Below are 72,089 nucleotides of genomic sequence, written 5' to 3'. Positions count from 1 at the left end.
TCACTCATTCATGATCTTTAGAATTTCATGGTTCGAAAATTTGGTTTTAATTTTAGATTTTATAAATTATCTATCATTTTAGAATGACTCAGAAATAATTTTTTTTAGAAAATTACAAATTTGTAATTCATATAAACTTTATCATTGATTTTATCCTTAAAAGGGACCCTAAAATTGTTAGACATTCATTTATTTGATTATCTAATTTTTATTATTTCATTTTAATTTAAAATAAATATTATTATAAACTTTCTTCTAAATTCACCATCATTCGGATAGAATTTAAAAATTTATTTTTTAGTGGCATGTTCACAACCATTTGAACTTTTATTATTTGAAATATTTTTATCATATCATTTTATTTATTATTTTCATTAATCTTGTTTTATTTTAAAATTTGTTAAATTTTATAACAAAATTATTATTATGCAAAAGATTTTAGTTTAACATTTTATTTAACAATTATATTATTATTATTTTATTATTATCATTTAAATAAATATCCCATGCTTAAATAACTTTAAATCTTAACATGCATATACTAAATAAAAACATAAATATAAATAAAATAAAACAAAAAAACAAATAAATAAATAATTACCCAAGGAAATTCTAATTGTATTTGTATGTATTATGTATTAATCTTATCATTTTTTAATTTTTTTGTTATTTGGGCATTGGAATTTATGTAACAAAAATCATGAGATTCAAAAAAAAGGACTAAAATGGAAGTCTTTAGTAAAAGAAAGGTGTCATCAAGCTTTTGGCATTGTGTCGAGATAATCAATGGCAATGGCCTTTACCTACACCATTTGATATGAATGACAATTGTTTTTTTTTTTAATTTATATTTTTTGCCAAAAAAAAAATACTCTTTCAAACAACTTTCCTTTTTACCAATTTCTGTCACCGACCGTTGGATTTTTTAACCCCAAATTTCATCCCAAACTCGTCTCAACCTTTTACACATTGATCTAGCCTCCATTTTCTTAAATCTCTTTAGATTCTCCTAAATTTGAAGTTAGAGTCGTAGCTTCAAAGTCTAAAATACAAAATACCTTTATTTCATCGATTTGATGGCTGCCAACTTTTACTATGTTCATCCCTTGGTCCTAAGCTTCCTACATGCTGAAAACCAAGCCCCAAATCCTAGTATAATACCCTCATACCAAAACCATCCCAAAATCGAAACCTCACCTCTACTCTTTTTATTTTTATTTTTTGGCTTGGCTAGGTTCCTCACTCTAGTAAGGACTATGTTGGTTTTTATTATTTATTTTTGGTAGGGATAGAAAGAAACAATTTTTTTTTTTTTTTGGATTTTGTTGGTTTTAGGATTGTGAATCAGGATTACCAAAAGCTATTTTTTGTGGGTTTGCTATTTATGTCAAAAAAATATTTTCTTATCTTTTGTTAATTTGATTATTGGTTTTGATGCATTCAAAGTTTGAATATAAAAGTTTTTATTTTTCCATTGGGTTTTAGTGATTGACAGTGATGGGAATAGGGGCGGTGGTGGGAGTAGTAATGGTAACAGTGGAGGTTGTGGGAGTGGTGATGAAGGCAGTGGTGATGGTGGTAGATGTAATGGTGGCTGGCAGTGACAATATTAAGGTGGTGTCTTAAATTGTCAATTGTCAAGAATATTTTGAACTTGTAAAAAAATTTTAACTTTGTTTTAAAAAAGACGTGTCACACAAGTTAGCATAATTAAATACAATAATATTTAATAAATTGATATGAAAATGAAGTGTGCTGATTTGACATTTAAAAAACAATAAAAATGCTAATTTGGTAAGAAATTGGAGTAAATTAAGTATGATGATAGCTTTTATATATAGGTATAGATGGATATTCAAGATTAGTTAATATTTTTTCATATTTAATTTATTTTGGCCAAAATTACACTTTTTAATTAAGTTTTTTAATATTTATTAAATATATTTATATATATTAAATTAAAATATGTAACAAGATTTTTAATATACATTAAATATATATTTACAATTATAATTTAAAATTATGTTAAATATATATTTATATTAATTCAAGTGTAATGCACTGAATAAAAAATACTAATGTTTAAAAAAAAAGAAACTTTATATATATCTTTTTTTAAATAAGGAGTTTTATAATTAATATAAAATTATAGTGAGAAAAATTAAAGCAGAAATAGGCCCAGTTGCAGGACCTTAAGGTTGAAAAAGAAAAACAAGAAGTAGACCAAAGCCCAGCCCACTAATTTATGGACCTTTCAACCCACAGCTTTTGTTAAGAAAAAAAAGAGACATATTATTCCGCAACTATCCATGAATTGTTTTTTAAGACATTGCTTATCTGTTCTATCATAATAAAATGGGGACAACTTTTATCTATTGTTATAGATATTGTATAGAAAATTAATTATGTAGATGATAAAATAAACTATATCTAATTGATTTTGATTCGTATCAATTCAATATAAGTGTATTTTTAAAAAAAATCAAGATTAGATCAACATATGGATTTAAGATGTTTCACTCTATCTGGGATATCCATGTGACATCTTTTTTTTTTCCTTTTTTCAAGCTTTTTTTTTTTTTTAAATTTTTACTGGGGTAAATTTTATAATAAAAAAGTTAACTGAGATAGAGATGATAACATATGGATTTAAGATGTTTCACTTAATCTAAGGTATCCACATGCATCTTCTTTTTTCATTTTTTCAAGCATTTATTCTTTTTGGTTTTTTTTTTTTAATTTTTTACTTAGGTAAATTTTATAATAAAAAAATTAATTGAGATAGAGATAACAAAATAATCTATTCTTGATGAGTTTCAATTTGCCCTGATTCAATTGGTACATTTTCTTTTAATTTAGGACAATTGGATTGAGTTTTTTTTTTTTAAAATCAAGTTCGGATCAAGATAAATTTTGAATGTTACGTCTCGGTCTTGTTATATATAAAATATATATTTTATTATTATTTAATTCTATATTTGAATTTTTTTATTAGAAATATTATTTAATAGTTTTATTTAATAAATTCACATGTCATCCTATTTGATTTTTTTAAAATTTTTTTATTAGATAAATTTTGTAAAGAAAAAGTCAATGTAGATATGACAAAACAATTTATATTTCATGGGTTTCAATTCGCTACAATCCAAAAGAAAATGAATATTTTTTCTCTTTAAAATAAGAGTGACTCTATCTAGATTGGAGTTTCCTTGAGAATTCTTAGTGAGGGTTGTTAGGTTGTTAGGCTTATCAACTCTATCTGTTAGGTAGTTTTCATAAAATCCAAGTTAGTTCATCGTAGTTTTTCTTCATTTAGTGGTTTTTTTATTTGATCTATGTGTTTTTTGTTGTTTATTTTTTTTTTTTAATTGTAAAGCAGTGAATCTTAGGTGATCGAATTAAGGTCTTCTATAGGTTTTGAGTTTTCTTTATTTGGCATTCGTAGTTGAGTCTAGGGTATTATGGAAACTGTAATTATTAGGACTAAAGAATCGTAAACCATATTTCAAATCCTATTTTTTTAGCAAAGTCTAGATTAGAAGTAGTGGAGGAAGGGATAATGGAGGAATTGAAAATCAAACTTGAGACACGAGGGGGGACATCAAAAGGCTACAAGATTTACAGTATTAGGAAAAGATATATCAAATAAGATGTTCAATCACAAAAGTGTTAAGGGTATTGAGAAGCATTTAGCTAGGAAAAGAGTTACTTGAGGTTAAAAAGATGGGGTTGAATTTGTATGTGGTAACTTTTAAGTTAGGAAAAGTGATGAGTAAGCTATAGAAGAGGGGTTATGGATGGTTATGGAGGTTGTTTTAATCTACAAAAGTGAGAGGTGGATAAAACGATGGAAGAAGTGTGTTTCTCTAAAGTTAAGTATTGGGTACAAATTCACAACTTGCCCTTAAAAATACAAACCAGAAAGATTGGTAGTGTGTTAGAAAAAGTAATCAATATAGAGGAACTTTTATGAATAATAAGGGTAGGGAGGTGCTTCCTAAGGGTAAAGGTTGAAATTGATATGGAAAAGCCACTGAAGCTAGGGTTTTAGGTGCCTAAAAAAGAAGGGGAAATGATTTAGGCAAGGTTGAAGTATAATAAGTTTTCAGACTTTTGTTTCGGGTATAGGAAGCTAAGACATGCAAAGAAAATGTGTAGGAAAGAGGATGTGGATAAAAGGAACAACGGTGGAAGAGTAAGGTTTAGACCATGAATAAAGGCAGTATCCATAAAAGGTGGATCAATAATAAAAAAGAAATTAGGTCATGTGATGAAAAAGGATGATGATGGAAAATGTAGGGAAGAAGCGGTGATACATTAGAGAATGAGAGGATTGAGCGCATGACAGAAGAAATGATTAAAGAAATAAGTAGAAAAAATAAAATGTAATTAGAAAAATAGTTACAGAAGGATAAGTCAACAGAAATTAAAAAAAATAAATGATAAAAAAGGTAGGTTGGGTATACTGAAAAGGTAGAAGAGAGAAAGAGATGCTGAGAAATAAGAATGATCATAATATAGGAAAGCTATGGCAGTTAATGGCCTCTGGGTAAGTAAAAATCAAGTGAAAGAAGAAAAAAGTTACCATGAAAACTAATGGTTTGTATAAGAGATCAAGGAATAGAAAAAAAGTAGTGAAAAAAAGTTGGATATATTAGACAAAGAAATTATAAACATAGACAAAGACTTGGCAAGTGGGCCAGGTGGGGTAGAAGGGAAAGAAGTGAGTCAAAAAATAGAGATTAGAGAGATAACAAAGAAAGAATAAAAAGATTGGCAAGAGAACAGGGAAGTAACTGAACATATTATGGACTTTTCACCTGAAGAAGAAAAAGAGAAGTTAAGGGATAATGAGAGAATCGATTGAATGCAATTAAATGTTTAAATTGAAGAAATGTGGTTAGTAGATGAATTCAAAACTCTTAAGATCAAAAGAAAAATGTAAGAAAAGGGAATTGAGGAAATAAGGTATCAAAAGAAAAGATGATAGAGAATACTATAGGATGGAAAGTGATCTACAATAAAGATTAGGGGGAATATGTGAAAATAACAGTAAAAAGTAATTGAGATATGTGGAGGGTAGATCGAATGGAGAGAATAGGGAAAGAAAAGTGTTAAAGATAAGATAAAAGAATAAAAATGGGTTGGAGTTGAGAAGATATTTGGCTGCAAATAGGCTGGTGGAGGTAGATGTGAAAGGGGATGATCATTATGGAAAAATGCTAGAGGTCAAGAAAAATAAAACTGATAAGTTAGGTGGCTGTCCTACAACAGCCACCAAGAAGCCATGATTTTGATATTTTGGAACTGTTAAGAAGTGGGATCGCCTTTGATAGTTCAAGCTCTACACGAGCTAAAGAAAAAATATGATCCACAATTTTTTTTCCTAATGGAAACCAAGAATAGGAAAGAGAAGTTAGAAAGATTAAGAAGGAAAATAAAGTTTGACAATGGTTTTTATGTAAAGGCAAAAAGATTAAGTAAGGGGTTGGCCCTATGGTGGAATGAAATTGTATAAGTGAGCATTGGAAGGAGTTATAAGAATTCGATTAATTCAGAAGTAATAATAAGGGTAATGGGTGTAACTGATAGAATTTTTTTAGTGTATGGACCAATAGGTTTCAAGTAAAGACAATCAGTATGATGGCTAATTCAAAGAAAAGCAGTAGAGAATGGTTAACCTTAGATATGTATTAGAGATTTCAATAATATCTTACATATGTATGAGAAGGAAGGGGGAAACATAAAAGTTGAAAAAAAGATAAGAGGGTCAGACAGATGATAGACCTAAGATATCAAGGGTAGAAGTTCACTTGGATCAATAATTAAGACGATTATTGCTTTTCTAAACAATAAAAGATGATTGATGACATGATGAAAGAAATAGTAAAAATACAAGAAAAAGACATGTTATTAGAAGAGAGTGAAAAGATGCATAGCATCATAAAAAGATTGAAGGAGGTTTGTGAGATAAAGGAAAAGTGTTGGCATTAGAGGTCAATGGTTAAGTGGTTAAGATTTGGGGATTAAAATACTAAATTTTTTCACCAAATGACAGTATTGAGGAGACATTACAATAAGATTCTGGCCATAAATGATGATGAAGGGATTTGGGTTGATAATGAAAAAACTATAATAGGAAAGTTTGTGGACTTTTATAAGAAGAAACTATTCTAGTCCAACAAAGGCAGAAGGTGGAATAATGTTCTTGAAAATATTCATAGGATAGTCACAATTGGGGGTGTAAATGATACCTTAGTTCTCGCAAGCTACTCAGATTCGATTTGATTAAAACTCTAATTTAATTCGATAATTATCGAGCTGAGCTCGAGCTCGAGTAGTTCGACTTATCGAACAAGCTAAGTTCAAGTATATTAATGCTCGGCTCGAATAGCTCGCGAGCCTAATCGAGCTTTTTTATTATATATAATTTATTATTTTATTTATAAAATTACCATATTACCCTTAACCTAAAAAACCCTAAATTTTATTTTTTTTCTTTCCCTCTTTTTTTTTTTTTTTTTTCATCTCTCTTATTTCACCAAAAAACCCTTTGCAGCACCATTTCCTCCTACTGCACTCTTTTCCAATCCTTTCGAAGTTGGTTTAGTTCAGAGCCAACTCAAATCCAAGACACATCAAAGTTGAAATATCCAAGACAAATCAAATAAATTGCCTTCTTGTTAGTCTTTCCATTTTACTTTCTTTGTTTGTCTTTTGCATGCTCTCTCCGCTGTTTCGCCTTCTCCATCCCGTAAGATTCTTATCAATGCCTTAAATCATTTGCATTTATTTCACTCTATATTATTATTATTATTATTATTATTATTATTATTATTATTATTATTATTATTATCTGATCCTTTTCAAAAACCCTAAATTTATTTATTCATTTGCTTTTTTTTTTCAAAGATTTGTTGGTGCGATTGGAGTTAGGGTTTAAAGAGAGGCTTGAATCAAATTTTGAGATAAATTTTAGGTATACGATCTTCTATCTCCTACTTTGCTGAGAAAATGTGAAAAAAATGAAAAATAAATAGGAAAATGTTTGTTTTTCTTTGTAAAATTTTGTTTTGCATGTCAAAAATTTTTATCTCTAAGTCATATAAGCAGGAATATTAATGTTGATTTAATTTGTTGATTTTAATTCTTTGATTTGTCATCCTAATTGCATTATTGTTTTGCTAATAGCCACTTTGTTGATTTGACTAATGCTGCCAGTTTAGAAATGGTGAATTTTCCTTTTTTTTTTATTTTTAAAAGCTAATTAAATTGATGCCATTAGGAGTTGAAGGTAAATTTCTTGGATAGAATAGGGTTTGATTACAAGTGCATACCGAATATCCAATCTCTAACCGTAAAGTACTTATGTCCTATTTGTCGTTTATTTGTCTTCCTAAATGAAGCATTACAATCCCAATGCACCCATCTTTACTGCAAACCTATTCAACCCATCATAACAAGAGAAATCTCTCTAATTTTGTTGATAATAATAATTGAGAGAGTGACATAATAAACTTTTTTTGTTTTTTTGGTTTTGGATAAGTGAAATGTCTTTTGAAATGTACTAAACTACTGTTTTTAATTTGTCTAATGAAGCCCTAAAACACAATTTAAGAAAATGTCTAAACTGTTTAGTTTTGTAGGTTTCAATTTGTACAAAACTTGTTATCATTTGAAAAGAGGTGATAGTTTTTGAGATAAGGACATTGTATATTTCATAATCCTAAGAGGACATTCACTTATATCAACAAGAAAAGCTAAAATAAATCTAAAATATTTAGAAAAATGAAAAACCCAAGATTATAAAAACATGAACAGTAGAACAAATGAAATGATATCCAATTGATAATTGAGTCAATTAAGTCAAATAGGGACTGAAGATGGTTGAATCCCATTGAATTGAACAAGAATTTGCAACTTTTTCATATATATGCTGGCAATAATGTAATGTTAAAATTTTTTTATAAGTGATCATCTCATAAATTTTACTCAAAATTTATAATTCTAGGTATTCAAAATTTATTTTGATTTTGTGATTAACTAGCTAGTTAATTATATGTTAATAAAGGGTAAGTTTTGCCTAATTGTAGGACGTATGATAAAGTTACATATGGGTAAAATTTCATTTGAAAAGTTATATATGTTAATAAAGAGCGTTAGGGTGTTGGAGATTTTAGTTACTGCATCTATAAAATGAATTTAGATTTTATTTATTTACATAGTTTTGCATTCTAGATATATGAAGAAGCAAAAATTGATCAATTGTTTTAGTTATTGCATGCGTAGGATCAATTTAAATTTTATTTATTTATATAGTTACTGTCACCCCACTGTATTTTAGTCCTCAATCAATTCTTATAGCTAGCAAATACTATTCATATTGCTTGTAATTCCCATAGATGGTTATCATTTACTATTAAATTTCCATACTCTTCCAATAACTTATTTCTAACAACTTGCTTAGCATGTTTCTCACAAAAGAATTTACCGCACATGTTTCTAACAACTTGTTTGACATTATTATTTGATCCCAAAATTGAATTATTATTTTGATTTATCCTTTTTTTTTTGTTACAAAGAACTAAACATGTCATCAATCACACTAGATATCTCTTATGTTCCAGTTTAGTCGATAACAAATTCTTTTGCTAGTTGAATTATGTCAGATGATAATAGTGATTCAACGAATGAAACTTTAGATGCCACTGATGGTAACACAAATAAAACACGAGTCACCGATACTAATGATAGAGAATATGATAATGATAACCTTGAAGAGTGTAAGGAAGGTAATGAGAAAAAGAGGCAAAATATATCTGTTGTTTGATTGGAGTTCAAATAAGTCACTCTTTTTTATAGTTCTAAAAAAAAGAATGTGTCCATTGTAAGAAAAAGCTAGCAATAAATGCAAGTAAAACTATAACTCAATTTAAGAGGCACTTGGTAACTTATGTTAAGCGAAAAATTTTTTAGAACCAATAACAAATGATCAACTTTCAGCCAATAAACACATGTGGTGATATACAGATACTACCTGCTCTTACAAATGACAAGTTTGATATGGAAAAGATGAGAGAGGTAGCTACACATTGGATATTTATGCATGAGCATCTTTTTTTTATTATGAAAGAGGAAGGTTTTAACATGATGTAAAAATGTGAGATGCCTGAATGAGAAAAGATATCACGTAATACTCTTAAAAGGGATTGCATGCAAGTTTATGAAGCAGAAAAGAAAAAATTAAAGGCACTGTTAAAAATTGTCAACAAAATTAGTTTGACGATAGATTTGTGGAAGTCAAGTAATCAAAAGGTTAAGTACATGGTTTTTATAGCACACTTTATAGATTCTAATTAGAGATTACAAAAGTGCGTTGTTAGCTTTGTTCATGTACCTCTTTCTCATCCTAATGTTAAGATTGTCGATTATATTTTTAAGTGTCTAAAATAATGGAGAACTGAAAACAAGGTGTTTACACTTTCTGTGGATAATGCTTCAAGCAATGATGTGGCGATTAGAATTCTTAAAGACACTTTTTCAAGAAATAAAAGGTTACTTTGTAGAGGAAAATTATTTCATGTTCGGTGTTGTATGCACATTTTAAATCTCATGGTTTAAGATAGTTTTTTTGAGATTAAGACTGTGATTGGTTATGTTCATGAAAGTATCCATTTTATTAATCAAAATGAGATAAGACTTAACTCATTGTTTGACATAGTATAGTAGTTACAGTTGCTTGATAGGAAACTCATTCTCGATTGTAAAATATGTTGAAATTCAACATTCGAGATGTTATCGACTGCAATCAAATTCAAAGAAGTGTTTCCAAAACTCAAAGAACGAGAATCTTATTACAAATGTTGTCCAAGTCATGAAGATTGAGAAAAAGATGAAAAAAGTTTGTGAGATTTTAGAAGTTTTTAATTCAACTACTACAATCATCTTTGGAAGTGATTATCCAACTTCAAACCAGTTTCTAAATGAAGTTATCATGTGAAAGTATTGTTGGATAAAATGATAAATGATGAAAATGAATTTGTTCAAGTAATGATTTACAAGATGAAGAATAAATTTGATAGGTATTGTGGAGAATGTAATTTGTTAATGGCTATAGCAACTATTTTGGATCCAAGGTGCAAAATGAGGGTGGTTGAGTTTTACTTTCCTCGAATGTACCCTGATAGAGAAGCAAGAGAAAATATTACTAGAGTTTGATATGTTTTTTTTAAGATTTATGAGAAATATGTTCGTGAGTATCAACTTGGCAATGAGCATAGTGCTGAAACTCAAGTGCATGATAATAGTATTAGTGGTATGAATATAAAATCTTTTTTTTGGTTGATCTGAATTTGCAAATTATGTAAAATTAATTGAAACTACTCAACCACAATAATCTGATCTAGATGTCTACCTAGCTGATGATTACTTTATTTGTAAAGGAGATTCCACTAAGTTTGATGCTTTGGAATGGTGAAAAGCGAGCACTTTGAAGTATCATATTTTATCCGAGATGGCTCGAAATATACTTGCTATTTCTATAACTATAGTGGTTTCAGAGGCTACATTTAGTGTGAGAGGTAGAGTTATTGATACTTATTGTACTTTTTTAGCTTCTGACATAGTGCAAGTATTACTTTGTGGAGGAGATTGGTGTCAAAATCTTCATGGAATGAAGAAGAAGAACAAAGTGAGTTTTTTTTATTATTATTTTATTATTGGGTGAATATCATTGCTTTAATCTAATTTTTAACTATTATTTTCCTTTACTTTATCTACATAGAAAGAGAAGAAATCAATTGAGATTGCACTCAAAATTCTCTAAAGTGAGAATATTTAATGTCTTCTATACAGGTATGAAATATTATTACTAAATACCTTTAATTTGTCACAACATTACTAAAGAAAAATAGGTGATAGCTAGTCTAGATCGAGTTTTTTGAATTATAATTTACAAACCATAGGTTAACTAATGACAGAAACTTATGTTAAGGCAATTGACAAGACATTGTCCATATTTTTCTGCTTTGATTATAAGGCAATTGACAATATACAATCCATATTTATGCTAATGTTAAAAATTTAAAGTTATTGATCATTATAATAATATCACAATCTTTTTTTTTACATGAATGCTTATACTATTATTCTTATTGTTAATTATAATTTGTTTGTTTTGTAATTATTCTTTTATGTAGGTTTGTTGGAAAACAATATGAGCCCAATGTTCATTTGAAGACATAATATGTAAATGCAGCATATATATTGTTGTTGGTTTGTTGTAACTTATTTGTGGACTTATTTGCTTGGATATTTAATTTCTTTCAATTAGGATTTTAATTTCAAAGTTTCATTATGTCTTTTATTTTTGTGTTGTATTTGAATTATTTGATGAAACTTTTATTTGCTCAGATTTAGTTATTGTGTAAGTTTTTATTATAATTATTGTTGTTGTTGTTGTTGTTATTATTGTTATTATCTTGAAAATATAATCTTTATTAGATTTGATAAAAAATAGTTGTAAAAGATTTCGAACTCAAGCTCGAATACAAATAATCAAGTTTTTGTCGAGCATCATATTAATCGAACGAGCTCGAGTAACTCGATTTCTATCGCTAATCGAGCTCGAGCTAGAAAAAAAAACTCGATTAAGTTCGAGCCAAGAAAAGAGTTATGAGTTTGGAGTCGAGCTCGAATTTCTTATTGTATCGACTCAACTCGACTCGATTATACTCCTAGTCACAACAACTATGAATAATGCTCTGGTAACTGAGGTTATTGAAGAGAAAGTGTTAGAAGCTGTGTTTCAATTAGAAGGAATGAAAGCACCTAGATGGTTTTAATAATGTGTTTTTCGAGAAATATTGGGAGATAGTCAAGGCTAGAGTGGTAAGATTTGCTAGAAGTTTTTTCTAATATGGGCATTTACTTAAAGAAATTAATAGAACCAATATTGTTCTTCTGCCAAAAGTCAAGAGGCTTAAAAAGGTAACACAGTATAGGCCAATGAATTTGTGTAATTTTGCCTATAAAATCATTGCTAAGATTATGGTGAACAATCTGAAACCAATAATAGGGAAGCTGATATCCTAGAATCGGGGGTGTTTGTAGAAGGAAGACAAATTTATGATAACATTCTCATGGCAAATGAGGTGTTCCAGTATTTAAAATTAAAAAAGAAGGTGAGAAAATATGAATTAGGTTTGAAAGTGGAAGTGAATAGAGCATACGATAAAGTAGAATGGGATTTCTGGAAGCCACTTTTTTTAAGCTAGGATTTGACAAGAAATGGGTAAATTGGGTTATGGAGTGTGTGTTTTCAGTCTCTTATTCTTTAGTGATTAACAGTAAGGCCACAGGTAGTATTTTTCCTAATAGAAAACTGAGGTTAAAAGACCTTTTGTCACCATATCTTTTTATTTTTGTTGCTGAAGTCCTATCTAAAATGACCCATAATGCTATTTCCTTGAACAAGCTTACTAGTATTAGACTTAACAAACTGTGTCCGACTAATCCCATTTGTTGTTTGTTGATGACTCGTTATTTTTTTTAACTACTAATAAAAATAATTACAGGTACATGTTTAAGATGTTGGAATGCTACTATAATGCCTCAAGACAAGAAGTAAATTTGGGAAAGTCTAGCATAATGTTTAGTAGTAATACACTTGAACAACTAAAAAAAGAGATTGTGGCATATTTAAAGATCCCAGCAATTGAGAATCGAGGATCCTATTTAGGAATTCCTTCATTTTGGGAAAAGACTAAATGTTCAGCAATGTAGTTTGTTAGGGAAAAAGTTCAACAGAAGTTGTAGACATGGAAAAGGGGTTTGTTGTCCTAAAGGGGAAGAGAAATATTGATCAAAACAATTGTCAGTGCAATATTAACATATGTGATAAATTGCTTCAAGCTGCCAAAAAATATATGTAAAGAAATTAATGGGGATATGGCAAGATTTTGGTGGGGACAAAAATTGGATGAGAAGAAGATCCGTTGGGTAAAATGGTAGAAACTAACAATGAGTAAAAGTAAATGAGGGATGGGATTTAAAGATCTAAACCTATTCAACAAAGCATTGTTGATAAAACAATGTTGGAGAATCATAACCAATCTTGAGGCTTATTAGGTGAGGATTATGAAAGCATTATACTTTCCTGATGATTTGTTTTAAATGCTAGAAAAGGTGCAAGAGCATTATGGGCATAGTCTATAGTATTTAAGAAGGGAAAGATTTAGTAAAAGAATAAATTTGCTAACAAATGATGAATGAGGAAAGTATCAAAATTTGGAAGGATCGATAATAAAATTATAAGGGAACAGTTGCCATAAAAAGTTTGAGGAACTAATAGATAAAGAAAGGGACTGTTGGAAGTTGGACTTCATGTAGAGTATTGTATCAGCTAAAGTCATAGCAAACCAATTGGGATGGACAAGGGTGAGGATCGAATAGGGTGGCCATCGGCAAGTAATGGCATTTTATATTATAAGGAGTGGCTACCATGCATGTAAGGAAAGTGAAATGCAAATATGCATGCCAAAACAATCGTCCTCACATGAGGTGGACAATGAGTTATGGTGCTTGCAGTAGAAATTGAAAATTCCACATAAAATAAGAAACTTTTTATGGAGAGTCTGCTCTAATGCTTTAGCAACAAGGAAGAATCTGTGGCAAAGAAAAATATGTGAGGAGCCAGTAGGTGTTGTATGTGGAAAAGAGAAAGAAATAGTACATGTTTTATTATTATGTGAATGGGTGAGGGGTGTGTGGTTTATGTCAGGACTGGGTTATAAGGTTGACAAAAGGAGAATCACAACTGTTGATTGCTGGCTTAAAGAAGTATTAACAATGGGGGACATTAAAGAAGAAGTAAAGAGCTATTTGGGCTAGTGGCCAATAAAACCTTAAGAAGATGGCTGTGGTTTGACCTAGCTTTCCCCTTTTTCTTTTGTATTCTCCCTAAAAAAATAAAAAAAAATAAAAAAAGCTATTTGGCATTTGCAATCCAAAATTAAATTTTCGATTTTTAATTTCCCATAAGGTATAACATGGTTTTAAAGTATATAGTACAATTTATTATGTAGATGTTGTTTTAGATGGTTTCAAAATAGACACTATTTAGCTAATTTTTTTAAATATGAAATATATTTTATTAAAAATTTAGAAAAACATAAATATTTTTATTACAATATTCTTTTAAATATTTTTATAATTTTCTCAACTTAATAAAAAAAATAATTATAGTACTTTGTGTAAAAATTTTTTTGAACTTGTTACGAGGGCATAATTAAATAAACAATTAAATCAAATTATTTAATTTTGGTTTCATTTCCATCAGTAATTCCATCTCACTTTTTAATTTATTTTCCTTTCACATATATTAAAAAAGTTTTGATTTTTTTTATGTAATTGAACAAATAATATGAAAAAAATTGGTGAAAAAAAGAGAAAAAAATTCTAAGAACTCGATCTTAGGTTTTAGTTAATAATTGGATATTTTTTATTATCTATTTTTCATACTAAGGAAATTTGCCAAAAAATAATGTAACAATTTATAAAATAGAATAATTATATAAATTTAGGGGTGTTTATTCGGTTGTTAGGTTAATTTTGAATCGAATTATCCAAAATTAAATTAATTAAATTAAATTATTTTATTTTCTTTAACCGAATCAAATTTATTAATTTCAAAAATTAACCAACATAATTTAATTCAATTGGTTCGATTAAGTTTTTTAAATAATCGAATAATAAATATATTTAAATTATATTTTATTTTAAATTCTTAATTTCTTATATTTTAAACAAATTAAATAAAATTATTCAACAAAATATTCAAACATAAAAAATATTATGTTAAAAACTCTAACAACTTTTGAAAGAAAATGATCAATTTCATGTATTTTTTATTGTATATTTGAATTATATTATATTTCAATTAAAATTTTAATTAATTTAATTTTTGAACCAAATTAACCGAAAATTAAAATTCTTTCAAAATTATTTTTGTTAATTGATCAAAATTAATTTGATAATCAATCAATTAATCAAATTAAACCGATTCAATTAATTAATTCGATTAAATCGAATTATTAACACCTTTATATAAAGCATCTAAATGAAGCCCCTAATTGAAACCTTTGCTCCTCTTTCTATTTCTCTGTCTCGAGTAAAAGCTTTCTCTTCTAGCATATTCAATGAAAGCTCTCAATTTATTTCAGCTGATAACAAATACAAAGTCTAGAACTCGTTCGTTCTGCCAAAGAGTAAAGGGCAAAAAGCACAGAGATAGATGAAGAGAAGAACCCCAGACCGGTGAAAGAAAGTTAAGGCATTCACAAGAATTCATTTCTATAATCAACACTTGAGGTTCGTGGGAATGGACAATTATGTCTAGTACAGCCTCGTTCTTGCTCTAAAAGTTGGCGGTTGTTAGATTTGATAATTTGTATATTTATATATTTATATTATATGTTATATAAAAATTATATATCATAATTCGTATCGATACGAAAAATATAAAATATATTTTTTTAATTTTATTAAATTTATTTATAATTTTATTAAAATTTTAAATCATATTATTTTTATATTATATTTATATCATATCATCCTCTCTTATTTTAAATTATCAAATTTAACAGTAGCATACCTTTTGCCGGCCCATTTCCTGAATCACTCATTAGCAAATGTTGGATTACTCGCTGGAGAAAGCGTGCAGCTTGGAACGGAACCTGCTTCCAGATTGGCCAAAAGTGAAACTTTGCATGGGTGGGGAAAAGAATCATTAACTCTGATCAACAACAATGCCCAATTAACACAGCCTGGTCAACCAAGCAGTGAACATAGCCCCATCAGGTCAATGTCGCCTTAGAACGAGTTAGCTCAACCAAACCAATTCTTCGGAATTTACATTAGTTTTTTTGTTAGAGAAATTTTAGCAACTTGCGAAGGTACTGACTAAAAAATTGAATTTATAATCTAACTTTAGATCAATCTTGGTACACCTATTTATCCGAACAATAAAGTCAACTTTTTTTATCATCAAGTCAACATACATTTAACCGTCACATCATTTCATCTTAAAATTTGTTTGATCATTTTTAAGGAGAGGCTCGTTTTATTGATCTTTTATCAAGTCATCATTTTATAACTCAATATTTGATTTTTAATTTATCTAAAATTATTAAATGTAGTCTATATTTGATTGAAAACATTAAATGTAATTAGTAATCACTCACGTAAACTCTCTTTAAATTTAATGTAAACTCGTTATCGATTGTCAACTATATCAATCAAATCATTACTTTTTTATTCATACATAACATAAAAAAAAAAATCCAATTACGTGAGACTTAAACATTATCTCTTTTTTATAACATCCTTAACACACTTTACCTCATTTCTTGTCAAATCTTAAACATTGTATTAACTTAATTGTCGGAACACATCTCAAAAGATCAGTTCCGACCTCATTGACCATATTTTCGGATTGCAGGTTTCTCATGCTCAGCCTCCAACCAGCTTCCCTTCAGATAAGACACTAAAAAAACACCATCAACAAATCTTTAATTAAAAAAAAAAAACTAATTAACTTTTTTCTTCTAGTTTGTTTGTGTAACCTCATTAATCCTAATGACTTATAAGATTAAACTGCAAGGAAGGACTTTTAGTATCCGATGAAGAATTATAAGTTAGAGTGAATTGATAATAGCGGCTAATGGTACAAGAAAACAATTTCAAAAACCCTAATAATTCAGACAAATAAGCTGGACGCATTCAACAACTAAAAAGAACCCTGTAATCGCTGAAAATAAAATAAAATATTTTTACATATTAAATACCTCACTTTTACACAAAAAACCTCACTTGAATTATTATTATTATATATATTTTTTCTTTTTCTCTCTTAAACTTGTAAGTTTGAGATATTAAAAATATTCCATTTTTATTTGAATTATTATTACTATGTCTCAAAATTTTATTTTATATAGTAAATATATTCTAAATTAGCAGTATTATTTTTTTAGAGAAATTAGTAGTATTATTTATGCTTATTAAATCAATAATATAAAACAGATAAATTGTGTGGGTAATAAAAAGACAAAAAATATTTCTCATTTTATCCACTTGCCGGTAAAGGTGAACATAAATAAGTTTTAGTTGATTACAAGTTAATTCAATTAATTCCATACTAACCGATTAATTCGATTAATTATTGATTTAAAAAAATTTTAAATTTTAAAAAAGCTTATAACAAAATTTTAAACTTAATTTTTTTTTCTAACAATATTTTTTTAAGGTAGCAATCAATCATTATTCTCATTGCAGCTAAATATAATTCCTGCATCAAAATATAATTTCCTCAACCAATGTCGGCGCTAAAATGATTGATTTGAGTATTGGTTTACAAGCTTTTTTTTTTTTTTTTTTGTGGTTAAGAAAATTTTAAGATAAATAAATTACTTAATTTTTCAAATCAAAATAAAATATACCACACCCACACCTTAAAACATGTGATTACTTGTACATTTGAGATAATTTTTACAAGTACAACACTTAGAGAGCTGAGCTAATGATAAAAATCCAATAAAATATGAATCCGAAACTTAACTCATATTAGTTTATGAGTGCAGATTTAGAGTTCAAATCTCAAAACATATAATAATTCCTTCTACTATTTTCAAACTCCGACCTCCAAGAAAAAAAAAATCAAATACAATGTCTGCTGTCTGTCCATCTAAGAAATTTAGAGGCTGAACAATCTACATCAACATGTTGACAACAGTAAAAAGAGTACAACTCATGAAAATTATGAAGAAGAAGATAATGGGTTTATCACCGAAAAAACATAAAAATCAGCAATGCAAAAGTTAGATACACAATGAACATGCATGTCTAAGCCAATACCTCAATTAGATTTCAATGGGTTAGGCAGGCGTTTCTATCTTATTCCATCCCTATCTCCATTGACCAGAACTCCCAAAACTGTACCTAAATTACCTGATCTGCCTTATCTACAGTTATGTTACATTCCTTGAGTAGCTTTGGTGCAACTACGATAACATATGGCATGTTTGTCTATTGTGTCCAGCTCCTTGGCACTTGCTACAATGCAGTGGCCGCTTAAAGGGTCCTTTATGTATATATTTTTTCTGTCTCTTCTTAGGACGAACAGAGACATGATAGAGAGCAGGAGGGCGTACTTCAATTGTATAGGATTTCTTTTGAACTGCCATATCTACTGTTGCAACTGGATTTATGGAGTTTGAATATGTTGACCGGAAAGCATTGACGGTGAAGTACTCAGAGCAATAATCATATAATCTCCTTTCTGATTGTTGAAGGACAGCAATGGCATGGCAACATGGAAAACCTTTCAATTGCCATTCCCTGCAGCTACATTCCCAGAGATCAATGTTCACCATATTTACTGCACCCAAACTGTCACAGACCTCAAATGTGCTGCCTAGTGATACTGGCACTTGACAGATGTTAGCTTCCCGAATCTGTTGTTCTAATTTGAGCTCCACAGCTGGGGTTAATTTTGTCAACCACTGACTTGAATCCGACCGTTGGATATTCATCAACTCCATCATCTTATAGCAGATTGTCTCGATCAATTTAGCAATCGATATAACCGGAAGTTCAGTTACCCAACCATAAAATGTCTCAGCAACATCAGATGAAAAATATCCATATCGTGCACCTTGAAAAAAAGCATTTGCCCAGTGTTCAGGTCCACTTTGCAAGATCCATTCACAAGCCTCGGGTAAAATATTTCTGATGTTTTCAATCGATTTTCTGAATCCGACAAGTGCAGTTGCACGAGCAGCATCAAAGAAATGTGCAACAACTACTTCAAGAACTTCTTCAGTACAAGAGCCATTGAGATCCCTTTTTAATCCATCTGCCAGACGACGGAGACAATAACCATGGTGCGAATTCTTAAAGATCATGGAAATAGGTTTTTCTAACCTTATCTGTCTATCTGCCACAAACGTTACCGGTTGGAACATTGAAAGTGCCGATTTCAGTTGCACCAAAAACCAATGCCAATTATCATCATTGACAACATCAACTACAGCAAAAGCAACAGGGAAAATGCCCTCATTTCCATCCAAAGCTGTAGCAGTCAGCAGCTCAGAGTGATATTTCGATTTTATGGTCATAGTGTCAAGGAAAAGAAGGGGGCGACAACCATTCTTGAAACCATGTAATGAAGCTTGCAAGGAAACAAATAGACAATGGAAGCTTAAGTCCTCCCTGGTGACTAGAGTTGCTACGCTACCAGGATTGTTCTCCATGATCTGTTTAATTAGACTAGGCAACTGATTGTAACCCTCCTCATATGGAACTTGAGGCTTCTCTTTGGCAGACTCTACTCCACGCCATACATGTGAATATCTTGCTTTAAATCCATAATCCTGGTGAATTTCATCAATAATTTCTCTCGGTTTAGCATGTGGGGCATCTTGCAATTTTTCTTTTACAAGAAACTTGACCAATTTACTAGAGACTTTGGGATGCCTAGATGAACTTTTTCCTGCTCCGCATGTATGAGTTTCATTCATCTTTTTAATCAGAAACAACTTTGTGGTAGACAAACTTGCAGCATGAATGCTCCAAGGACAGCCTTCAGCTTTGCAATTAGCGATTACATACCTAGCCTTATTGGTCTTAAAGGTATACTCAAAGCCATGAGCAATGGAGAACTTATTCAGAGCAGCGCGGAAATCATGAACATTATTAAACCGCTGCTCCACACCAGTTAAGCAATTTTCCCATGATTTAACAAGTTTCTTCAGCCTATTATCCTTATCATTAGGAGCTTCAGGAGTCAAGTTATTGGTATTGTCCACATATCTGAAAAGAGAAGCCAGCGAATCAAGTTGCTCGGTGTCTCCAGAAACAGAAGCAGCATAAGTAAAACTAGCAGAAGGAGTTACAGGCTCATCCACCATTCTGGACCAACAAAGGTGAGCATCCAATTAAACCATATAGATTAAAAGGGTGATGCAAAATAACAGCATTGATTAACCTTATGGTAGGACCTAGTTGCCTAATGATACTGGCTTGAAGATAAATTTAGTTATAACCACAAGGCATTTTATATATTCCATGCAGGAAACAATATAATTCTTCATCATCTAGACATTGTGAAGTGAATATTACCTACTGTGGGACATTGTCAACTGGTCACTTGTTTGATTCTCATTGGTTAAGACATAAATATCCACGGTTGCAGAGTTTCCATGAAAATCCAGCAAGTGTTGCATGTCTTTGTCATTAGAAATCATGATGAGCGTCTTGTTGTTGTGCGGAAGAAAGTATTTAATGGTCAGAGAATCAGGATCATACTTCCACATCTCTGCCACCTCTGCTTTCAGCTCTTCAAATTTGCTTTCAGTGTTTATACTAATAGCATGAGCATCTCCGCCAGTATACGACAAGGAGCCATCGCTACTTAATGTAAACTTTCCCCCCGACCGACAAATAATAATAAGCTTTGCCTTAGCCATGCCTTTGCAAACAATATAAGAAAAGCAGAACCTAAAAAAAGACCCTTCACCTGCACCAAAAACATGTAATCAGCAAATACACAATAAACTAGTCTTTTAGTAAAGGATCAACATGTCTCTAATAATATAGAAACTTGTTACTGAAGATAATTAGTGACAAACTTATAATCTGTCGCTTGCTGTTACTAATAACCTCATGATTAATACCTGGTGACAAGAATTTTAATGATCGTCACTAACAATCAACCATAAACGAAATAAAATTTGTCATTGATAAATACTACCAGCCAGCCAGTTCCAACATAGTGGAGAGGGAAAGGTTTAGAATTGAGATCAAGATCAAAGTATCATTCATTGAGACATTTGAGAAACAAATCCTACCAGACAACTAGTACAGATAAAAGGAGGCATGAGAGTAGCACCTTTTTATCTCACTATTGCAAAAAATTTACTACAAATAATAATGGGGTAATTACTGAAATTAAATAGTTTCAATAGTATTGGAGCTGTGGGAAAACACTTATTTATAGCTGATTGTAATCTTGTAATCTGTATATTTATAATTGTATCTCTAGAATTAAGTATTTGTATTCCTAAAATTAAGACAAAAAATTAGCATAGACAATCCCTCAATTATAAGATTAGTTTTAGGAAAATTTAGTTTCCTAGTTAGTTGTATATAAACCTAAGAGGTTTGTATAATTCTTGATGAGAAGTTTTTCAATATACATTTAGTTTTACTCTTAGTTTTCCACAGTTTTATTTCTTAGTTTTTCTACATGGTATCAGAACTTTAAGCTCTTCTTAAGGAGAAAATTTTTTCAACCTTTATTGTTGAATTCTATTTCAAGCCTTCATAGCCAAATCTTGTTAAATCTTTCAATCTTATTTTTTCCTTCTTTGGCCTTCATTGCCTAAAATCGTCTCTGGTTAAACCTTTATTAGCAAGACTCGTTTCAGTCCTGAGAAAGATAACTATGCTAGAGATAGCAGAATCTACCACTACTACCTGATTTGAGGAAGTGACAACTGGTAAAACCATCGGAGTACTACATAAGTCTTGGGAACAATGAGAGTTGGACAAAGATGAGATGGTGAAACTAAGAAGCCCATTGAAAACTCTCAAAAAGCCTATTGGAGTATGTTCTTTGAGTAAAGTCTCTAGTTCAAGTAAAGTTTATGGTTCTCATGGATTAAATGTCCCAGTTAAACCTATTACAAGTTCTTGGATCATTGACTCAGAAGTCACAAATCATATGACACATTCCTTACAGAAGTTTAGTACATATACATTGTGTCCTAGTAATAAGAAAATTGTTGTTGCAGATGGTTCACTTACTACAGTGGCAAGATTAGGAGATGTTCAAATTAATCCCTTGTTTGTTCTTAAAAATGTTCTTCATGTTTCTGGATTGTTTACTAATTTGATATCCATACAAAAACTTACCAGAGATATGAATTGCAAAACGACTTTTTATCCCTCTTGTTGTGAATTTCAGGATCAGAGTTCGAGGAAGATGATTAGACTTGGTAAGGAGAAAGATGGATTATACTATCTTGAGACATCAAACAATATAAGTAATATCGAGAATAGTTTACCTTTGTTATTTCTTTTTGAAAAATCTCCCAACAAAGACAAAATCTGGCTTTATTGTTTTCGTCTTGGACATCTTTTTTTTGGAACTTTGAAAAACATGTTTCCTTCTTTGTTCAAAGGATTAAATGCCGAAATTTTTCATTGTAATGTTTGTGCACTTGCAAAGCATAAAAGTGTGTCTTTTCCAATTAGCAATAAAAGAACTTCTACTCCTTTTTATTTGATTCATAGTGACATATAAGGTCCCTCTACAATTCCTAATATTTCTAATGCAATGTGGTTTGTTTCTTTCATAGATGATTGTACCAAGATCTCTTGGGTATTTTTACTTAAATCCAAATAAAATGTGAATAGTGTGTTTTTAAGCTTTCAAAACATGATCCAAAATCAATTTGGAGTGAAAATCAAGAGATTTAGGTTTGAAAATGCAAGAAACTAATTCAAATAGAGTTTATCTACCTAATTCCAAAAAGAGGGGATTATCGATGAGTTATCTTGTGTTAATACTTTACAACAGAATGGTGTGATAGAGAGGAAAAACAGTCATTTACTAGCCATAACCCGAGCTTTACTTTTTCAAGCAAATGTACCTAAATCCTATTGGGGGAAACTATTCTCACTGCCACACATATTATAAATAGGTTACCTTCAAGGGTTTTGGGATTTAAAACTACTATGGAATAACTCTCACAATTCTATCCCAACTTTAATACCACAAACAACCTCACACCTAGGATATTTGGTTGTATATCATTTGTTCATGTTCACAGTCATAATAGAGGGAAGTTGGATCCTAGAGCAATTAAGTGCATTTTTTTGAGGTATTAATAAACTCAAAAAGGGTATAAGTAATATCATCATCCTACCAAAAAATTCTGTATTTGCAAATGTCATTTTTGAAGAAAGTAAACTATTTTTTACTCAACCTTATCTTCAGAGGAAGATTTCATTCATGGAAGATAAGGATAAAAATTTCTTTTTGCTTGATTTGTCCTCCTCTTTAATAGTTTCACCCATTAACTTTTCTGAGTCGAAACCTGTTTCTTCTTAGTTTAACTCAAATACTGAATTTGAGTTTGAACTCATTCCAAACACAGAAGATGTGACAAAGGATAATATTGTTCTTGATTCTATGAAGGAATTACAGGCGTACTCAAGAAGGAAAGTTTCAGATCTTGAACCAGTGCAAGACTAAAAACTTGAACCTAACTCTGGAAATGAGATAACTATAGTCTTAGACTTTGTTCCTCAAAATGAGCATGAATCTCCTAAAATTATAACTAATGATTATGATCTATCTATTGCCATTAGGAAAAGAACCAGAAAATGTACTAAGCATTCATTATACCTAATCTTTAATTTTGTGTCATTTGAAAAATTCTCACCACCCCACAAAAACTTCCTTGTGAGCCTAAACACTATTTCTATTCCAACTACATTATCCGAGGCATTATCCAATGAAAAATGGAGGCCTTAGAGAAAAATAAGACATGGGAACTTGTAGAGTTGCCTAAAGGAAAAAATCTAGTTAGGGGTAAATGGGTTTTCATTGTAAAATAAAAGGCAGATGGTACTGATGAAAGGTATAAAGCCAAGTCGATGGCTAAGGGTGACACTCAAACTTATAGAGTGGATTACAAGGAAACTTTTGCTCCAGTTGCCAAGATGAATACACTTAGGATTTTGTTATCATTGGCTATAAATTACAATTAACAGTTTCAATAATTTGATGTAAAGAATGCTTTTCTACATGGTAATTTGGAAGAAGAAATATATATAAAGGTTCCATCAGAATTTAGAGATCATCTAGAAGCAAACAAAGTATGCAAGCTGAAAAAGGTTTTATATGACTTTAAACAGTCTCCTAGCGCTTGGTTAAGGAGATTTACCAAAGTGATGCTAGCAATGGAATATAAACAGAGTCAAAGAGATCACACATTGTTTATCAAGCACTTTAATTCAGGAAGAGTCATAGTTCTATTACTGTATGTTGATGATATAACTGTAACTGAAAATGATGAAAAAGAGACAGAATCTCTAAAGCAGTGTTTGACTAGAGAATTTGAGATAAAAGAGCAAGGGAGATTGAAGAACTTCCTAGGAATTGAAGTAGCTCACTCACATTATGGTATTTTCATCTCACAATAGAAATATGTGATGGATCTTTTGAAGGAAACTAGGAAGCTCGCATGTATACAGTCTCCTAGGGCTTGGTTCGGGAGATTTGCCAAAGTGATGCTAGAATTGGGATATATGCAGAGTCAAGGAGATCACACATTGTTTATAAAGCACTTTAATTCAGCAAGAGTCGTAGTTCTATTAGTGTATGTTGATAATAAAACTATAACCGAATATGATGAAAAAGAGACAGAATCTCTAAAGCAGTGTTTGACTAGAGAATTTGAGATAAAAGAGCAAGGGAGATTGAAGAACTTCCTAGGAATTGAAGTAGCTCACTCACATTATGGTATTTTCATCTCACAATAGAAATATGTGATGGATCTTTTGAACGAAACTAGGAAGCTCGCATGTAAACAGTCTCCTAGGGCTTGGTTTGGGAGATTTGCCAAAGTGACACTAGCAATGGGATATAAACAGAGTCAAGGAGATCACACATTGTTTATCAAGCACTTTAATTCAGGAAGAGTCATAGTTCTATTAGTGTATGTTGATGATATAATTGTAACCGAAGATTATGAAAAAGAGACAGAATCTCTAAAGCAGTGTTTGACTAGAGAATTTGAGATAAAAGAGCAAGGGAGATTGGGGAACTTCCTAGGAATTGAAGTAGCTCACTCACATTATGGTATCTTCATCTCACAATAGAAATATGTGATAAATCTTTTGAAGGAAACTAGGAAGCTCGCATGTAAACAGTCTCCTAGGGCTTGGTTCGGGAGATTTGCCAATGTGATGCTAGCAATGGAATATAAGCAGAGTCAAAGAGATCACACATTGTTTATCAAACACTTTAATTCAGGAAGAGTCATAGTTCTATTAGTGTATGTTGATGATATAATTGTAACCGAAGATGATGAAAAAGAGACAGAATCTCTAAAGTAATGTTTGACTAGAGAATTTGAGATAAAAGAGTAAGGGAGATTGAAGAACTTCCTAGGAATTGAAGTAGCTCACTCACATTATGGTATTTTCATCTCACAACAGAAATATGTGATGGATCTTTTGAACGAAACTAGGAAGCTCGCATGTAAACAGTCTCCTAGGGCTTGGTTCGGGAGATTTGCCAAAGTGATGCTAGCAATGGAATATAAGCAAAGTCAAGTAGATCACACATTGTTTATCAAGCACTTTAATTCAGGAAGAGTCATAGTTCTATTAGTGTATGTTGATGATATCACTGCAACCGAAGATGATGAAAAAGAGACAGAATCTCTAAAGCAATGTTTGACTAGAGAATTTGAGATAAAAGAGCAGGGGAGATTGAAGAAATTCCTAGGAATTGAAGTAGCTCACTCACATTATGGTATTTTCATCTCACAATAGAAATATGTGATGGATCTTTTGAAGGAAACTAGGAAGCTCGCATGCAAAACAGTCTCCTAGGGCTTGGTTCGGGAGATTTGCCAAAGTGATGCTAGCAATGGGATATAAGCAAAGTCAAGGAGATCACACATTGTTTATCAAGCACTTTAATTCAGGAAGAGTCATAGTTCTATTAGTGTATGTTGATAATATAACTATAACCAAATATGATGAAAAAGAGACAGAATCTCTAAAGCAGTGTTTGACTAGAGAATTTGAAATAAAAGAGCAAGGGAGATTGAAGAACTTCCTAGGAATTGAAGTGGCTCACTCACATTATGGTATTTTCATCTCACAATAGAAATATGTGAAGGATCTTTTGAAGGAAACTAGGAAGCTCGCATGTAAACAGTCTCCGAGTGCTTGGTTCGAGAGATTTGCCAAACCGGTGCTAGCGATGGGATATAAGCAGAGTCAAGGCGATCACACATTGTTTATCAAGCACTTTAATTCAGGAAGAGTCATAGTTCTATTAGTGTATGTTGATGATATAATTGTAACCGAAGATGATGAAAAAGAGACAGAATCTCTAAAGTAGTGTTTGACTAGAGAATTTGAGATAAAAGAGCAAGGGAGATTGAAAGACTTCCTAGGAATTGAAGTAGCTCGCTCACATTATGGTATTTTCATCTCACAATAGAAATATGTGATGGATCTTTTGAACGAAACTAGGAAGCTCGCATGTAAACAGTTTCCTAGGGCTTGGTTCGAAAAATTTGCCAAAGTGATGCTAGCAATAGGATATAAGCAGAGTCAACGAGATCACACGTTGTTTATCAAGCACTTTAATTCAAGAATAGTCATAGTTCTATTAGTGTATGTTGATGATATAATTGTAACCGAAGATGATGAAAAAGAGACAGAATCTCTAAAGCAGTGTTTGACTAAAGTATTTGAGATAAAAGAGCAAGGGAGATTGAAGAACTTCCTAGGAATTGAAGTAGCTCACTCACATTATGGTATTTTCATCTCACAATAGAAATATGTGATGGATCTTTTGAAGGAAACTAGGAAGCTCGCATGTAAACAGTCTCCTAGGGCTTGGTTCGGGAGATTTGCCAAAGTGATGCTAGCAATGGGATATAAGCAGAGTCAAGGAGATCACACATTGTTTATCAAGCACTTTAATTCAGGAAGAGTCATAGTTCTATTAGTGTATGTTGATGATATAATTGTAACCGAAGATGATGAAAAAGAGACAGAATCTTTAAAGCAGTGTTTGACTAGAGAATTTGAGATAAAAGAGCAAGGGAGATTGAAGAACTTCCTACGAATTGAAGTAGCTCACTCACATTATGGTATTTTCATCTCACAATAGAAATATGTGATGGATCTTTTGAAGGAAACTAGGAAGCTCGCATGGAAACCTGCAAATACCTCTATAGATTCTACTGATAAACTTGGAGAAGCTGATGAAGATGCTGCTATAGATAGAGAGATGTACGAAAGATTAGTTGGAAGACTCATTTATCTCTCACGTACTAGACCTGATATAGCATACGTTGTGAGTGTAATAAGTCAATTTATGCATAGTCCTAAAGAAGTGCACCTAAAGGCTGTTTACCGTGTATTGCCCTATTTGAAGGCCAATCCTAATAGAGGTATCTTATTCAAAAGAAATTTGAGGTTGGTTTTAGAGGCATATACAGATGTTGATTATGTAGGTTCAATAATTGGTAGAAGATCCACTTCAAGCTACTGCACTTTCCTAGGTGGTAATCTTGTGACTTGAAGGAGTAAAAAACCAAATGTGGTGGCAAGATCAAGTGCTGAAGCAAAGTTCAAAGCAATAGCTCAAGGAATTTGTGAACTACTATGGTTAAAGATTATCCTAGAAGACCTGAAGATCAAGTGGGATGGACCAATGAGACTCTACTGTGATAACAAATCTACAATAAACATTGCACACAATCTTGTACAACAGACAAAACAAAACATATTGAAGTAGACCGACATTTCATAAAGAAAAAGCTAAACAGTGGGTTGATTTGTACACCATATGTATCAACTAAGGGTCAACTTGCAGATATGTTGACTAAAGGTCTTAGCAGTGCAACATTTCAAGATATTATTTCCAAGCTGGGAATGAAAAACACCTATTCATCAGCTTGAGGCAGAGTATGAGAAAACACTTATTTATAGCTGATTGTAATTTTGTAATCTGTATATTTATATTTATATCTCTAGAATTAAGTATTTGCATCCCTAAAATTAAGGACAAAAAATTAGAATAGACAATCCCTCAATTATAGGATCTATTTTAGGAAGATTTAGTTTCCCAGTTTACCCACTAGCTAGTTGTATATAAACCTAAGGGAAATTAGGAGCAATTTTTCAATATACATTCAGTTTTACTCTTAGTTTTTCACATAATTTTATTTCTTAGCTTTTCCACAAGAGCTTTTTTTTTTTTTTAACAATATGTTTACATTTTGAAAAGTCCATTCAAAACTGCATAAAAAATTATTCAGCATCTATGATGGTACTTGATTACAAAAAAGAGAGAACTGAACTCTATTTAGCATGCTCCTATTACATATTTTGGCAGCTGAAATTATGTTCAAATTTAGACAATACTGTGGGAAAACAGCTGGTTGTAATCTTGTAATCTGTATATTTATATTTGTATCTCTAGAATTAAGTATTTGTATCCCTAGAATTAAGGAAGATTTAGTTTCCTAGTTTAATCCCTAGTTAGTTGTATATAAACCTAAGATTCTTGTATAATTCAAAATAAGCTGTTTTTCAATATACATTCAGTTTCCACAAATACAATATCAAAGCGAGACCATTCAATAATTTAACATATCCTATATCAATGCACTCAGCTCGCTTCAAAATTACAAGGAATTGATGCCATAATAGTTTGGTAAAAAACCAAGTAACAAGCTTTGTTGAGGATCAAACCTTAACCAGACATACAAATGATGGCGCAATAGTTGCAAAAGCTTCTTTGGCATTAAATGTGGAGCTTCCCCCTGGACAGGGATAGGGAATATAAATCCTGCAATCAAGGACATAATATTAGATAGTAAGAACTTATGCTGCCCAAATAGTCCAACCATATATAGGGAAAAAGATTAATTTAAATAAAACTTTTTTTTTAGCTTAGAAAGCTTAAAAGTTTGTATTAATTTTGAGAATCTCATCAATGAATTGTACTAATGAGTCCAAAATGAATGGTCAGTTATGAATAAGACAACTTGATACTGTAACAAGCCAAAAAAGCAGTTAACCACATGAAGATACAAATCAAAATTGTATTTAAAAAAAAAAAAAAACTACCTCTATAATAAGAATCATATATCAAAAGCACTGCTTTCAATGATCAGATACACATCCTTAAATTATGTGTAGCCCTACACTCTTTTTAATCTTTGAGAGGATCCATTCCAGGTTATCCTGCATGATTTTTCCTCAAGTTACCGAGTCTTAACCATTGCTGTCAAAACAAAAATGGAAGACATAAAAGATAGTAGTGTTAAATTCTTTGGAAAATAAAGTGTTTAAATACAAGAAATAAATCTCAATATCATGTTTTTAAAAAGAATAAAGAAAAAAAAAAACATATTTTATCAATATTATGTTAGGTGAAAAAGGAATGATTAAGACTTCTTGAATTTATTGAAAGGACTAAAACATAAGAGTTTAGACACCTTAGCCTCCTAGAATTATCAATCCCTACTTAAGCAAACAATAAGAATACATTGCAATCAAGCACTTAAAACCCCACTTTGCCAAATTAAAAAATAAAATTCAAATAATTTTAACGATAAAGAAAATTCAAGTTGGTATTAGAGGTCCTTTATACCAACCATTTTTATCAACTGAGTTAATGTTTTGATGCTATTTTCATTTATGTATGTTTAAGTGATAAGTAAAATTCTATATGATCAAAATAGACCATTTAATGATAAGGAAAATTCAAGCTATTATTAAAAGTTATGTTCAGCTACAACATTTATTAGATGTCACTAATAAGTCGACACTAAAAATCAATATCCTTGTAGTGAAATAACATGGTAGATTAGAAAATGTTCACTGCTAAATAAAGCCCAAAAAAAAAAAATCCATATATTCCACTCAATTTTCATATACAACCCAATTAACAAGACTGAAACCTGTTTCAAATTCCAAACAATCTAAGAATTTTCATTTTTTTATACATGTTAAATAAATAAAAAATTAATTTTCATTCCATATATTTTGTAGAAGACATTAATTTAAATTATAAAATAATTTAAATTTTCCTTCATAGGTAATCTTCTCTAATTATTATATTCAACATCTCATATTTAAAATGGAAAAATGTTGATTGCTATTAAAGAATCTCTTAATTGTGGGTGTATTAATTACTAATAACTATGATATTATAATTAATCTTCAATTATTATACTTTTTATACATGTCTGAAAGAGTACAAGTTCTAAAACTACCAATATTTTTTTCCTTATGTGAAATGGTTTGTCACATGATTTTGTGTTTGGAAACTCTTATTTCTTCTTTTCTTGCTTTTTATCTTGATAAGTTATTGAGCATTTTAGAGACAGAGATCTATATTAGATCAGACAAGACCCGAAAAATTGTTAGGTAAGAATCAACAATATTAAATTCTGAAATAGTTCATTTAAATGAATGCAATGTTTTCTAATTTTTTACTAGGTAGAAAAATAACTCAAAAACTTCTTTTTTGTTCCCATAAGAATAAGGCAACTCAAAAAAAAAAAAATTATGAAGCAATCATGTATATAATAGTGGTTTGCTATTAATATGTAATTCAAGAAAGAAAATTAAAGATTATTATGCAAAATCAATTAGAATTTAATTCATAATTCCTATGTCTTCAATCTTAATTTATTTAATAAACCAATTGACTCCATACTAAGATTTGATGTAACCTATATATCTCTTTAATTTCTAATTTAGTGTGAGAAAATCAATTGGCTTACATCCAACCAAATGTATAATGAAGAGATCTCATACGTATGGAATAAAGAAAGAAAAAAAAAAGGCAAAAAAATTCACTTGCTGTTCTTGTTAATTGTGACACTATTTTCATTTATGTATGTTTGAGTGGTAAGTAAAAATCTATATGATCAAAATATACCATTTAATGATAAGCAAAATTCAATATTAAAAGTTATGTTCAGCAACAGCATTTATTAGATATCACTAATAAGTCGACACTAAAACTCAATATTCTTTTAGTGAAATAACATGGTAGATTAGAAACTGCTTACCGTTAAAATAAAGCAAAACAAAATCAAACAAAATTCCATGTATTACACCCATTTTTCATATACAACCCAATTAACATGATTGAAACCTGTTACAGTTCACTATTTAAAAATGCCAAATTCCAAACAATCTAAGAATTTTCATTTTCAAAAAGAGAAAGAGACAAAAAAGCTTCCTTGGCCCCAAAAGAACGTTTTAATTGAACTAAAATCTAATGCAATGGAAAATAAAAGAGAATAGAATTCAAAATAAAAACCCTAATTTCAAGGTTACGAGGAAGCCGTTACCTTTTGGGAGATTGAAAACCCTAATTAGAGACGCCTTTGCAATATGTGAATTGATGGAAGAGAGATTGCACCTTTGAAGAAGTTTTTTGGGAAATTTTCTTTTTTTTTTTCTTTTTGAGGGAGGGGTTGAATTTTGGGGGTTAAGGGAAGATTTTGGTGAGGATGGTGAACTAATACGGCAGCGTTTGGAAGAAGCGTGTGGTTCATTATGGGCCTCTTGTCTGGGCCCAGTTGAACAACAAAGAGGAACCGATCTGGGCTTTTTGAGTAATTATTTTATATTTTGCCATTCATCATGGTTAGTTACCATTTTCATTTCCGGAAGAGAAGTAGAAAGAGTGAAGAAGAATGGTAAGGGCGTCGTTTGGCGGGTCGAACAAAGCGGCAGCAGCGGCAGCAGCAGCAGCGGCTAAGACGGTTTTGATAACCGGAGTGAGCAGAGGACTTGGTAGATCCTTAGCTCTTGAGCTTTCCAAGAGAGGCCACACCGTTATCGGGTGCTCCCGCTCCCAGGATAAACTCAACTCCCTCCAATCGGAGCTCTCCTCCCCCGACCGTCACCTCCTCCTCAATGTCGATGTGGTCCGCCCCTATTCCCTAATCCATTTCTATGTCTTCTACACGCAGCTCTTTTTTTTTTTTTTAATCTGTTTTGGATTTGCAGAGTTCAAATAGCAGCGTTGAGGAGCTGGCCCGAGTAGTAATGGAAAAGAAGGTTGTTCCAGACATAATAGGTATTGCTCTTTGCTTCTGCATTTTAGGGTTTTATTCTAACTTTTAATTCTCGTCCAAAATAGAAAATCTTAGATTTCCTTTGAAATTTGAAATCTCTTTAACTGCTTTTGGAACAGTTTCAATTAAATTAAGTTAAAACGAATATGGAATGTTGAGACATTATTCGGAGAAATCTAATTATCTGACTGAGTAATCATTAATAAAAAATGCTTCTGCATTGCCTTGAACTATAATTAAGGCGAGTAAATAATTTTTGGACGAAGTTTTGGTTGAGGGTTTTCACTAATCAAATCATTCTCTCCGTAGTCACATTAATATTTGAAAAACCACTATTAATCAAACAAATGTTTAGATAGAGCAATTGTCTCCTTTAGCTTTATGTCTGTTTCTTTTCTGAAAGTGGAGTGCGTATAAATTTATAGCTTAAGGGCACAATTCATGCTAATCGGAATGTCCCACAGCATCTGCTCTTTCGGTCTTTACTGACATTAAGGTATTGGTAGTAAATAATGCAGTACAATCAATAAAAACAACAGAATTTGGGAGGTTCCTGTAGAAGAGTTTGATGCCGTTATTGATACAAATGTGAAAGGGATTGCAAATGTGCTGCGCCACTTTATCCCTTTGATGATTCCAAAAAGTCGAGGGATTATTGTTAATATGTCTTCTGGATGGGGAAGATCTGTTTCTGCCCTGGTAAATTCACGATTTTCATCTTCGACACAATTCATATATTTTAAATTTATCCTCATTTTAATTTCCATGATTAATATGGGAAACCATGCATGATTTAGCCGAACCAGAAGTTCCTAATTGTTTATCTGAAATAAAGGAACCATTGTTGAAAACAGCAGTGATGAATTTATAGGCAGTTGTTGAAATTTTTTTGAAGCTTTTAGAGGGAAGCACATAGACACTCTAGTTTTAAAGGACATGGATTTGCTTTATTCTTATCTTAATAAGTTATGACTTATGAGCTGGTAATATTTCCTCTTCCAGCAACTCCTATGGCTATTATGGCTTCCAGGGTGGGGGGAAGACAAAGAATGTCAAGTTCTTAATTTCAGAAATCTGTTTTATTCTTAAACTGTACTAAACCTTTCCAGTAATAGTGAACCAAATTTGAACATGCTTGTATCTCAATAGGTTGCACCATACTGTGCGTCAAAGTGGCTGTTGAGGGTTTAAGCAGAGCAGTGGCGAAGGAGATGCCAGATGGGTTTGCTGTTGTAGCAGTTAGTCCAGGTGTGATAAATACCGAAATGCTTCAATCTTGCTTTGGAAATTCAGCCCAATATTTCAGACACCTGAAGCATGGTATGCGAATTTTTCTTTTAAGTTTTAGTAAGATTTAATCTATTTTACACATGCAGTTGTGCATGTAAGTTATCATACCAATTTTAATATATCCTGGAATCATATAGAAAGGAAGATAAATAGAGCTAAAATGTCTTTCAGTTCATGTCAAATGCATCAACAACCTCTAAGCTTGAATAGTTTGCAATTCTTTAGGAAAACTCGTCTCATAATTCAACTCATTGGGCCATTATAAACATCAAAATAGGCTATCACCTCTCTGCTTCTTATAATTTGCTTAAATAAATAGATTTTTGCACAATAATGGTTCGGATATATAATATGGTTTCATGGCAGTTGCAAAAGAACAATATAGTTGCGAATATCTTTGCTTTATTTCTCACTTCAAAAATTGTTTGCATTTCTTAGATAGCGAGTACTGTAGATTGCTTTAGTGGATTAGAACCTCGAAAAAGTTTCTTGTAAAAAAAAAATAGCGAATAGGTTATTTGTGACCGGGGTTTTATGTAGGAGCTGAACTATTAGTGTCATTTTTCCTTTTGATATCTGTCTATCTTATATAGCAACAGATTGCCATCCTTAGCAAACGTTGGCATTCCCTTAGAAACTGTGTATTAGGTTCAAAATCTTCAGTTTAGCAACTTGAAAGAGATTGTGCACCCTTGCCTTGCATCCAACTCAGGCCTATAATCTGGCATGTTTTTTCCCAAATTTTTTAAGCGCAAGGGACATCTTTAGATTACTATGCACAACCACAGTAGTGTGTTGGCAAAACTCTTTTCATGGGTAGACCAAATAGCACAATTTCCAATGACATGATAAAGTTATAAACTTGGATTAACGAAAGGATGAATTGCTTCTGCAAATTCTCTTTGTGGCACTATCCAAAAACTCTTCTCACCACTATTAACGGTGAATAGCTTCCTTCTCTAGGACTAGGAGAAACAAATAAATAGAACTTTTTTATGCACCAGTGCTTAAATTAAAATTAGAAAATTTTCAACCTCTTACACCCTTCTTGATCCTTGGCATTTAATTTTTTTATTCACATAATTCTAGGTTGAATTCAACTTCCTAAGTTGGATGAGAAGTCAAAATTATTCATTATGCAACTCATTTTTGTTCCTTTTAGTCCTCTAGCATGGTGGATGATGAATATGTTTGGCTGTATTTGAGATGTAAATTAATTAAGGCATGAAGATCATAGCTCTCTTTTGCGAGAGTGTAGTTGGTCTTTTGATCATTGCTACCAATCATTAGTGGGCCTCTGTAACTTGCTTCTCTCTTGCTTCCTTCAAAAATATTGATCAGGGGTTCAATCTCCCGAAGACAAAAACTAGGGATTTGGTTTACTCCATGATGACTGGCCATACTACTATATCAATATAGGAGTCATAAGGGGGAAAGGAATAAAGAATAAAAACAAAGAAAATCACTCTAGATCTCAGGAGGTACTTTTACTTTGAATTTACTCATTGAAAAACTTTGTTGTGCTTAGGAGAATCATGCAAAGAGTTAAGAGACCGCGGCAACAAGAAACATAAAGTTTGAGAATGGATTGAAACTGTTTAGGAATTACGAGTTCTATTGACCTATCTGGAATGTCTCTAAACTTGGGATTAAGCTTTTATCCTGCCAACCATATTTGAGTGTCAATTCAACCCTTAGCCTTGACTATGGTCCTTTGAATTTTGGATTTGACTGACGTTAATGGCTATCTTCATTTATCAGTTTAAATCCATTATCTTTTCTTATTAAGCCATATTCAATAATTTGTTAGCAAAATTTACTCCTATTTTATTATTTTGCTAAGATTATTAGCATGGACTGTATATTTTTCAGAAAACTTCATGAGTTTCTATCATATGTTATGAGATGAGAATATTTAATAAGTAGCTTGATTTTTGAATGTCACAAATTGCAGATGAGAAGAAAGTATAACTATAAGAAATCACATGCCTCTGAAGTTATCTTTAGGTATCTGTCAATTTAAATGAATAACATAATTTATTTAATAAAATATTATTCATTTGTATGTATTATAAAATAAGCAAATTTCCATTTTAAGATACCCTAGGAGTAAAATCTAGTATTCTTACATAAAATGCTTGGAGTAGTTTTTTTTCTTTCAACTTTCATGTTCATGCTATTTTGCCTTATGGTCTGAGAGGTTGATATGTTTTTCACTGGGGCCATCATTTAATCAGGTCTTTGAAGGCAGCTACAATGATACTCAATCTCACTGCAGCAGACAATGGTGCGTCCCTCACTATCTAATGAAAGAACACAACTAACATTTTAGATTCAATTCGTCTCATGGTTATGACCATAAGCCTTGGAACAACCAAGTTTGGAATTTCCTTGGGTTGCCTGTGAAGAAATCTCTACACACATTTTCCATTAGGTAAACATCAGTTTCCATCTTACATTTGAAGTTGATAAAGTTTGTTTACTAACAAATTCTAAGAGGTCAAACATTTTGGGTGGAAATTGTTAGACTTTACTTGAAAATCAACATGCATCCAACTTTTTGAACTTTGAAGTCAGTTACTCCAGGATACTTGATAATTGTATGATGAATAAATTTTATTTCTTGGCATCAAAATAGGATATGTTGTATAAAAACAGGGAATCTATTCTTTTCATTTTAGAAAAAAATAATCTTGGAAATTGTGTAATGCTTACTCTTAAACTTTTTGTTTACACTGTAGTTATATTCTTATTTTCGGATTCCTACATAACGATACTGCCAAAGATCTTACTATTTCCGAAGGAATTGGAGTTACATCTCTTTTTTAGTTCCATTCAAGAGTTCTTATGTTTCCACGACCCTTTTAAGATCCCAAACTTTGTACAAATTTGTACAAAGGTAATGTTAACCCCATGATCAATTACTTCATTTATGAATTTTATAGTAATAGAAATACATGTGCTTCCCTCTTGCCTAAATTACCATATATAACATAAAATTTCTGCATCTATTACTTCTATTCAAACCTCCTGGCCTGTCATTAAACCCCAAGTAAAAAGAATTATAATTCCCAGCCCACCTAAAATTCTAAAAATTTGTTGATAGTTCGATTCTAAAATTTGTTGATAGTTAGAATAGATTAGTAGACCAGGTCCAATAAATCATCTTAAATTTAAAATAGTTGTATATGATCCTTTCCTATAATTGTTTTGTTCTCTTGCGTTTATTTCACCAACTTTGCTTTTCTGAACAATCTTTTTTATCTTTTTGAGTGATATTAAAAAATTGCCATAAATCCATTCGGTCATCATTGTGGGTTTTGTATGCTTTTCTATTTATTTATTTATTTTCTGAGAGTTGCTTTATGCTTTGGAAATTTGAAAATTCATTTGTTCAGTCTTTATAGATTGTTATTTGTCCAATTCTTTTGAATTTGGTGGTACGAAAATTATGAAATTACCTTCAAACTGAAAGAGAAATAGGTTATTTTTGAGGAAACAGACATACAGAAGCCAAAATTTCATCCAGTTACATGTGAATTCATAAACCTAGATAAGACCCTTTCCAGATCAGATTTTCAATTTCCAGCAAGTCCTAAAATAACCATGGTGCTCTGACACTGAGAACTAAGTAAAACAGAGCATAAAATAAGCTACAGCCTTCTATTCCATCCAAATATAAAGGATGATACTAACATCCATCGCTTAAATAAAGCCCTAAACTGGTCCAACTGAATAATCAGATTCCCTGATACATAATATAGGCTTGACCGGAAAGTCGTTTACATCAATTACCAAAATTAGTTGGGGAACACTTGAACTGCACTTTGTAGGAATAAAAGGTGGAAGCAAAATTTTTTATTCTATAGTTAGGCTATTCCATGCCATCTCATTTGCAACATGGGATGAGAGTTGAGGCAATTTTCCTTCCACCTATTATTTTTCCTTCCCACCAAACACACCCTTTCTATAGTTTATCTTACACACTTAGGCTCCATTTAAATAGACAATAAAATTAATTACAGTGAGATTAAAAACAGTAATAAAAATTACTATAGTTATGATTGAAAAAAATTTAATGAAAAATTTATACCGAATGAATTTCACTGAAATTAATATTTGAATTTAATTGATGGTGAGATGAGTTCAATCTAATACAGTAGAATCCAAATGGGCACTTAATTAAATGTGGAGCTTCCCCCTTGACAGGGATAGGGAATATATATCCTGCAATCAAGGACATTATATTAGATAGTAAAAACTTATGCTGCCCAAATAGTCCAACCATATATAGGAAAAATGATTAATTTAAATAAAACTTTTTTTTTAGCTTAGAAAGCTTAAAAGTTAGTAATTTTGAGAATCTCATCAATGAATTGTACTAATGAGGCCAGAATGAATGTTCATATATGAATAAGATAACTTGATACTCCTACAAGCCATAAAAGCATTTAACCACACATAAGGATGATAACGATTTTGTTTGAATTGAATTTGATTTGATTTTTTCAGATATTACATAATATTATAAAAATTTAAAATTCAATTTGAATTCGAACCAAATTTTTATTTGATCTATATCGAACCGAACTGAATTTTATCAATTCGTTCAATTTATCGATTTTTAATTTTTAATTTTTAATTTTTTAATGTTTATATATTATTTTAATATAAAATTTTAATATATTTAAGTAAATTTTAATATAAAATTATTATTTTTATGTTATGAAAATTTAAAATATATATATAAAAATTAAAATATATATATAATTCGATTTGATTTTTTTTTAATTAAATTTGATTCGATTTTTTCAGATATTACATAATATTATAAAAATTTAAAATTCAATTTAAATTCGAACCAAATTTTTATTTGATATATATCGAATCGAATTGAATTTTACCAATTCGTTTGATTTATCGATTTTTAATTTTTAATTTTTAATTTTTTAATGTTTATATATTATTTTAATATAAAATTTTAATATATTTAAGTAAATTTTGATATAAAATTATTATTTTTATTTTATAAAAATTTAAAATATATATAAAAATTAAGAAAAATATATAATTCGGTTCAATTTTTTTTTTTTCAATTTTTCATCTCTCAATCCGAAATCTGATCCGAATCTAATATATACATTTAATATTTAAATTTGATTCGATCTAAATAAAATCTAAATAAAAAAAAAATCGATCTAAACCGAGTCGCACACTACGGTTTTGAATTAAATTTTGGATTTCTGAGCATTTTTTTTTCTCGCCCCTAACCACATGAGAATATGAATCAAAATTATATTTAAAAAAAAAAAAAAGCCACCTTTATAGTAAGAATCGTATATCAAAAGCACTGCTTTCTATGACCAGATACACATCTTTAAATTATGTGTAGCCCTACACTCCTTTTAATCTTTGAGAGGATCCATTCCAAGTTATCCTGCACGATTTTTCCTCAAGTTACCAAGTGTTAACCATGGCTGTCAAAACAGAAATGGAAGACATAAAAGATGGTAGTGTTAAATTCTTTGGAAAAAAAAAAGTGTTGAAATACAAGAATTAAATTCAATATCATGTTTTAAAAAGAATAAAGAAAAAAAAAACATATTTTGTCAATGTTATGTTGGCTGAAGAGATTCAAGAAAAATTAAGAATAGTTCGAATTAAAAAGAAAATAAAAGAGGGTCATTTATGATGGTTTGGACATGTGAAACGTAAGCTTAACTGTGTACCAATTAGGAGAATTGAATTCCTAGATTTATGAGAGATCAAAACATTTAAAGATAGCGCACGAAAGATATGGATGCAACTAACAAAAAAAGATTTGATGGTTAAAGAATTAGATAAAAAGGTAGTTGTTGATAAAAATAAGTGGTATAAGAAGATTTAAACTACAATCTAACATGATTTTCTTATACGGTTTTTTATACAACCGACCCCAAAGTATGGGATAAAAGGTTAGTGTGTTGTTGTATTATGTTGGGTGAAAAATGAATGAGTAAGACTTCTTGAAGTCATTGAAAGGACTAACACATTAGAGTTTAGACACCTTAGCCTCTTGGAATTATCAATCCCTATCTAAGCAAGCATGAATAAAAGAATATATTGCAATCAACCACTTAAAACCCCAATTTGCCAAATTAAAAAATAAAATTCAAATCATGTTCATGATAAGAAAATTCAAGTTGTTATTAGAGGTTCTTTATACCAACCATTTTTATCAAACTCCATTAATATTTTGACGCTATTTTCATTTAGGCATGGTTGAGTGATAAGCAAAAATCTATATCTACATGATCAATAGATACCATTCAATGATAAGGAAAATTCAAGCTATTATTAAAAGTTATGTTCAGCAACAACATTTATTAGATGTCACTAATAAGTCGACACTAAAACTCAATATCCTTGTAGTGAAATAACATGGTAGATTAGAAACTGTTCACTGTTAAAATAAAGCAAAAAAAAAAAAAAAAAAAAAAAACAAATTTCATATATTCCACTCAATTTTCACGTACAAACCAATTAACAAGATTGAAACCTGTTTCGGTACACTATTTTAAAATGCCAAATTACAAACAATCTAAGAATTTTCATTTAAAAAAAAAAAAGGGATAAAAAAGCTTCCTTGGTCCCAAAAAAAAAAAAAAAACGTTTTAATTGAAAGCGAAACAACAAGAACAAGGGTTATTCACAAGCTTTTGAGCTAAATTCTAATGCAGCGGAAAGTAAAGAGAATAGAATTGAAAAAAAAAAAAAAAAAACCCTAATTTCAAGGTTATGAGGAAGCCGTTACCTTTTGGGAGATTGAAAAGCCTAATTCTGAGATCGTTGTTCAAGAATTAGAGACGCATTTGCAGTATGTGAGTTGGTGGAAGAGAAACTGCATCTTCGAAGAAGTTTATGGGTAATTTTCTTTTCTTTTATTTATTTATTTTTTTTTGGCAATTTCGGGGTAAAGGGAAGATTTTGGTGAGGAAAGTGTACTAATACGACAGCGTTTCGAAGAAGTGTGTGGTTCACTATGGGCCTCTTTTCTGGGCCCAGTTGAACAATAAAGAGGAACGGATCTGGGCTTTTGGAGTAATTATTTTATATGTTGCCATTAAGCATGGTGCGTTAGCATTTTCTTTTCCGGGAGAGAAGCAAAAAAGATTAAAGCAGAATGATAACGGCGTCGTTTAGCGTGTCGAACAAAGCGGCGGCGGCAGCATTGGCAGCTAAGACGGTTTTGATAACCGGAGTGAGCAGAGGGCTGGGTAGATCCCTAGCTCTTGAGCTTTCCAAGAGAGGCCACACCGTTATCGGGTGCTCCCGCTCCCAGGATAAACTCAACTCCCTCCAATCGGAGCTCTCCTCCCCCGACCGTCACCTCCTCCTCAATGTCGATGTGGTCCGCCCCTATTCCCTAATCCATTTCTATGTCTTCTACACACAGCTCTATTTTTTTTTAATCTGTTTTGGATTTGCAGAGTTCAAATAGCAGCGTTGAGGAGCTGGCCCGAGTAGTAATGGAAAAGAAGGTTGTTCCAGACATAATAGGTATTGCGCTTTGCTTCAGCATTTTAGGGTTTTATTCTAATTTTTAATTCTCATCCAAAATAGAAAATCTTAGATTTCCTTTGAAATTTGAACTCTCTTTAGAGGCTTTTGGAACAGTTCCAATTAAATTAAGTTAAAGGAATATGGAACGTTGAGACATTGTTAGGAGGAATTTAAGTATCTGACTGAGTAATCATTAATCAAAAGTGTTTATGCATTGCCTTTGAACTATACTTGAGGCCAGTAAATCATTTTTCGTCTGTCATGAGCGAAATTTTGGTTTGGGGTTTTCACTAATCGAATCATTCTCTCCGTAAACACATTAATATTTGAAAAACCACTTTTAATCAAACAAACCTTAAGATAGAGCAATTGTCTCGTTTAGCTTTATGTCTGTTTCTTTAGCTGAAAGTGGAGTGCATATAAATTTATAGCTTAAGGGCACATGTCATGCTAAACAGAAAGTCCCACAGCTTCTGCTCTTTTGGTCTTTACTGACATTAAGGTATTGGCAGTAAATAATGCAGGTACAATCAATAAAAACAACAGAATTTGGGAGGTTCCTGTGGAAGAGTTTGATGCCGTTATTGATACAAATGTGAAAGGGATTGCAAATGTGCTGCGCCACTTTATCCCTTTGATGATTCCAAAAAGTCGAGGGATTATTGTTAATATGTCTTCTGGATGGGGAAGATCTGGTGCTGCCCTGGTAAATTCACAATTTTCATCTTCTATACAATTCATATATTTTAAATTTATCCCCATTTAATTTCCATGATTAATATGGGAAACCATGCGCAATATTGCCCAATCAAAAGTTCCTAATTGTTTATCTGAAATAAAGGAACCATTGTTGAAAACAGCAGTGATGAATTTAGAGGCTGTTGGAATTTTTTTTTGAAGCTTTTAGAGGGAAGCATGTAGACACACTAGTTTCAAAGGAGCTCTATTCTTATCATAATAAGTTATGTCTTATGAGCTGGTAATATTTCCTCTGCCAGCAACTCTTATGGCTATTATCTCTAGAATGTAAAGTTCTTAATTTCAGAAATTTGTTTTATTCTTAAAGTGTACTAAACCTTTTCCAGTAATAGTGAACCAAATTTGAACATGCTTGTAACTCAACAGGTTGCACCGTACTGTGCATCAAAGTGGGCTGTTGAGGGTTTAAGCAGAGCAGTGGCAAAGGAGATGCCAGATGGGTTTGCTGTTGTAGCACTTAGTCCAGGTGTGATAAATACTGAGATGCTTCAATCTTGCTTTGGAAATTCAGCCTCAGTATATCAGACACCTGAAGCATGGTATGTGAATTTTTCTTTTAAGTTTTAGTAAGAATTAATCTATTTTACATATGCAGTTGTGCATGTAAGTTATCATACTAATTTTATTATATCCTAGAATCATATAGAAAGGAGGATAAATTGAGCTAAAATGTCTTTTAATTCATGTCAAATTTATCAGCAATCTGTAAGTTCTAATGGTTTCCAATTGTTTAGGAAAACTAGTCTCTTATTTCAACTCGTTGGAAGATGAATTCCTCTAAGAATGCAATTATAAACATTTCAAAATAGGCTTCTAAGCTCTCTGCTTCTTATCTGTGCCTAATTTGCTTAAATAAATAGATTTTTGCGGAATTAAGAGTTCGGATATATAATATGGCATGTAGGCAGTTGCAAAAGAACAATATAGTTGAGAATATCTTTGCTTTAATTCTCACTTCAAAAATTGTTCGCATTTCTTAGGTGGAGAGTACTGTAGATTGCTTTAGCAGATTAGAACCTAAAAAAAGTTTCTAGTAAAAAAAAAATAGTGAATAGGCTGTTTGTGACCAGGGTTTTATATGGGAGCTGAACTTTTGGTGTCATTTTTCCTTTTGATACATGTCTAACTTATGTAGCAATGGATTGCCATCCGTAGCAACCTTTGGTATGCCTGTAGAAACTGCGCATTAGGTTCAACGTCTTCAATTTAGCAAACATGAAAGAGAGTGTGCACCCTTGCCTTGCATGCAAGTCAGGCTTATAATCTGGCTTTTTTTTTCCGAAACTTTTTAAGGGTAAGGGACATCTTTAGATTACTCTGCACAACCACAGAAGTTTGGTGGCATAACTATTTTCATGGGTAGACCAAATAGCACACTTTCTAATGACATGATAAAGTGATAAACTTGGATTAACGAAAGGACAAAGTTCTTCCATAAATTCTCTTTGTGGCACTATCCAACAACTCTTCTTACCACTACTAACGGTGAATAGCTTCTTTCTATGGAACTAGGAGAGACAAAGAAATAGATCTTTTTTATGCACCAATGCTTAAATTAAAATTAGAAAATCTTCAACCTCTGACACCCTTCTCGTTGGATCCTTGGCATTTAATTTTTTATTCACGTAATTCTAGGTTGAATTGAACTTCCTAAGTTGGATAGGAAGTCAAAATCATTCATTATGCAACTCATTTTTGTTCGTTTTAGTCCTCTAGTATGGTGGATGATGAATATGTTTGGCTGTATTTGAGATGTAAGTTAATTAAGGCATGAAGATCATAGCTCTCTTTGGTGAGAGTGTAGTTGGTTGTTTGATCATTGCCACCAATCATTAGAGCACCTCTGCAACTTGCTTCTCTGTTGCTTCCTTCAAAAATATTGATCAGGGTTCAATCCCCTGAAGACAAAAACTAGGGATTTGGTTTACTCCATTATGATTGGCCATACTGCTATATCATTATAGGAGTCATAAGGGGAAAGGAATAACGAATAAAAACCAAGAAAATCACTCTAGATCTCAAGAGGTACTTTTACTTTGAATTTACTCATTAAAAAACTTTGTTGTGCTTAGGAGAATCATGCAAAGAGTTAAGAGACCATGACAATGAGAAACATAAAGTTTGAGAATGGATTGAAACTGTTTAGGAAATGGGATCGGGAATGGGTGTAGTCTTGAGGAGTGAAGGCGTGTGGGGTTGGAAAAATAAATGGAGTCTAATTAAAAGGGAGAGATTTTGGGTGCATTTTAATATTTTCCTGTAATTTTGGAGGAAAGAAGGTCTTACTGGTGGAAGTTTTTAATTAGACAAACTGTGCTGCGAGGAAATTTGAGTGGAAATTTGTTTACTGGGGATGGGGGCAGCTTGAAAACTGGATCTGGGTTTTCAATTTCATGCCAACCTTTTAAATAAATTTAGAAAATTAAATTGCATTAGGAAATAAAAATTTATAACCTATTGAAGACAGATACGTGTAAAAACAGGCTCAAATAAATATTATAATCAGACTCTAGCTGGCTTAGCTTGAAGTATATTTAATTTTGTTTTTCTCATTTACTTGATAAACATTGATAGGTACTCTTGTCAAACAATTAATAACTTATTTTTATCAACCTTGAGGTATGATTGAAGAATGTTAATGTTTTCTTACCTATCATATTTGTTAATTTATAAAGAAATCAAACACAATGAGTTACTTCAGATAATTTAGAGGAGGATTTGTTGGTTTAAAACTCTTATTTAATATTATAGTAAATTGTGAGGTTTATAACAGCAATATTTGTGGTCCACATTGCAAATCCAATGGCTGTTACTTTGCAACCATGAATGCAATTAAAGACTTGGTTGCGACTATTTGTAAATAGCTTTAATTAACCTAGCCAGATTATTAAACCTAAAATATATTTCAGTCCATGTGAGTTTCATTATCTTTGAATTATTTCTTTAATTTGGTAGGTCCTCTTTCACCTGCATTAATTTAATTTAGTATTGGTTTAATGCTGCACAAGAGCTTGTTATGATGATGGAGAGGATTTAGAAAGGAGAACCAAACAATATTGAGGGAGCTGAATGCAAGCAATAAGGAACACAAGAAATAAGAGTAACATTGGTGAGAAAGTGGATTGGAGCCTTGGAGGAATGGAAGGTTTAGTATTAGGATGTGAAATTCCATGACCTAGTCATCTCATTATCCATGATTTAGACTAAGTCATAGCTGCATAAAGTTTTGAATGATTAGATAAGTTGGTTGATCTTAGAATAATTAGATAAGCTAGTTTTAATCTTAGATTAGGATTTAATCCTGCTTAGATGATAAGCTACAGCTTATAATGAACACCAACACTTGTGTATAAATACCCTATACTTGACAGGATTAATTCAATCTTTTCATTCACTCAAATCATCTGTTCTCTCATAGGAGGATATAGGGGGAAGGGTTAAAAAGTGGAATGGAATCTGAGATATCTAGGGAAATTTTAGTTTTGTGGAAGAAACTGAAGGGAGAGGTGTTATGTTATCAAAATGAGAGTGAAAAATCTAAAATGAATGATTTGATGGTTCTAACAAGCAGTCTGCTTATTGACGGGAGACTTCTGTCTATCTCCTTCAATCAAAAGGAGCTATGTCACTGGAACAACTTAGCAATATCCAATTTGTTTCCGAATAGAAGAACATGTATTTTGGAGTGGCTGTAAGGAACTAGTATTTTGAAGTCGTTGTGAGGAACTAAGGTTTGAGTAAACCTTAATAATAATATAAAACAGAAGTAGACTCTTTTATTACTAGTTGTATTGACCTATCTGGAATGTCTCTAAGCTTGGCATTAAGCTTTTGTCCTGCCAACCATATTTGAGGGTCAATTCAACCCTTAGCATTGACTATGGTCCTTTGAAATTTGGATTTGACCAATTTTAATTGCTATCTTCATTTATCAGTTTAAATCCATTATGTTTTCTTGTTAAACTATATTCAATAATTTGTTAGCAACATTTACTCCTATTTTATTATTGTGCTAAGATTATTGGCATGGACTGTATATTTTTCAGAAAACTGCATGAATTACTATCATATGTTATGAGAAGAAAGTATTACTATAAGAAATCACATGCCTTTAAAGTTATCTTTAGGTGTCTGTCAAATTAAATGAATAACATTATTTATTTAATAAAATGTTACTCGTGTATGTATTATAAAATAATCAAATTTCCATTTTAACGTAGCCCAGGAGTGAAATCTAATGTTCTTACACAAAATGCTTGGATTAGTTTTTTTTCTTTTTAAGTTTGATGTTCATGCTATTTTGCCTTATGGTCTGAGAGGTTGAAGTGTTTTTCACTGGGGCCATCCTTTAATCAGGTCTTTGAAGGCAGCTACAATGATACTCAATCTCACTGCAGCAGACAATGGGGCTTCCCTCACTATCTGAAGAAAGAACACAACTGACTTTTTAGATTCAATTCATCTCATGGATATGACTATCTGTCCTGGAACAATCAAGTCTGGAATTTCCTTGGGATGCCTGTAAAGAAATCTCTACACAAATTTTCCATTAGTTAAACATTAGTTTCAGTCATACATTTGAAGGTGATAAATTTTGTTAACTAACAAATTCTAAGAGGTCTGTATTATGGCCGGAAAATGTTCGAGTTCACTTGCAGCGGCACTCTTATTTGAAAATCAATATGCATCCAACTTTTTGAACTTGAAGTCGGTTACTCCAGGATATACTTGATAATTGTATATGATTGAATATTATGACATCTACTAAATCCTCTTTGTTTATTTATTTGTTTTGTATATCTATCAGCCATAAATTCGATGCAATGGACTTTCGCTCTTGCACTAAACACTTGATTTGGAATGCCAACGAAGTGAAAGACACCAAATTTTGGCCAATAATTGTTTTGTTGTCTTGCGTTAATTTCACCGACTTAGCTTTTCTGAACAATTTTTTTTATTTTAAGTGATAATTGAAAAATTGCCATCGAATCCATTTGGTCATCATTGGGTTTTGTAGACTTTTCTTATGCTTTGCAATTTTGAAAATTCATTTGTTCAGTCTTAACAGATTGTTATTTGTCCGATACTTTAGAATCTGATGATACGGAAATTATGAAATTACCTTCAAACTAAAAGAGAAACAGGAGACAGCAGGTTATTTTCGAGGAAACAGACGTACAGAAGTCAAAAGTTCTTTCCCCATCCTTCTTCGTCTCCGGTCTCCGGCCATGCTGGTTGAATGTATATTTTTGGAGACTTAATTTATTTAGCTTTTATAAATTTTAAAAAGCAAAATTTGATATGATTTACCAACCGTCGGGGTAATTAAGTTTAGGAATGGCACTAGGACAGCTATGATTTGCTCTTCCAATAGGTCCCTAAAAGTGGACCTATCCATTTTCGGTACTAACACAAGCTAAAATAATATAAAAATAATATAATTTAAAATTTTAATAAAAATAAAAATATATTAAGAATGTTTCTTGTTTATCATAAATCATCGTACGATAATTTTTGTATTTTATAAATATTGTACACGAAATTATAAAAATTATACAAGACTCAAATAGGCAAATTACCAAATTTACCTAAAAAGTGTTGATTCTTAAAAATTTAGATCATGAACCGCACATAAAATAAAAAAATTTAACCATCCTAAAATCCTCAAATCGATCAAAAACATTTTCATTAGTTATGCCAACCCCTACCATAAATCTAGACCTGGAGTTTAAAAAAAAAATTCACTATCAATTCAGAACCTTTTTCCAACCAGAGAACGGTTAAAGAGGTAAAAAAAGGCTTTAATCATTTAGATTCAATACAAACAAATACATTTGTAGTATCTTAAAAAATATGGAAAATAAAAAATATATATAATTAATATATCAAAAATACATCTCAAAAGATCAAATGGCTGTAAACGCCACATATATCTACATACCTGTTCTAATTCTCAGACGCTACTCGATATAATCTGAGCTTGAGAAATGCTCGATGACAAGATCAAATGTCCACCCAAGATGAATGCATGAATGAAAAAGTGATTTAAGTTCTTACCTAGAATCTGTAAGATGAACCAGACTGGGGTGGTGCCGGTGGCAACCGAGTTGGTGTCCTGCGGCTGCTAGAGTTTGAACCAGAACCTACATCACCATTTTGTGCTGGGTCGCTATACCGTCTGCTATGACCATTGGCCCCATGTCTAGATGAGTCGACAGGTCCATTTGCAGCAGCGTCAAATGCAGACCTCCAGTCATCACCAGATGCAGGTGCAGTTGCCCGTGGGCTGCTTTCTGTATCTCAACAAAAGGGGAGAAAAACCATGTTGTTCAGGTATAGAACCAGAAAAATAAAATTAATACAGAAAAAAAGTGTACTACAGGTGAAATATAAATCGACATACATGCATACAATTATGGATTATTTGAAGATTTGCACCAATTTGACCAAATAAATAAATAAAAGGTTTTGCACCAGGGACATAGTATTAACATCTCAACAGACGCATAGTAAATGTGCATGCAACCATCTTTCCAAATAAATCGCAACATTTATTTACATGAACAGAACCACAAAAAAGCTACCTGCTACACTACCGTTAGACCAGCTGGAGGCAGCAGCTGCTTGATTGTCATGTATGCTAAGTTGCCTTGTAAGTTTTGAAAGAAGAGAGGACTGTTTTTGGTAACGCTCCCTCCTGCGCTTTACATTTTGGTCCTCCATTAGCAGTTCCTCCATCCTAGCATTGCTTATGGCACTAACCACCAAAACAGTTAAAGGGTGAAATTATTCCCTAGAGCAGAACTGAAATAACAATAAAGCATAAAAAGATACCCACAAAAAAAAAAAAAAGAAAAAAGAAAAAAATTGGCTTTCAACGACCAAGCATTGATGTCAATAGCATGATTAAAAGCTGCATTTCTTTGACCCAACTGCTGAATGGAATTCTTACCACATTAACCAAAAGTGATAGGTATATACATTTGCAACCCTCATTACCCATTTATTCATGACAGTATGAGCCTCTTCCTAATAAGAAATAAATATCAAGAAACAGACAGGAATAGAATATGTAAGGCAGCTAGGAAAACTTCAACAAATTTCAAAGTTAGTACGCATGGTAGGAAGGGAAGAAAGCTAGGGCCTTGAGGTTAATATTTAGGCTAATTTACGACAAAAGGATGAGATATTATGAGATCAATTATAATTTGTTAAGGGGTTTATTAGATTTTTTTTTTTTTTGGCAAATATAAAAGGTTGATTGGAAGAAGCTAAAGTTAAGGATCTAGTAAGCTGTTCAGAGGTCATTTTGGTGCCGTGAAAAATACTAAGTACAACATTTGGAGGTTTTAGTGTTGAGTATGATGGTGAATTCATGTGAGATAGAATACAGTGCCGGTCAGAATCAAGATTGATTTAGATGGAAAGAATGCTGGAAAATGGAAAGTAAACAATAAGAAACAAATAAGGGATGTAACAGTCATAAGAAGGTCTCAACCTCTCAGGGACTTCAACCGTAAGGTCGGAATTGCTTCACACAATCCCAAATAAAGCAGACGACCTACTGAAATATTCATTAGCTTGTGCTCTATTGATCGAAACAAGTTACATGTGAATCTATAGAGTTCAAATTTATGGTTATTCATATGAACACTTGCCATCCAAATGATAAGCTACCAAGAATTTTCCACCATAAACTTGAACCCCAAACCTAGATAATACCCTTTCCAGACCAATTTTTCAATTTCCAGCAAGTCCTAAAACAACCATAATACCCTGACACTGAGAACTAAGGTAAAACAGAGAGTAAACTAAAGCTACAGCCTTCTATTCCATCCAAATATAAAGCATGATACTAACATCTATCACTTAAATAAAGCCCTAAACCAGTCCAACTGAATAATCAGATTCCCTGATACATAATATTGGCTTGACCAAAATTTGTTTACATCAATTACCAATATCAGTGGGGGAACACTTGAACTGCACTTTGGTAGGAAGAAAAGGTGGAAGCAAAATTTTTATTCTATGGTTAGGCTATTCCATGCCATCTCATTTGCAACATTCTACTGTAGCCATTGGATGAGAGTTGAGGCAATTTTCCTTCCACCTATTTTTTTCCTTCCCACCAAACACACCTTACCACAGTTTCTCTTACACACTTAATTATCAAAATAGCTTTTTGTACAAGAAATAATTACCAAAAATATCGATTCTATCTTCAAAACAAATATCCAGTAGAATACATTTCAACTATGGAAAAACCGATGCCTCACAGAAAAAGATTATCACAACCAATGAACATTTTAACAGCAAATTTCTAGTGCGATTTTCACAAAGTAAAAAGAAGACAGAAGGAAGGTGATCTCTTTGTTAGTTGTTGCTCATACTAAAAAATATCATTCAGATATAGCTTAACAAGCATGTTTTTACAGGAAAAGGGGGCATTTTTATTCCTTGCAGGCTAGGGAATATAGATAGTACTGACCTAACAGAGCTATATAACTGAATAAGCATGTCTTCTTTCGCTTTCTCTACTTGGCAAAGAACAACAGCCTGCTTAAAAAAATGATGATCAGAATCAACACACTAGCATAAACACAAGAAAAGGTCATTCAAGAGAATAAACTGACCTTTGGAACATTGGCAGCAAGGCTGTTAAGAACAGCTTCTACATAACCACGTACTTCTTGGGACATCCACCGAAGCTCTTCTTCAGGATCAGCAGGTCTTCTTGCCATTGTATCCTGCAAGCGAAATATGCATAATGTTGAAGATGCATGCTCAGTAATAAAAATTTTGACAGATAAACTTGATCCCAGATTTTTGTTGATTAAGCTATGCATTGGCCACCTCACCAACAACTCCCTTCATATATATATATATATAGTGCTTTGCTAATAGAAAGGAGAAAAAGAATAAAAATAGGGAGAAAGATTATTTTCCACTCTGTCATAAAAAAACATTTCAGGTGATTTTTTTTTTTTTTTTGGAATTTCCTTTTGATTCAAGCTACAGTTTTTTACTTTGTACCCAAAAAAAACTTTTGACTGAATATTTTCCCAACAAAAAGAAAAGGCCATTCTTATGCTTGTCAGCCAAACCTGTATCCATAGCTAAAAGTTGATTAAATCAAATTGAATAATCAAATTAGTCACAACAATCTAAACCAAAATACCCCTAATAATCAATAAAGTACTACAGAACTCCCCTGCACCCAAAACATAATCACATGACGAGTATAATATAAAAGAAACCAAATGGAATTAACCAATAACTCACAAGTGAACCATCCGATAGACTTTGCCTCATGGGAGGGCCAGATTCACCCTTCACTTGACCTCCTTTAGATTCAACAATATTTCTCAACTTTTCCAACCACTCAGCCTTATCTGCAAGGCTCTCAGCCTTTAACAGAACAGCACTGTGAGCTGCAAAATAAATTGAAGCATATAATGGCACGTAACTTAGTACAATAACAACCAAATCAATTTAAGGAAACTTGTAAAACCTTTCAAAACTGTCTTATAAGGAACCCTGCTAGTTATCTTGAAAACAAGACTGGGTCCTTTTTCAGCATCTGGTCCATTTGCCTTCCTATCCTTGGAACTTTTGGATGAGCCACCTTCTTCATCAGCAACTTCCCCAATGTTGCATTCCTGATGATTATATAATTAGAAAAGCAGCCATTGATATAGAGGACATACCAATTTATTTCATTATGAGCATTGTTATTGAGATCAAATCAATAAATCAAAGCAATATAAACTAGTCCTAATCAGCAATACAAGGATTCTTAGTACAAGTCAAACCCCACATTCTCTCTCTCTCACACATTGGTCTTTTCTTTTTTAAAAGAGAACTGATTTCCTTGTCTAATAATTTAAATTTAGTTACCCACTAGGTTCAAGTCAGTTGGTAAGAGAGGAGCTCCCTTTCCTTTTCAACCACAGTTTGATCCTTGTGAGAAGCACTCTGAAAGTAAAATCCTGAATGAACCAGGCCTGGGCAGTGCTCTCTTAAGATCACCCAAGAAGGGGGGATTAGACCTAGGCAAAGCCTAGGGCCACCTCTGTCTATATTCCACACCTCTGACCGTATTCCCCAAATTTAATTAAATTTAGTTAATGGTTATGTATTAAGAATACTTAGGGTAGTTCAGGGGGAAAAGGACATGGAAATAATTTCTCCAGCATTAAGATAGCATTTGGAAATTTACATTTGAAAGGGGAATGTGAATTTCATAATTAGCATAAACGAGAATGATAAAGATGTTTAATTGACCTCTCAAACTTTTAAAAAAAGTTCTAGCGACCAAGTTAGCTCGCTACAGACAGAAAAACGAAATTGACCAAGATATTTGATTCAGCTTGTTTCTTAATCACTTTAGGGCTTTGGTTTTATAACTTCAATAAAAAGATCAAATTCAATCAAGGGTTCAGGTAACTTTTATGTGACTATGCTTTTGTTTTTAGAACTTAAATATCTGAAGAACTTAGGTTAAATTTCATTTTTTATTATAAAAAAAAGGGAAAAAAACCTAAATGATATCATTACATATTAAATGCAACATTAATACATTTCATTTAAGTAATTTAGTTAAGAAGGAGAAGCTTCTAAGAAGACCTTAAAATTCGAAAAGTCAAAGTAAAAGCTGAATATTATACTCCCTCTGTTTCATATTAAATGTCCATCTTACTGTTTTTGAATGTTTCAAAATAATGTCCACATTCGTACAATCGAAAACACTTTTCCAATGTTACATTTAATAGAAGGAAATACTAACTTCAGGTGGGACCCCCTAGTTTTTTTGTCACTTCAAGTGTAAAGTTTGTAAAGTAAGAAACAAAATGCCCCATTCCTAAAAGATTTTGCCATTTGAAACAAAGGGACTAATTATAATATTGTTATGCACTAAACAAAGCAAAAGGGAATGACAAATGTCTTTTTCACAGCTCTATCATCTCTTTCTTTTAACTCTCACCGACTTTCTTTTCCAACTTCTGGCTTTCTTTAACCTTTTCTTCCTCCTCTTTTTGCTACGGTATTATTGTAGTTACTATTCACAGCACAAAAATAACACCCATAATAATGTTGTCAAAGCCTGTAATGACTAGGACCCTTATAACACCATAGGCAGAAGGTGGGAAGGATAAAAAAAAAGTTCGCCTAAGAAATTAGTAGGTTAATTCTCAAAAATTATGTATATACAAGTATACAAATACATACATACACAAATATGTTCCAAAGAAATTCTAATTTATTATATCTACCAACTTTAAAATATAAACTTTAGGAAATGACCATTAAAGAGTTTATATCATGTTATTGCCTAGTGTTCCAAAGATCAAGTATTATCATAAATAAAAGTTCAGCATACAGTTTCCTCTTCTATTCTTCCAGCTGGCCCAAATGTCAACCAGATTTCTCTTCAGTTTCAGCACCTTTATCATCACCTTAATTGAACAAAACTTAATTAACTTCTAAATTTTAATTGTACAATACGCATTTTCCCCATTTTCATACACCATAAGTAGGCAATTCCCCCAAATCTGTACTTCAGAGATCAAGAAAGAACTTTTTTTTCTTTTTTTCTTTTTTTAAACAAGTGAAGAACAAAAGCACTAAAAGGAACAAAGAGGATACTACCAACATACAAGGCAGTTAAAAGTGATCTTATCTCTAGATTCTCAAAACAACTACATAATAACCAATATCTCAAAACAAAAACCCTCAAGATAATGCAACTAAAGGACAATCAAGTTAGACTTGACATAGAGAGAATGCTGATCCTCAAGTACCAATACCCCCCATATAAACAACTTACAAAGAGAGAGCAACAGAGAGAGGAGAAAATGCCTATTGTACATGTTGCATCATTAAAAATTGATAGCAAAAGTTAATCAACTTCTATAATCACCAAGAGATAGATTCTCAAGTAATGAATAATATTTAACAATCAGAACACATGTGCATGTGTCTATTAGGATTATTAGCCAACTATATTCTTACCAAAAGCAAGGTATCACAAGAAATGAACATTCACTTAATACCTCCAATGTGATGACACCACGAAAATGCCTTTCCTCTTGTTTTTTTGTGTAACCAAGCTGCAGCAAAAATTACTGTTAAACAACGTTACTTGAACAAAGAGAAAATAACAGGCATTATCAACCACACATGCGCATGCACAAATAGAAACAACCGAGTGTTGCCAAGGCATGTGCCTTAGCACCAGACAACAAAAGTGCCTCAGACCCATTAGGGCGAGGTGCATTTGATCAGGCACATGCCTGGTGCGCCTAGGCACGCTTTTTGGTAAGGTGCTAGCTGGAAAAAAAAAGCCTGTCTAATTGAAATTCTCTTTAATTTCTTTTAATTTTTTTTCATTAATTGTAACTTTAACAGTAAAAATAGGGGACAATATCAAACTCTTTACTTCTCAATATTTGAGTATTCAACAACAAACATGGGACCATAAGGACATCATGCATATTGATCAACAAAAGAAAACTAAAATTTTGTATGTTTTGTAGGAAAACTGGACCATTCTTTAGGGCTTATTATCAAAATTATATATATTAAGCCTATTTTATATTCATACACAGACAGACACATAAACAAAAAAGTCATACATACAAATTGCACCTTACTTCACTCAGGTGAGCACTTTTTTTGTGCATTGCATCTCAGGCAATATAAGGATTCCAGCGCCTAGCACGCGCTTTGCGCCCTTGACAACACTTCAACAATCACAATTAATAGAAGCACAACATACTAACCTTGCCAGTTTTCTCATTTAAAACAAACCATCGCCTACTCCACCCGTTTGTTTTTGCACTTTTCTTCAGTAAAAAACCTGCAGATACAAAATATAATTGATGCTAAGGCTTTTCCCACTTGCAGTCAGCTACATGGATCACATTGTGCCATTGGGCTCTATTTAGGACCAATCCAAAATAAGCTCAACAAATGACAAGCAAATGGTTATATTCAAAATTACCATGGTGTATTATATATGAAAAGCTTGTGATATGTTCTTGCCTTTAAAATTTTCTATCCCTCCTAAATCCCTATGTCCTCACTTTTTCAACATTTCCTAACAGCTAAGCCTTAGACTTTACTACCAGATTCTGAGAAAGAAAACTAAGGGAATAACGCATACATGTTTATTGCAAGCTTATATATAAGATAGAAAGTGAAAGAGGGATATGTGAAGTTAGAACATTTCATACCTTGGATTATTAACAGATTATAAATAATATTACTAACAGTTGAAAGACTAGTAAATGTGCTACAGAAAATGAAGAAAAGATGTGTGCATGCGTAGCGTTATACCCAGTGTTAAAGTCGTAACCTTTAATATGATTCTAGAATTTCGAAATGATCCCTGCCTGTTGTTAGTGAGAGCAATTTTACAAAATCTACACAAAGTTCTATAGATTCAAACTAAAACCTGCTTGTTTTGGAATTTCAGGAGAGTGAATTGCCCTTGCTTAAATATTGTGGCTCTGCTCCTGAGAGAGGCAGAAAGTCAGCAACATGTTCATTATTTCACAGACCACCAATTTAAATTTGATATCTCCACAATCACAAATATTATTTGTTGATCAGGCAACTCAATAGGCATTCCTTGTATCTTTACCATTTAGCAATGGCATCATAGGAAAGAGAAGTTTAAGGCTATAATTCAGGATATTGGATGAAACCATAAATTTTATAATTATGTGTTCCGGATATTCAGTTTGATTACTAACCTGCTGTTATCTCACCACCAGGTCCAGCAGTCTTCAGGGCTGATCCCTCTTGTAGGTCTTTTTCTTGCTTACTTGGTTTATCCTTCATCGATTTTAAGCTTCCTTCAGATTGCTGTCCACCTGTTTGAGGACTAGGTGCCTAAGAAGAAAAATGATGAAAACAATCAGTCTGTTGGACAAATGTAGTCAACCAATGAACTTAATATTATAAAATATCTACTAAAGCCACTTAGCAAGGTCCATACACGATTTAGAATTGATTGCTCTGCATCAATTGGCTTCTTGGAGGACCGATTCTTCAGCTCTTCTTCTCGACGTTGTCTCTCCATTCTATTGAAAAATAATGGATCAGGAAATAGATCAAAAACCAAAAGGACAAATAGCTTAAATGATTGAAGAGAAGAACAGGAAAGCTATAAAAATAAATAAACCAATAGATGAAAAAGAAAATTTATCTTAACATACCGCCTTTGCACCAGACGAATGAAATGTTGCGGTGGAACAAATGCACGCTCCATATCCACTAGCGCAACTACCATCTTTTTGGCGTCATTTTTAAAACCATCAAGTGCAGCACTTGCAATTGCCAAAACCTGGTTAAATTTTTTTTCACAGGCATTAGTCAAACTTAATATCTATAAAGCATATATGAACAGAAGCAATGCATTATTACCTCTCTCTTAAAAGGAGCATATCTTCCAAGACCAGGTGTAGCATTTGCAGCAGCAGAAACTATGTCTAACAACACACGATGAACCTGTTTTGACAGGTACCCAAAAGAAAGAGAAAACAGACAAAAAATCACATTGAGATGAAGATCACAAGGTTAGTTAATTTCAAGGGGTTATAACTTGAAATGTTTAAATAACCTTTGTCACACAAGAAAAAGTTCCTGTAATAACATTTTAATTTTTAAAGTGAAAATGCTGGATATGCATTGTTTGTATTGGTAAACTAACATGAAAACATTTGGAGACAAGTCACAGTATTAACAGCAGGATAAAGTTGTACCCACATAACCGTTAGTAATATATGATGTTAATCAATTAGGATATTGGTGCCGTACATATTTACTTTGCAATGAAAATGCCCAAAAACATCTATAGACAAAAAATTTGTTTCCTCACCTATCAAATTAACAGCAGAAACTTGTGCAAACATACTCATATAACATTTAGAAAACAGATACAGAAAACATAAAAAACCTACCGTATTAGTAGAAAATATACACATAATAAAAACAATGCATTAGTAGAAAAATATACACACGATAAAACAAACATGAAAGCAATCATGAAGAATGAACCTTTACAGCAAAGTATAGGTACAGAGTACCAACACAGATGTACCTCATCAACACATAAACGAGATGGTTCTTTTGCAAGCTCCAAGACACCTTTTATCAGAGATCTTAAACCTTTCTCTGGAGATATCAGATAGGGTTGATAGCCATCTGCTTCTAAGACAATCTGACAGAAAAGTATCAATCTGAAGGTAAAAAACAGACCAATACGTAGCAACTTAAGAAGGCACAAAAATTGAATGAGATTTGTTTATAGAAACTACCCTTTTGACATTGTTTATGTCAAAATGTCTGTCCATAGGGAGCTGCTTAATCCTGTTAGGAAAACTTCCCTCAAAACTAGCAACAATTTTCCAACCATTTCCCTAAAAATTTGGGGGGAGAGGTAAAACAAGCAAAAGAAGAGGATTTATTAAATCAAACTGACAGACAAATTAAACACTTCAAAGATTTGTCTAAAATAGCTTTTTTATCATTTAGGTAGCATATTTATCATAACCATGCAGATATATCTTTAGCCCTCTTTTGCAGTAGTAAACAACAGTGATGAGCATTTCACTTCTAAAAGAAGCAACTCACTTCACCACCCGTGATGTGTTGCAGAAATTTGTCCTCAAATTCACGGCACAGCTCCAACGCAATAGCTCTCGTGCCTTCAGCAGTACTAACCATTTGTTCACCAAGCCGCACTAATTCATCCTTGACTATTTGAGACTTCCCCTGAAGCCTGACATGTGGTGAAGAAAGGAAGAATTAGAAACCTAAAAGACGTATGAGAATATGGACTATTTTAAAATAATAATATATTTAAAACCAAGTTTAGTTTGAACTTTTATGTTTAAATCAAATATAAGTCCTAAAACAAAAATGAAGCAAATAACATCAATTACATAATAAACAAATAATATTAAAAAAGGAAACATATGAACCCAAATTTACAATTACATAACAAACAAATAATATTAATAAGGAAACATATTTGAACCCAAAAAAGAATCGTCTCGATTGGGGCTGTTAAAACTCCGAATGGGTGGCTGTCTGATACTATCAACCTCACATATATTTGATATCTAATAATAGAACAGAACCTTAACCTTGGTAATTCACTTGCCAACTAGGTCTCTCCACCTTTGTGAAGACATTTAATAATAAGCTAATAATTTGGCAACGGTCAACCTCATAACAGGTAGCAATTTACATATAAGCTGATTAGGGGTGGTTCACATACCTTTTATAATACAAGCATTAGCTTTTAAAGACAATATGCCATTTACTTAGAAATATATATTTACACAAATTCAGAAAGCAAAAAGTTCTAACATGTCTTGTGGTAATGCTCTTCCTACACATTGTGAGCTAAAACAAGAAAAATTCTGTGGCAAACTAGGGTCTATTTACAGTATTTTCTACTTTCTAGGCAGTAATACAACAGTATCAGAAAGAAAAATGCAGTAATCAAAAGAGAATGTAGAAATTTAGTAAACTTCTGTAATTGCATAAACAGAAAGCAATGCACAAAAGGAATTGGGATAAGCAAAGTACCCAGAAAGGAGATTTGGAAGCCTGAGTTTCATACGGTTACGTATCTGGCCAGCAAGGGCATCTACCAAAGCTACTCTCCCGAGCTTATTTTGAGGGGCTCCAGTCAAAATAGATTTTAGACTTTCACTCTCTGCTCGCCAAGCCGTTTCTAAAGAATTGTCCGATGAAGCACTACCAGATTGAGTTGAAGCTATAGAAACAGACTGACCAATTAGAGCAACCCATGGAATATCAGAAGTTTTAGGTGGTCCCTGATTTAATAAGAGAGCCTGAACTGCTGCGAGGGCTTTTGAGTCTGAAGCAGCTTGATCAATTTTACTAATGACGCCAACAGTTCTGGTACCTACAATCAATTAAAAATTGGCAATAAAATTTTCAAAATCCAGAAAAGCAGTGGCGGAAAGAAAATTTGTATCATTTTTGGCCTGGTAAAAAATTAATTGGAATATGCAAGCGCCACAGCATTTCCACCTTCTGAATCATAGTCCTTCGCAATCCTAAGTGGTCTAGATGACGAAATTTCTGGTGCCTGAGCAGCAGGAACAATAACGAGCAAAATAGCATCATTATGTTCAACAGACTCACTGAGCTGAGGGAATAAAGTAAGAGAATTTGTCAGATAACTAACCAACCAAAGGGGTAACATAAATAAAGAATAAAGAACCAAATAACACATCAGTGTGTCCAGCTGTTAAAATTTGAAACAAAAAGAAAATAGCGTTCAGCCACTCACCAACGAGTCATCCACAATTCTTTGCTCCAATCCAGGTAAATCAATCAATTTTAATGGTGGGGCTGAGAAATGGAACAAGGGGAAAAACTGTTAAAAAATTTTACAAAATGTTAAAGAAGATTTATATTGCACATGCACATATATATAAGAATGTATCTTAATGCATGCACACATGAGTGAAAAAAGAGGCAAGGGGAAGGGAAGTGTTGAGATCAATCATTAAATATAGTTGCCCTGTCACAGTTGATGTGAACTCCTAAATGGATGTCCACAACGCGTCAAACCTTCAGATAGTTGAGCGATGAATGGGGTAGAATTTTATTGTTTCTCTGAACCCATTGCTGCCTGTGTAAGGCTTTGCAGGGTGTCTATTAATCTTATCTAAAGATTCCCAAGCTTGTAGAATGCGACAAACTATTTGCTTTGTGTCTTTATGTTTACTATTAACTACACAAATATCTTTAAGAAAATAACAAGGACTAGATCCTACAAATATCTAGATATTTGCGAGATAACAACTTTATGCGAGCATTCATATTCCTTTGATTTTTCATTTTTTTTCCAACACAACAATTTCAGTGATCAAGTTAAACGTCCATGCAAAACTAGCCACATCACTGTATCCTCCTGAGCTTTTACCATACAATCAATAAGCTCCAATGACATCAGTTGCCTTCAAAGGAATTCCAGTAAGAGTGACGCCAGGATTTAATGCAAATAAATTGATGCAGAAGCATCCTAAAACTTAGCTAAATTGATTATTTTGATATATTATTTTAGGTTTGCCATTCTACTTTAGTATAAGGTCAGTAATCATGTTTTATTTTTATTAAGTGGTCATTTGACTAGGATGCGATCTTTTAATGAGTCTGAAGGGCTAGGATTAGATAAGGTTTATTTATATCCAGGGGCTAGGATTAAAAACTCGTGTCTTAGTATATGTAGTTCTAGACACTTCACGGGGTCATTATTTTTGAAAACTATTTTTTAGTGGTTCTACAACCCTAAACCCAAGTTTTTTTTATCCAACTTCAGTTTTACATCACTTTTAGCCTCTGTTTTCCCCTTTTTTTCCTCTTCCGTACTGAAATCCAATAAGAATCATTCAAGGACTTGACTCAAATACACAACTTTGGCCCACCCTATTGTGTCTGGAAAGCAAGTTGGCAATTTGTGGCCATTTTTGTGATTAAGGCAATGAGTAGAATCACTTATAGGTCAGCCTGCACAAGGTGTATTGTAAATATATAGAATGCAAACAGAAAGTCCTGGACAATAAAAAACTATTGTAGGTTTTACTTAAATATATGGTTGAATATCTAAAAAGACAATAGGCGTATTTGGCTAAAAGCTACTTTTACATTGTTTATCAAGAAAACTGCTGTCAGATATCTTTACATACTGGTGATAGATCTCCTGCACCAAGAATGATTGATTCAATGTGGTGTAGGTATGGGAAGGGATGGAACAAAGGTCTAGGACCCTGATGTAAGGGCAAAAGATTCCCTATGCTCATCCCAGTTTGTCCACATTCCCACAATCAAACTGATGCAATAATATCATGAGAAAAATCACTCAAAGATATGTTAATAAAGGACTAAGTTACAATGATGTTCCAACAATTATAAATTCTTAACAATCACAATAATTTGGGAAAGACAGGTAGGATTGAACCCTTGTGACCAAAGGATGAGGAAAAATTAAAGTGCCCTGATTCAAGGGCAAGTGATTCCCTCAGCCCAAAAAGCACCATTTCATTATTACGATCAAATCCTGAGAACAATCAGTCAAAACTATTAAAATTGGGGACTAAGTTGCACAGAGGTGTAATCAATTCTAGAGCGTTAACAAATGCAATAATGTGCATGAGCATAACTTCCATCCACCCTTTTTTTTTTTGGGGGCGATCTCCATCCACCTAACTTAGGACAGCATACCTATAACTCAGTAACAACCTTTAGTCAGCCTCCAAAGGGCGCCAAATGGGTCCTTTTGTTGCTATGCTACTTAAAGAAAAGAAAACCTCATTCAAAATTGTACTAAACAAGGACCTTAAGCATTAGACAAATTATCAAATAAAATCCAAGTAAGAATCACCCTAGCAGCACATTGATTGTGGACTTTACACATTAGACATTTGAGGTTCTGGCAGTTCCAGGTCATTCACTGCAAGAAATCTCTCTTAAAAGTTGAAAGCAGGTTTAAGGTTGGTTTTATTTATGGTTGGATGGAGGCTTCATTGCTTGGATTATGCTTTGACAACATCTTCCGGCAAAAATCTCATAGCCCGGATTTTCTAATCTCTTTGATGCTGTTATCTTTAATTTTTCATAGCTATTTCCTTTGGGTGATTTTCACATTGCACTAAAATTGTTAGTGTTTGCTGAATATTTCTTGATTCGCTACTAAAGCCAAAGGTCATTTGCTGCCTAAAACAGAGCATATAATTGACTAACTATGATTGATCAGCCTTGAGACAGTCAATTCTTGAAAGTCATTTGCCCAATTTTCCAATGTTTGGTAGGCTGAAGAAAAATTAGAAAATTGGTCAACCACTTTTCAGCAATATAAAACATGGCTAATAATAAGGAAAACAACTTCCCAAGTGCATATTTAGAAAGTTGTTTCCAAGAACAATTGGGCCTCTCTCTCCTCAAGCCAACTTTAACCACACAGCTCTCTCTCGCGCTTTCTTTTTCCTCTTTCTCTAAAACCAATCCCCTATAATATAGGAGAAAGACTCCTTATTCCTGCTAATAATGCCACCAAATACTTTGCCTACAATTGTCTTGTTTTGAGGTAAATATCAGCACTCTTCATGGCACATGTTATGTTTCGAGTATTTTATCTTTTCTCAAAGACATAATTAAATCATTTTCAGAGAGGTGCAGGGTTTTGTGTGTGGGGTTTGTGAGGCTAAAGATATGTTTGGCACTTTCCATGTGACTGATTAAGAATCAAGTTAATATGTGTCTCTCTTGTAGGAGTTAGGCTTCGATTTGAGTGTTTTTGACAAACTATTTTTCTGCTTGACTCATTATGTTTCTAAGTTTCTTTAATGGAGGCTGTCATTGAAATGGCCACATTTCTCATAAAGACTTTATGATAATTTGTCTTTGGTGAATGTTAACTTTCTACTTGGTATCATTCCTGAAATAGATTTGAATAGACTAATGAAATTTGATTAGATTAATTGATAGAGTGTTTGTCTATGTCACAATAATGTAAATTTTCTATTGGATGCCAAACAAAGGAAAACATTAAACATTGTTTTTCCAAAGAATAGAAATTTTTTTTCATGGATAATATAATTCCACAAACCAAATAGAGCCTTAGATGTGGTATGCTACTTCTATTTATATGAAGACTAAGGAAAGGAAGAGCCACTGATGCCACCATAAAAATTATTAAAGTTAGCTATGTCTCTGGTTAAAGTTTATAGGTAATTGCAACAATTCAGCAATTGACATCTGTAAACTTAGTTCTGAAAAGCACCCTTGGATGTAAAATGCACATTGCTCATTAAATAGATCATTTCAAAGGAAAATCAAACTTAAAACCAATCTTATAAAAAGAAAATTTTCATGAAGGCATCAAACTCTGATAGAAATTATTTTATTCAAACATTCATAAAACCACTAAAAATCAATGATACAATTCAATAAACATCACAGCTGACCTGTGCTAGTACGAAGCTTCAGATATATTTCATCACGACCCCTGCCTGATGAACCTTTGCTTAACCTATCCTGTAGAGAACGCCGAAGAGCACCTACAGTGCACCAATTTGAATGATGAAGGGCAGTCAGAGAGATCACCAGACCAATATGCAGAGTGTGTAATGAAGAATGGTACATTTTCCAGGTGCAAACAAGTAACACTAAGCCACACAAGTGAAATAGAAGCAACAAAAAAAAGGATGGAGGCCTTACTTGCAGAAACCTGTTGAGATTTATTGTCAATTTGCAATATGATTGATTTAGTGCTTAAAGAACTATCTCTAGCCAAATCAATGCTGATGGGAGCTCTTGTGGCACCATTTTCACCAGTAGGCTGTCAATAAATACTATTATAAGCAAAGTACTCTGGTGAAAATAAATATCTTCAACAAAATGCAAAAGCTTAAAACAATTAAAACAAATACAACATACCAGAACAGGATGTCCAATTAGACTGTTCAAGACGGCAGATTTACCAGCCCCCTATTTGATACATTCGGAAAAAGGGAAATTAAAATTATAAAAAAAATAAATAAATAAAAGATTTCAAAATCTCATGCTAAGACAGAAACAGATTCATCACGACATAAATTAGCTCCGTTTCTTCCAATTTTAGGAATTTTTTAATCAATAAGTTACCTCGTGTGATTAAATAAACACAAATTTGACATGGATAAATATATGCATAACGGGTAAGTTTCCTTGCTCTTAATGGAAGACAAGGGATAGGTAAACAAGGGTGCTGACTAGGTCATAACCAAAAAGAGATGTTAGCCAATATCAACAAATCATATAGTAATACAAATAAGGCACAGAATGCCTGGCAAATATAGGCCTTGAATAGCAATATAACAATTTCATGCTCAGCCTTTTGAAGATAAAAATGAATGTTAATCCCTTTTCTTTTTCCCTCAATAGAAAAACCATTAACAACTCTAAAAAAAAATTGAAAAGCAGCAGGTATACCGGTATGATCCTGAAAGTCCAAAGAAAAATGTGTATTTAATGTTCAAATCAATACGCCTAAAGGATCTGATCACTATTATAGATTGAATATCCTACAGCATCATTAAATTAGCATTCCAATTAATCAAAAAGAAATTAGCAATTAAGAAACTCCGACAGCTTTGAAGAGCAAAGAATCAAAAGAAACCTTCGAAAAAACAAATATAATGTTAGTCATCGTGTTGCTCTCGTATTTTCCTAATAAATCTAGCTTTTCTGGACAATATAAACTTGAGCAATGAATCAAAAATAATGCAACATATATAAATAAATATATATATACATATATATATTTGAATTGCAAGTATAGCACCCTATATCAGATCAATCAAATTCATCTGAATATGACAGTTTCATAAAGAAATTGAAATTTAGTTAGGTTTCATTTCCTTCCGTTGTTATGCAAAAAAGCCCAAAGATATCCGATCTTTAGCACCTAAAGGAAATAGAAAATCTAGCAGATCCAACAGAGAAGCTCAAAAAGCTATAAAAGAAATATGAGCGAATTATGGAACATACGACATTGCCCAAAGCGACGACGTTGAGGAAAGTGGAGGAGCGTTTGGAAGACGACGACGAGGTCTCATCGACGTCTTCATCGGCGAGCACAGCAGCCGCTTGCTTCATCGATTCCGAAAGCTCTGCCAATTCTTCGATCGCCTCCATTTCTCTTCTATTCGAAAAACAAAAATAAAGAGAGATCGAAGCTGTGAGAGAGAGAAAAAGAGGGATTACGGAAGGAGAAACCCTAGATTTGGATCTGATTTTTTTTTTTTTTTGACGAAGAAGAAGAAGGTATTCAAAAGTTTTGACTATTTGTTTTTGTTCAAATTTCGATCTCTCTCAGCGAAAGTTATGAATGGAGAAATGATGGCTTGGTTTCTGGTCATGGTTAAATAAATAGGGACAGTTTTAATTTTTCAAACTTAAAATCCATTTAAACAAGAATTTATATTTAATGCGCTCTTAAATTTTATACATTATAAATTAATTATATAATATCATAACATGAATAAATATAAATTTTTATTAATAAATAATTGACTTAATTAATTAAAATTTATCTTTTTTAACAAAGAAATTTTGAATTTGAATCTTATATCATGATGAATCATTTCAAATACATAATTTATAACTATTATTTTAAATTATCAGTTACGATACATTTTAAAAATATAATAATTTATTTATTTCAAATTTTTTATTTAAAAAAATATAAATGTTTTAAATCAATACACAAAAACTTTGATTTTGAAAAATCTTTCTATTAATAAGGTGATATTATATAATTTATTAATAACGTATAAAATTTTTTGTATTAATAATATATCAAATATAAATTTTTTAAATAATTCAAAAATCTGATTAAATTAATTTTTTATTGGTTCGATCTTTCTAAATGTTATACTAAAATATCAATGGTTGAAGAATCAATTTTTAACAAAAAAAGGTGGTCAATAAAAGAAACTCATATGTGTTAAAATTTTAATAAAAAATATTAATTGATTTTGACAATAACAAAAAAAGTACTCATATTTTATGTGAGAATACAAATTGTGATTAATAATTTTTACGTAAAATATAATTTAAATATATAAATTATCAGTATTTTATATAAAATGAATATTTAAATTATTAAAAAGTGGTGGATTCAATTGATTAAGCCCGTCCTTCTCGACGAAAAGGTTTTGGATTCGAGTTTTATCGATGGTCACTTGTTGAGGTCATCTAAAATGCACGATCTATAATCACTTATCTTAAATTATCAGATACGACGCATCTTATCATAACTTGAGAGACTGAATAATCTATCTACCTTCGAATTTTTCTTACTAAAAAATATATATAAATTATAAATTTTAATTATAAATATTAAAATTTAAATCTCAAATATTTTAAATATCATTTTTTTAATTATAATTAGTTGAATAAAATGATGAGCCGTTCCAATATTTAATTTTTCAACATTGCCTATTTGGTGCAATTTTGACAACTTTGAATTTGTGTTTTCAATTTCCATAATAAATGCATAGAGCTGGAGAAATTATGGTATAGGTTTGTAGCTTTAACAACAATCCATGTTATGTATGACATAAGTCAACTAAGCCCCCCATTACTTGGTAAGATAGTTGTAAGTATTTGTTTACAAGTTTATATGTAAAATTTAAATTAAAATAAATTTTATTAAATCACGAAATTTAAAAATATTGTTTTAATATTGAAGATAATAAAAATTACAAAAAAATTACATAAGTATATAAAATGTAGCATCCTCTAGCCAAAAATAAAAATAGCACTTTTTACAATTTTTTAAGCATTTCTTTTTTATTGTTTGAAAATTTTGTAGTTTTTTTATTTTTTTTTGGTAATCCAACATTCAAAGGAATATCATTTACCATGTACCCTTATTTTGAGTAATCTTATTTCTAAGCATATCAACGAACAAGGTATGGGCAAGATAAAGTATTGCCTATCTCTATTCTCAGATTTTTATATTATACGCATCTTATTATTCATACCCAATAGATACTTTAAATTTATCCACATCTCTATCTTCATGAGTATTTAATAGGCATGGATAATTCTCGTATCTTTAACTTTAAAAAAAATAAAAACTAATTTTTTTTATTTTTATCTTGTATATTTCAATATTTTTTTATAAATATATATTAATATATATTTTTCAACAAAATTATATTAATTTTAATTAATCTAAAATAATAATTTATATTGTTTAATAAAAAATCTATTTACTAAATATATATAAGGTACAAATATGAAGTGAATACTATATTACCCGTTTTCATTCCCATACTTAATAAAAATTTAAAATTATACTCATTCCCATACTTAATAAAAATTTAAAATCACACACATCTCCATCACCATACTAACAATATAATACCCATCTCCATCATCATTCGGATAAAACATCAAATTTTTCATTGGGTATGGGTAAGATTAATATGCCTACTTATTTGTTGCTTATTTATTTTTTAATCAATTTCAATTAATTGATTTAGATTGCTTAATTTCTAAAAAAATAATACTTTATATTATAAATTAATATATTTAACTTATTATATACTTTGTATTTGATTATTTGAGTCAATGATTGATTAATTTATGTTATGTATTCTTGTTTAAAATGCAAGAATTTTTTTTAAAAAATTACAAGTATAAGTTATAATCCTAATCAAATATTACATTACTAAATATTAAAAAAAAAATCAACCACCAAACTAAAATATAACAAGACAAATTCAACAAAAAAATTGAATCAAATCCACATACAATGAGACTTAAATTCAAGATATCAAAATTCTAAAACTTAATGTTAGCTAATAAGTTAAAACCTCGTTAGCAAAGCAAAATTTGAATTAGCTTTCTCGAACAAAAAAAAATTACCATATTCTTATAATTATTAATAATTAGAAAAAAATTTACGAAAAACTTTATGTCACATAACTAAAATAATAAATATCTTCGAAGATAAAGTTCAAATTTACCACTCTATTTAGAATGATAAATCAAAATTATCATTCACCTTTGAAGACGTATGATTCACCATTATATTTTTTAATTTGATTAAAATATTATAAAAATCATGAGTTTCTACAAGTAAGTTACCCACCAAGCCAATAAGTGTAACTTCACTTCGCTTTAAGCCTTGGATATAATGTTTAAAGCTAGAGCTCAACTAAAAATTTTTAATTTCAAAACATATTTGAAAATTTAAAAATATTTTTAATACTTTAATAATAATCTTAATTTAAATGGGTATATTAAATCAAGTACAAGTGATTTGAGTTTTAAAAGTGTAATTTAATTTGTCTCAGTCTATTTTTCTAACAGACACTTCTAATTAAAAGTTTATGGTAAAAAAAAAATTTAGTCAATTTTCTATAAAATATTTTATATTTTTATATATTTAAACTAAAATTAAAAATATGATAATAAAATTGTACTTGTTCAAAAATAAATGATAACTTTGATTAATCACTTTAAATAAATAGATAAATTCATATTTTATCCCAAAATTTAACTATAATTAAAATTTTATGCCATACTAACAAATTTTGAAGGCAGTATCTGCTAATTGCTCTATGTAGCCATCTCTACTCAAGGATAGAATTAGGGGATGGAAGAAGCCTATTGCACCCGAAACTACCTAAAATTTTTTTTTACATAAATTTATATTTTTTGGTTAGAAGTTCGATCCCTTATAAATGAAAATTTTTAATTAAAAAAATTATAATTATATTTAATATTAATATATGTATTAAAACATATAAAACTAAATTTTATTTAAAAAATAATTATTATTTGATATGATTTTCTTTAAGTGTGTGTTTGGTATCATCTTGGGAAAGTATAATCATCTTGGGAAAGTAATCTCTGCATTTTTTTTTACCATGCTATACCAATGTTTTGGCTTATTTCATTTTATAACTTAAGTGTAATCCTTTTGGAAATATTATATGCAACAAGGGCTCGATTTCCAAGGCTTATGCATTTGCAAAATTTTGCTATTCTTACCATGCAAACGAAGCTATTTGAAAAATTAATGTCAATTGCATTATTTATAACAATACTTATACTTCAAAAGAAAGAAACCTATATTTCATTAGGATAGATTGGAGATGCTTGGTGTGGACTGTTGGGAATATTGACTCAAATCCCATAAAAGATTTGTTTGGGATTTGTTTGGGATTTGTCAAATATTGCTTGATGGACAAGAAGACTTGCAAAAGAAGAATTCCAAAAAAAAGAGGATTCTTAATAGGTAAGTTTGACTTGCAAGAGAAGAATTCTAAAAGGAAAGGGATTCTTAATAGGCAAGTTTGACTTACAGGAGAAGAATTCTAAATGGAGAGGGATTCTTAATGGGCAAGTTTGTATGGTTATAAATAGGTGAAGTCTCTACATGGTTAGGTATGAGAAAAAGATGTAAGAAAGTTGTAGGGTTTTATGGGATAGACACCCATAGGAGTATTGGGGCTCTACGTCTTATGGGTGTGTATGTTTGTTTGAGAGTGGACTAGAGGAGACTGAGAGGGATGGGTATGTGTTTGGTTATGTTGAAAAAGTGCACAAGGGTTTGGGTTTGTGTTTGTTTGGGTAGAGAATACTTCATAGGACTAGAAGAGATTGAGAGTGTCTTATGAGTATTGATTGTTGAATGAGGTTGATGATATGATGTATGTTTGTAATTCTCTACAACTAGTGGATCTTATTTCTCATCCGTGGATGTAGGTCAGTTAGACCGAACCACGTTAAATTGTTGTCTCTTGTGTGTTTGATTTATTGTTTGATTTCGCTTCCGCTGGTGTGATTAGATTGGAGGCTTTTAACTCAACATGGACATCATATTAGATCATTGAATATTGGTAAAATTGTGTTTGTTACACATCCAGGGTGCTTAGAGAACGTAAGGATGGATAGGAGAGCATTTCAAAAGTTATATCACTTATTAAGAACAGTCGGTAAACTTAAACCAACTAAAAATATGGATGCAAAGGAATTGGTAGCTGTTTTCCTACATGAAATTGCAGATGAAATTAAGAATAAAGTTATGAAAAAGACAGTTTGCTCGTTGGCGAAACCATTAGTGTATAGTTTCATGATGTCCTTAACTTTGTGTTGCGTCTCCATTCTATGTTGTTAAAGAAATTTGAACCAGTGATAGAGGATTGCAATGATGATAGGTGGAGGTGTTTCAAGGTATATGTCAATAAAGAACATGTTTTATTTTGTTGTTACATCTTCTGTCTTAATATTGTTTTAAATTAAGTTGATTTTTTTATGTAGAATTGTCTTGGTGCACTTGATGGGACATATATAAGAGTCCAGGTAAATGAGGTTGACAAACCAAGGTATCAAAATAGCAAAGGCAAGATTGTTACTAATGTCTTAGATGTTGCACCCTAAACATGCAATTTATATATGTCTTGCCTAGTTGGGAGGGTTCAGCTAGTGATTTTAGAGTGCTTCAAAATGCCATTTCCAAAAAAAAATGGCTTAAAAGTACCATAGGTATGCAAAAATTCATACAAAGTAAAATTGAGCCTTTTAATATCATATAGAGACACAATTTAATTGTATTAAAACTAATTAAATCAATTATATTATATTTTAGGATACTGTTACTTATGTGATGCTGGTTACACAAATGAAAAAGGGTTTTTGGCTCTTTATAAAAGGCAAAGGTATCATTTGAATGAGTGGAGGCAAGGGCAGCAATCCATTAGTGCTCATGAGTTCTTTAACATAAAGCATTTTTGAGCTAGAAATGTCATAGAGAGGTGTTTTGGATTGCCCAAAGCAAGATGGACAATTTTAAGAAATAAGTCCTTTTACCTTGCAAAAACTTAATGCAGGATCATTAATGCTTGTCGTCTTCTTCATAATTACATTAAACAAGAAATACCCATTAATCCTATAGAGTCTGATATTAGTAAGGATTTAGATAATAGGATTATCTATATTAAGAGTACTGATGCTTGGATTGGTTTTAAAGAAAATTTAGCAAATGAGATGTTTAATCATTGGAGAAATGCAACAAATTTGTAGTTTGTCATGCATGTAAAACAGCCATTATGTTGGAATGGTTAAACATGGTTTCCAATTCTAAAACAATATTGTGCTATTGTTGAAATGGTTAAACATGGTTTTGGTTTTGGATGGAATGATCAAGACGTGTGTGGTGGCAGATAAACAAGTTTTTTTTTATCTTTGGCTGAAAGTAAAAACACATTTTAAAAATGAGATTGTATTTTATTTTTCTATTCTATATTGTTTTACAAGTGCTGATTCTTTTTTTATGCAATTTGCAGAGCCACCCAACTACTGTTAGCCTTAGAAACAAGCCATTCCCTCGTTACTTTGACTTAGCAGAGATTTTTGGAAAATATAGAGCTATTGGAGATGGTGAGTAAAATTTATTTTATGCATGTGAAGAGATAGATAAGGAAGAAGAAACAAAGGGTACTAAAGAATATGTTGAAATGGAAATCAATGGAAAGATCACACTTGACAATGCTAACTCACCATCATCTTTTTTTTGAAAGGAAAGCTCAAGCAAATGAAAGGGGTATGACTTTATTCAATGAGATTATGAACATTGATGACTTAAATGACGAAGACATGATGATTGTAAGTGAGATTTTGATAAAAGATAACTCAAAATTTGATTTATTGTTCACTTTTCCTCCATAATTGAAGAAAAGGTTTGTCATGAAGCTCTTTAGGAACACTCCTGAATATGGATACAAGCCATCATTTGATTTTGAGCTTAATTTAAACTTGATATCATTTGTTTTCTGTTTAAAATTGTTAGGTGCATACCATTTTGTAATGATCATAACACATTGTACTACTTAGATAAATGTGTGATGTATGTAATTTATAGAGAACAAGATTATTAGAGAATTTGAAAAGCATTATGCTTATGTTTGTTTCCATGTACATTTCTGCTTAATGTTTGTGAATATTCCTCAATGAGATTCCAGCCACTTCACCTTCAATGTGTGTTTTGTTTCAAGTCATTTTTAGTCTTTGTTCTGTTTGTTTCTTATCCTTCCCTGGTTTTAGTTTATATAATTATTAATGTTGATAGCCATTGCCAACGACATATATGTGCTGTGCGACCAAGATAACATAACCAAAGATCATTTTTTTTTCTTAGCCTTATTGAAAATCACTTTGGCTTATATTTTTGTACAATAATGGGATTGAGAATAACGAATTGCTATTATACTTTGTGCATTCAATAAACATTAAATTTTTTATTTTTAAAGTTATTTTGGATATTTTATATTTGATACTTTTTTTTCATATAATATCAAATATAATAATCTGATATCATCATTAATTTATAATATTATACCTAACATGTTAATTTAATATCACTAGTGATCAAATTACTTTGATGATCTTATCACTATAATAATTAGATTGCCACGATGATTTAGAAAATGATACCAAACACTACCTAAAGTTATTTTTAAATATAAGTTCCATTCAAAAGTTTATTTAATATATATATATTATAATAATAATATACATAAACAAATTTGTTATATAGGCGTCTATGTGAACAACTCTTTTAAATGACACATAAAATAATTTTTTTTTAAATAAGATAGTTTCTTTTAATTACAAATTAAATAATTTTAAATTTATTCAAATATCAAAATTATACAAATTATAATTAAAAATCAAATCAATTTAGAGACATATATTTTTAAAATTAAAAATATAAAATATGAATTTTATTTTTTTAATAAATAATTTTAGTTGTTTATCAAATAATCTAATTTTAAAAATTATTTAATTATCAAAATCTTTCAAACATATTTAAAAATTACAAAAATTAAGTTTATCCAAATTATCAACAAATTTTTTTATCTTGATTTAAAAAATTATCTTTTCAAAAAATTTACGACATTAAAAATTCAAACAACTTTATATAAGATTTTGAATGTTGCAAAATCATTTAGTGATATTTATAAACTCCGT

General features: G+C 31.4%; 3 protein-coding genes and 1 pseudogene across 9 annotated transcripts; 2 read left to right on the top strand and 2 right to left on the bottom strand.

Moving 5' to 3' along the window:
* Nucleotides 1-17,757: 17,757 nt before the first annotated feature.
* Nucleotides 17,758-40,194, bottom strand: LOC111281133 (uncharacterized). Of its 5 annotated transcripts, none has more exons than XM_022868763.2 (5): nt 40,003-40,152; nt 28,948-29,104; nt 28,570-28,666; nt 20,176-20,572; nt 17,758-19,965 (listed from the first exon to the last, which is right to left on the bottom strand). In XM_022868763.2, the coding sequence occupies exons 4-5, from the start codon at nt 20,520-20,522 to the stop codon at nt 18,057-18,059; spliced, it is 2,256 nt and encodes a 751-aa protein (XP_022724498.2). In that variant the 5' UTR covers nt 20,523-20,572; nt 28,570-28,666; nt 28,948-29,104; nt 40,003-40,152; the 3' UTR covers nt 17,758-18,056. The 5 variants fall into 5 exon arrangements, 3 of the variants coding, with proteins under 3 accessions (XP_022724498.2, XP_022724497.2, XP_022724501.2); XM_022868762.2 differs by lacking the exon at nt 40,003-40,152 and adding an exon at nt 31,188-31,324; XM_022868766.2 differs by lacking the exons at nt 28,948-29,104; nt 40,003-40,152 and adding an exon at nt 31,188-31,325.
* On the top strand, nt 31,431-35,917 carry LOC111280672 (NADPH-dependent pterin aldehyde reductase-like; annotated as a pseudogene). Its single transcript, XR_016335014.1, has 5 exons — nt 31,431-31,769; nt 31,852-31,921; nt 32,426-32,618; nt 33,069-33,239; nt 35,447-35,917. The product of XR_016335014.1 is annotated as an NADPH-dependent pterin aldehyde reductase-like (transcript).
* A 115-nt stretch (nt 40,195-40,309) lies between the features above and the next one.
* On the top strand, nt 40,310-46,296 carry LOC111281134 (NADPH-dependent pterin aldehyde reductase). Its single transcript, XM_022868768.2, has 5 exons — nt 40,310-40,599; nt 40,679-40,748; nt 41,264-41,457; nt 41,877-42,049; nt 45,867-46,296. Exons 1-5 carry the CDS (start codon nt 40,372-40,374, stop codon nt 45,934-45,936), a joined length of 735 nt encoding a protein of 244 aa, XP_022724503.2. The 5' UTR covers nt 40,310-40,371; the 3' UTR covers nt 45,937-46,296.
* Nucleotides 46,297-47,290: 994 nt separating this feature from the next.
* On the bottom strand, nt 47,291-64,486 carry LOC111281132 (dynamin-2A-like). 2 transcript variants are annotated; one of them, XM_022868761.2, is made up of 22 exons: nt 64,089-64,486; nt 62,997-63,047; nt 62,778-62,898; nt 62,525-62,617; nt 58,846-58,907; nt 58,584-58,701; nt 58,113-58,455; nt 57,150-57,297; nt 56,834-56,935; nt 56,617-56,736; nt 55,941-56,024; nt 55,733-55,860; nt 55,513-55,597; nt 55,268-55,406; nt 54,293-54,369; nt 53,564-53,620; nt 51,022-51,169; nt 50,793-50,941; nt 50,144-50,257; nt 49,999-50,066; nt 48,095-48,267; nt 47,291-47,803 (listed from the first exon to the last, which is right to left on the bottom strand). In XM_022868761.2, exons 1-22 carry the CDS (start codon nt 64,233-64,235, stop codon nt 47,568-47,570), a joined length of 2,763 nt encoding a protein of 920 aa, XP_022724496.2. In that variant the 5' UTR covers nt 64,236-64,486; the 3' UTR covers nt 47,291-47,567. The 2 variants fall into 2 exon arrangements, 1 of the variants encoding a protein (XP_022724496.2); XR_016335012.1 differs by lacking the exon at nt 47,291-47,803 and adding an exon at nt 48,463-48,539.
* Between the last annotated feature and the right edge of the window lie 7,603 nt (nt 64,487-72,089).

This window comes from Durio zibethinus, chromosome 28, assembly GCF_047325235.1.
Source record: "Durio zibethinus cultivar Kanyao isolate XHJ-2024 chromosome 28, ASM4732523v1, whole genome shotgun sequence".
Lineage (NCBI taxonomy): Eukaryota > Viridiplantae > Streptophyta > Magnoliopsida > Malvales > Malvaceae > Durio > Durio zibethinus.
The sequence above is the reverse complement of the archived record's forward strand: the minus strand, read 5'-3'. Positions and strand labels throughout refer to the sequence as shown.

What these genes read in the sequence shown, in the direction of transcription:
- LOC111281133 (XM_022868763.2), bottom strand. Translation starts at nt 20,522, where the DNA reads ATGGCTAAGGCAAAGCTTATTATTATTTGTCGGTCGGGGGGAAAGTTT. An exon ending in TTGACAATGTCCCACAGTAG is followed by an intron (nt 19,966 to 20,175) that starts GTAATATTCACT and finishes TTGTTGGTCCAG; the next exon opens with AATGGTGGATGAGCCTGTAA.
- LOC111281132 (XM_022868761.2), bottom strand. Translation starts at nt 64,235, where the DNA reads ATGGAGGCGATCGAAGAATTGGCAGAGCTTTCGGAATCGATGAAGCAA. An exon ending in TAATTGGACATCCTGTTCTG is followed by an intron (nt 62,899 to 62,996) that starts GTATGTTGTATT and finishes ATTTATTGACAG; the next exon opens with CCTACTGGTGAAAATGGTGC. An exon ending in CTCGTTTATGTGTTGATGAG is followed by an intron (nt 56,025 to 56,616) that starts GTACATCTGTGT and finishes CTGTCAAAACAG; the next exon opens with GTTCATCGTGTGTTGTTAGA.
- LOC111281134 (XM_022868768.2), top strand. Translation starts at nt 40,372, where the DNA reads ATGATAACGGCGTCGTTTAGCGTGTCGAACAAAGCGGCGGCGGCAGCA. An exon ending in GAAGATCTGGTGCTGCCCTG is followed by an intron (nt 41,458 to 41,876) that starts GTAAATTCACAA and finishes GTAACTCAACAG; the next exon opens with GTTGCACCGTACTGTGCATC. An exon ending in TATCAGACACCTGAAGCATG is followed by an intron (nt 42,050 to 45,866) that starts GTATGTGAATTT and finishes TCCTTTAATCAG; the next exon opens with GTCTTTGAAGGCAGCTACAA.